The 59,269-nt window shown below is 48.1% G+C and overlaps 2 protein-coding genes and 2 long non-coding RNA genes across 5 annotated transcripts; all 4 read left to right on the top strand.

Annotated features, from left to right (window-relative positions):
- The first annotated feature begins 636 nt into the window (after positions 1-636).
- Positions 637-5,502, top strand: LOC120654227. Its single transcript, XR_005667030.1, has 3 exons — positions 637-766; positions 4,103-4,105; positions 5,448-5,502. It is a non-coding gene; the product is annotated as an uncharacterized LOC120654227 (long non-coding RNA).
- Positions 5,503-6,937: 1,435 nt separating this feature from the next.
- Positions 6,938-8,453, top strand: LOC120657003. Of its 2 annotated transcripts, XR_005668053.1 has the most exons (3): positions 6,938-7,691; positions 7,877-7,939; positions 8,021-8,453. It is a non-coding gene; the product is annotated as an uncharacterized LOC120657003 (long non-coding RNA). The 2 variants fall into 2 exon arrangements; XR_005668052.1 differs by having other exon boundaries at positions 6,938-7,939.
- Positions 8,454-34,064: 25,611 nt separating this feature from the next.
- LOC120657002 (galactan beta-1,4-galactosyltransferase GALS1-like) lies at positions 34,065-37,120 on the top strand. Its single transcript, XM_039935247.1, has 2 exons — positions 34,065-35,600; positions 36,447-37,120. Exons 1-2 carry the CDS (start codon positions 34,390-34,392, stop codon positions 36,790-36,792), a joined length of 1,557 nt encoding a protein of 518 aa, XP_039791181.1. The 5' UTR covers positions 34,065-34,389; the 3' UTR covers positions 36,793-37,120.
- A 6,663-nt stretch (positions 37,121-43,783) lies between these two features.
- LOC120657001 (protease Do-like 7) lies at positions 43,784-57,612 on the top strand. The gene is made up of 24 exons (XM_039935246.1): positions 43,784-44,266; positions 44,377-44,447; positions 44,551-44,685; positions 45,797-45,855; positions 46,306-46,342; positions 46,620-46,745; positions 47,580-47,669; positions 47,859-47,924; positions 48,095-48,151; positions 48,263-48,328; positions 50,660-50,767; positions 50,934-51,014; positions 51,671-51,720; positions 52,198-52,363; positions 52,484-52,984; positions 53,354-53,536; positions 53,632-53,734; positions 54,044-54,214; positions 54,294-54,373; positions 55,133-55,360; positions 55,672-55,887; positions 56,187-56,344; positions 56,865-56,976; positions 57,140-57,612. The coding sequence occupies exons 1-24, from the start codon at positions 44,029-44,031 to the stop codon at positions 57,314-57,316; spliced, it is 3,279 nt and encodes a 1,092-aa protein (XP_039791180.1). The 5' UTR covers positions 43,784-44,028; the 3' UTR covers positions 57,317-57,612.
- The last annotated feature ends 1,657 nt before the right edge of the window (positions 57,613-59,269 follow it).

Here is a 59,269-nt window from a genome sequence, read left to right as displayed (position 1 = left end):
GGCGGGCCATTGACTGTTGGGGTGTTTTTTCTATTTTTATATTTTTTAAAAACATTTTTTACAAAAATATATTTTTGGTTTCACAATTTACAGTTTTATACCCCTGCCGCCCCCTGCCGGGCGGTAGGGACCTATATGTAATTAAAATTTGAGTGATATCGCATGGAGGCCCCTACCGCCCGGTGGAAGGGCGGCAGACAGGCCGACCGCCCGGCAGAGGGGCGGCAGGCTCCCCACCAATATAAAAGCAGAGGTCCCCCACCTGCATTTTCAGCAAACAACATCCATAGAGGGGAAAAGGAGAGACGTGGGGTGAGGGAGCGAGTTGCAACAGCGAAGCCCTGCCGGATTTTGGATCCGAACCGCAGGTAACCAATATTTCTCAACTTTGTCATTCTAAATTTTTTGTATTTTTAATTCTATGATTAGTGTTTTTTTATAATTATAGCCGCTTAGGGTTCGGATTAGTGGTTATAATTGAAGTCGTACCATGGTTTTAGAAACTGGTTTAATTAAAATTAAGTCTTTGGATGGCCAGATATGTCGAGTAAGTTGGCGTTTCAAGTTCATTACGTTGATTTCTATAGAATTACTCATGTTTCTTATTGAGTAAATCTATCAGCATTGGAATGAAAAACAGTGCAGTTTAGATAAACCCATAGAGAGGAGTTTTGGTTCCATACGCAAATGGCTTCACGGGAAGTTGAATGTGAATCCAAAGACTCATTTGATTACGGTTCATACCGTGACTTCCTGGGAAACAAATGTAGGAATATAGGGTAGTAAAAACAAAAATTTTCTACCACATAAACTAGGATTACTGCAGTTATAGATCACGGGATTACCACTAGACGCGCGGTTGCCGAACTTCTGTAGCGCGTCGGTGTAGTGCAGATGGAAGCCGGCAGTGCAGTTGCGTGAACCACCTCACGAACGGCTCGTCCTTGTGCAGCAAGCGCAGCACCTCCACAAAGTCCACACGTACCGGAAGAAGCGTCGCGATCCGGACTGCTAGGTCCGCGAGGGCGACCTAGGGCTTGGCGCACAGGAGGAAGGGGATGGCACTGTAGAAGCGTGAAGCGTCCCCTCATAAGAGAAGACTTAAATGTGATACAAAGCACCAGTCCCAGGAAGCTGATGCCACATTTATTACATCAGATGGTTCAAAACCGTACAAACCTTGGAGGACACTCGATACAGATGATGATAATTATTAACCAAGCTACAACATAACACCAGACTGCAAACCACATAGGGTCTACTACGGGCTCAGAGTACTGCGACAGCGGAGGCATCTCAACGGGGCCGGTTCCACAAGCAAGGTTGGGTGTAGAACGATAACCCTACTCGGCGTCGTCTGGAACGAAGTCCGGGTCTTCTTCTGTAAAAAGTGAGAATGGGGTGAGTACGAACGTACTCAGCAAGTCCAACCACACCCACGGAGGGGTTACCACAGGATAATATGCATAGGTAAATCAAGGATAAGGTTACGGTTTAATTTGCAGAAAAACGACATTTTATGCAGGGGTTCATTTTACGGAAAAACCTTTTAGAAATCAGCTTTTGCAGTAACACAGAGTTCAGGTTTTAAAACTGCTACCGGACTCCCCGTCCGTCGTAGCACACCGCACAACTGCCGGAACCAATTCCAAAAAACAACTCACACCAGCCCATCCCAAAGAAACACTAGTTAAGTGACCACACCGTAACTCGCCCAATACCGTGGGCACGGACTATTCGAATAGGTTCTTAACTCTGCAGAGGTGTGCAACTTTACCCACAAGTAGGATACCACAACTCGAACACCGTCGTGTCGGTGTAGATCCCAACATAGCCATTACCCACCATAGCTAAGCCTGACTAGCCATCACGGGATGTACCAAGGGGTCATCGACCGTTCACTTAGGTATAACCGGGCATAAGTCACTCGGGGCTTATCCCTTTTCCTTAGCCACCCGTTGCTCTCAGCTCTCCTGATGGCTACCACACCAACTAGTGGGATTTATGCTACGCCGTTGCCCATTCAATGGTCGAGTGGTTTGCACGAAAGAGGAGTTAGGTGAGATGACACACCAACTCGGTCCTTAGACACGACAAGATGGATATCTCCCTTCATTGCCCTGCCACATTGGCACGAGCACACCAAATGGCAAATCCGTGGATATGCCACCCATCCCGTCTACACTTTCTTTACAAAAACACCACATTTATCCCATCCCACACGCACACATTTTCTTTATAAAACAAAACGTATTATGAGTAAAGTCCTAAGCATTCTAATATCGATTAACGTCCAAGCAAAATCGAACGTTAATCTAGGTGGTCAAGGAATGGTCATCACAAATCAAGGGGTGGCTATCCAACCGTGTTTTCATGCAAGCAAAACATATGCAATTTTATTAAAACATGCCATTTGGTTGTGTTCATAAAAACTAGGACAGAAACATGCATCAAAGGATGGTATTGAACTTGCCGTCTTCGTAGCCTTCGGGGAAGTCCTGTCCTTCGGGCTCGGGGTCGCGGAACTGGTCCTCGTTCTCCTGCTCACAGAACTGCTCGTTGACGGGCTCTCCTTCGTTCACTCCGCGGTCTACAGCACACACAACCAAGCGTCCAATCAAAACAAAGATTCTATCATTGAGCTCGAATCGGAAACACATAAAATATAGAGTACGAAGTATTATTTTCGGGTGGTTTCCTAATGGCATGGCCAAAACTTGGTCATGAGGGGCGTGGTAAAGTTTCGGGTTGAACAGAGGTTGTTTGCTACATGAAATGATAGGTTTTAGCAAAGGTTCGGGATCGGATAAAGGGTCAGGGGCCTAGTTGTAAATAATTTGAGAGAACTCGGGGCCTGATTACGATTTCTAAAAGTATTTGGGCCTAAAAGAAAAGTGCAGGGACCTAATTATTATTAGGTTTAAATAGTGGGGGATTTATTTGCAAAAATAGAAAACAGAAGGGCCCTTTTAGGAAAAAGCCCATAAGGAGTGGGGGTTCTTTATGGAATAAAGGGAAGGGGGAGGGCCTAATGGCAAAACTGCCATCTCCCTCCTCCCCCTCGCACTGGGAAACAGGGGAGGCGGGGGCTCGCCGGCGGCGGCCTTGGGCCGGTGGCTCAGGGCGCTAGGGCGGCCGGGATCGTGGGGAAAAGGGGCAGTGGGATGTGGGGGATTGATTCCCCCACTCACCTCGGCCCGGGGCGTAGCGAGGAGGCGGGGCGGCGCGGGCCGGCGGCGGCGGCGCTACTGGAGCGGGGCGGCGGCGCTAGCGCTGAGGAGGGGAGGCGGTGGCGGCCAGGGAGGCTTGAATGTGGAGTAGCGGCGCCGGTGGGGAGGCTTTTATAGCCGTGGAGAGGCGGTGGCGCGGTGGAGGTGGGTGGCCGGCTCAGCGAGGTCCGCGGGCGGCCATTAATGGCACCCCGGCCGTTGCTGGCGTCGCGGAGCGGGGCACGGGCGGCGAGGGCGGCCACTGGGGACGGGACGCGAGCGGCAGCGGCGAGCACAGGGCAGCGCTGTGCGGGGCAGCGGCGCGCAGCGCGCGGCGCGGCCAGGCGCGCACGTGGGCTCGGCGGAGCTCACGTCGCTGTGGCCTGACGCGTTCGCCCACAGCCCTGTGCTCCGTGCGCGCGTGCGCGCAAGCGGGGCGGGACGCAGCGGGGGTGGCGCAGGCGGCGAGGCGGTGGTGCGCGGGAGCGGGCAGGCTGGCAGCGGCGGGTGTCACGGCGGCGCTCCGGGCACGCGGTCCGCGTGCGCGGACTGGCTCGGCGGGGCGCGCGGCGTGTCGTGGCGCGGGCGGGGTGGCGCGCGAGCGGGCGGTCGTGTCGTGGCGGCGTCGCGGGCAGGGGTGGTGCGCGGGCTGGGAGCGCGCGCGGGCGTTCGGTGGCAGGCCGAGCGGGGCAGGGCGGTGCGGCGTGCGGGGCAGCGGCCAGGAGCGGGGGCGAGGCAGAGGAGGGAGAAAGGAAGGGGAAAAGAGAAAAGAAAAGAAGAAAAAGAGAAAAGAAAAGAAGAAAAAGAAAAAAGGGGGAAAAGAAATGGAAAAAAAAGAAAAGAAATAGGAAAAAGAAAATAGGAGAGAGAGGGAAAGGAGAAAGGAGGGAGAGGGGGTGGTGCGTGCCAGCGGCGACTGCGGCCGCGGTCGGCCACGCGGGGCGTGTGGCCGCGGGAGGTGGGGCACGCGGTCGGAGGGGAGAGAGGAAAAAGGAGGGGGGCGGGATTCGCGGCGTCCGGTCGCGACACATCGTGTCGGATAGAAAAAATGGATGGGACGCGAATTGAAACCGGGTGTCGGGTTGTTCAGGAGAATTTCTGGGACTTGGGTTCAGGGTTTAAGGGAAGTCGAGCTCAACGAAAAACAACTTAGCGCATGATTTATTTAGTGAATTTTCAGGATGTCACAAAGCGCTACTGTTCACGCGCAGTACTGTAGCAGGGTACTGTTTACGCGCGAGAAAAGTCTAGGGTTAGCCTTGGGTGCCCCTCTTCCCCTGGCTTTTATAGCCCCTGGGTGCTCCTTTAGGTGGGCTCCTCTTGGGCCCCACCTTAGGCGCCCCTTTTGGGTCTGAGAGGCCCATTAGTGCACCTAAGCCCAGTCTAATTTGAATCTCATCCTTATCAGGCTTCTTTTCTTTAAGTGTGTGACCCTATGGGCTCACATGCGAATAGACATGGCCTGAGTACTCTTACTCGGCCCAATAGTAGACAGCGGCCTCTAGCAAGACATGTAACTCCTATATGCACACAAAGATCATATCAGACGAGCTGTCACAATGTCATATACATGTTGTTCCTTTTGCCACATGATATTTGGTCTAACTCCAAGCCAACCGCTCTTTCTCGATCCTGTGATTCGGAATCCTTGGTTAACTCTTAACCCCAGCATGGCCATGCATTTCCTGATCCGAATCACTCGAGGGGCCCAGAGATATCTCTCTCTTGCAGAGAGGGGCAAATCCCATCTTGACCGACCATGTCTCACAGCATGCTTCTTGACAGACCCGAAAGCCACCTTTATAACTACCCAGTTACGGTGTAGCGTTTGATGGCTCCTAAGTAAGTCGGTTCACATCTTAAGTACATACAACGATCTCAGGTCTTAGGACACAACGTACATATTGTGTAATGAGAAGTCATCATCTCGTGTTGGGTCAGTTCAGTCTCATGTCTCACATGAGACCACATTATTAGTTTGACATCCCCATGTCCATGACTTGTGAAACGTAGTCAATCAACTAATACATGTGTCAGTCTAATATTCATATGTGTCATCACATGAACTCCGACTAGGAACATTTTAGAATATCCATACAAGTTAAGAGTTTCACAAATACTTCACATAAGCATTAATCAATACAAGTTGTCATCCTTGGATATTCAAGGAACACTTTATTAACCATGAATACAAGGAAATATGATTGCCTCTAGGGCATATTTCCAACAACAAATGAGGATTTCTGGGAGTTGACGCTTATAAGTAGTACGGAAGAATGAAAACATTACATGCACACCGCTCTTCAAAGAGGATGGCCTCTCGCAATGGTAATTTAGATTCACCAGAAGGTTGGTGATTTAGGTGACGGGTCAACACACAGAACATATGACTAGAATGAAGAGTTGGAAGAGGAAAAAAAAAGAAGGGAACGTACAAACTCCAGAACCGGAACCAGAACCACAAGATTTAGCAGATGAAGGCGAGCGGATACCTGGAATTGTGGAGGACATGGAGAAAGAAGACCAGGATGCACAAATAATGGAGCAATGTGGGGACTCATCGGACGATGAGGACGATGAGTGCTTCCCAGTGCTAGGTGAATGGCGTGAAGAGGGTTTTGGGAATCCAGTGGTACAAGATATTAGATGTCCGGAGTTTGAATACAGAGTGAATGAGGTCATACAAGGGGCAAAATATCGTACCATTGAAGATGTGAAGGATGCTGTGAAGGTCTGGGCTGTATCTCTGAGGAAGGAATTCAGAGTGTTGAAGTCTAGCAGCAAAGAATACGAGGTGAGGTGTGTAGATAGGGACTGTACATGGTGAGTGCATGCCTATAAGTGGAAGTTCAAAACACACTGAGAATGTTCAATTGATAAACCACATACTTGTAGATTGACAGGTGTTATGGGATATCACCGTAATATCACATCTACTTTCGTGGCCAAGAAGATGTATGGGGTGATTCTTGACAAAATGGATTATGAGTCTGCATTGATAATTTAGAATGACAAAGTTGAGAAATATTGGTTACCTGCGGTTCGGATCCAAAATCCGGCAGGGCTTCGCTGTTGCAACTCCCTCCCTCACCCCACGTCTCTTCTTTTTCCCTCTATGGATGTTGTTTGCTGCAAATGTAGGTGTAGGGAGGGGGGACCTCAGCTTTTATATTGGGGGAGCCTGCCGCCCCCCTGCCGGGCGGTCGGCCTGCCTGTCGCCCCTCCACCGGGCGGTAGGGGTCTCCATGCGATAGCACTCAAATTTTATTTACATATAGGTCCCTATCGCCCGGCAGGGGTATAAAACTGTAAATTGTGAAGCCAAAAATATATTTATGTAAAAAACATTTTAAAAAAATATAAAAATAAAAAAGGTGACCGTTGGGTTGTTTGAATGACAGAATGAGTGAGAAAGATGGGCCTTGATGGACTGCTGTCGAACGGGCTCAGAAAAGAGGCTTTGCTGCTAGCTAGAATTGTTTTGTTTTATTTCTTCCACCAATGAACTTTGGGTGTTTCTTGTTTGGAAAAAGTCCAAATTAGTACCCTGTGTTTTCACGGAAGTCCGCATAACCTCCTAAGAAATTGTTTAGTTTACTTTACTATAATGGTTTTTTAAACTGGTGCACTTAACACCTTTTGGCAGTAAACTAATTCGGTATTGGTGACGTGGAGGTGGTTTGCAAATAATCAAGCCACATAAGCTTGATGACGTGGCCAGAAATTTTCTAACGCACATAACCCCCTCCCCTGGCCCCACACAAGCTTCCCCTGTTTTGCGACTCCGCCTTGCCGAATCGTCCCCTTCTCCGTCGGCGGTGGATCAACCCAGCGAGGGTGGGGAGGGGCAGCGGTCCCTGCCGGCCTATTCGTGCTCACGGCCTCCCCTATGTCCGCTGCTCCCTGCCTATTCATCCCCTTCTCCGCCATGCGACGGTTCGACCTAGCGAGGGCGAGGAGAGTCAGCAGGCCGGCGGCGGGGATAAGGGTGTTCTCGCCAGAGCACTACACGATCTGCGACGGCGGCGGGATGCTGGCAGCGCACGCCACACACCTAGCAATCACTCCGCTCAACGTGCTCAAGGTCACGTGTTGTCGGCGACAGCGACCAAGGATGCCCGGCTGCGGACAGCGACGGTGAGATCTTTTCCTTCCATCCTTCACTGCTTTCTTTCTTCAGAGCTTCGAGTGGATGAGATCCTTGAGATACACTAGAGTTGTTCCAGGATGTGAGGTTGAAGTGTGTGGCGTGCAGTTGGTTCTGAGGTTGGAGACTGCAATGTTGTGGCTTTTGAAACCTTTTGTCTAATTGCCATGCTTCTCTGGTTTGAGATTTCTCTTTTAGATTCTTTTGAATTGGCTTCAAGGTTTGGTTATGTGAAGCTTTCCATGTTAGCTAGTATGATCTTCACCATGCTGAGATGACAGTAAGAGAAACAATCGACTTCTCTTCCAAGATGCTGGGAACCAATAATAAATTTGGTAAGACATACTCTTGCATATCAAGCATATAGTGAGCACATTTTGAACATCACTGGAATGTGCTGTAGCAGCACTACAGACACTGCAACTCAAGAAGGAAGTGCGTATAGAATGTTCGAGATATATCAATCTTTCCCTGTCAAAAATACTGACAGATTCCTGTTTGTTTGGAACAATAATTTTAGAGATGCTAGGAGAAGCAGTAAGAAGAAAAAAAGGTGTCATAAATAAAGTGGACCAATTCTAAGGTAGTTTCACATTGTACTATTTTGTTTCTGGTGAAACTGGATTATATTTTGTTTAGTTACTCAAACAACTGTTATCTGCAGGCTGCCACCTTTGGAGAAGAAAGAAACCTTACAACAAACTACATTATCAAGGTCTATTGGACTGAATGGATGATGGCATGATGCAAACCATCCAGGAAAGAGGCTGTCAGCTACTGGTACTTGTGAATCAGGATCAGAGCAAATGGGACAGTAACAAGAGCACTATATACTTCCATAGCAGTGCCTTTGGTCAAATCATAAGCTTGGCCTATAATAATGCTCTGTAATAGCAGCTTGATGTAATTGGCACTTGATGTACTTAAATCATATAGCAGAATGTTTTATCATGCTCTGTAATTGTCACTTGATGTACTGAAATCATATACCAGAATGTTTTTTCATGCTCTGTATTGGCACTTGATGTACTGAATGAGTGAAGTTATGGAATCAGAAAATGGAAATGCATTGCAACAACTATGTTTTTAATAAAAAAGTTCTTGTCTGACATTTAGATGGATAACTGAGGAACACAACTATGTATTGGCATATCTGACATTTAGATGAACATAACAAAACACCCATTTAGATGAAAGTCACAGTACTAAATGATTGAGCAAAAAAAAAGTTTAACATAACTAGAAGACCCCTGACACAGTGACATAACCAAGCTAATTGACATATCACTTTGTAGTTGAAGTTTTCTTCTTCCCTAGTCTTGCCTTAGCAGCAACCTGTGCCTTCATCTTCATTGGTGTTGAGGTTGTCTGGGATTGCACTTGAGATAATTCAGATGCCTGACTGCTACATTGGGTGCCTCCATTTCTTCTTGCCTTCTTAAGGGGCATGCTGCTCTCAAGTACCTACAGCCAACCAAAATAAGATGAGTGCACAATAAAAGCATACATGAATGGAACCATACTAATGAAATTACTTACCTCTTTGCCTTTCTCCATAATTTTTCTCTTTGCTTTTGATTTGGGGCAACATGTTCTAGAGTTGTGGCATGTTTTTTTACACTTACTGCATGTTATTACACTGCCCACCCTAGAGACTTTAGTTGCCTTCTTGGACTCACCAGGTTCCCTCCTCCTCTCCTCTCTTGGCCTCCAGGGCATCTTCACATATGCTGGAGGCTGAGGTTGCCTAGGGTCAGTTGGCCACTGGCCCATTCCTTGCATTGGCAGCATGCAATGATCATAGATCTTATTGTACTCCACTACTGAGTAACAATCAGCTATGTAGTCCTCTAGTTGCAGACTGCTCAAGTATATTGCAGTGACGGCATGATGGCAAGGAATGCCTGACAACTGCCAATACCTGCAAGAACAAGTCCTTGCGCCAATATCAATTGTGTACCTCCTGTTCTTGTCTTTGACCTCATATCCATCTTTCCCATTCCATATTGCAGTGCAGTACTGGGCAAGGTTAATATACATGTTCAATTTCTTCCTAATATTTGGACATATCCTTGAGTTCCATTTGGCTAACTTTGCTCTGTTTTGTTGTATCCTCACATAAACTTTGGTTCTGATCCCCTCTAGCATGGAAAGGATAGGATGGGCCCTGATATCAACTATCCAATTGTTGAAGCTTTCACACATGTTGTTGTCCACACTATCACAATTGGAGCCAATGTTGAACCATGCTCTGCTCCAAGGTTTGGGGTTTGTATTCATCATATCTTTAGCACCAGCAGCTGTTAATTGGGCCAACTTTGCCTTGCAATAGTTGAAAAATTGCAAATTAGAAGCTTTGGCACACATCCAAAATGACTTTTGGTAATCAGTCTTCCTGTATGTCTTCCTCCAATTTGCATAAATGTGCCTCGTGCACATCCTATGTTCACATTCTGGGAAGTATTCAACAACTGCATTGAGCAAATCCTTTTGTTGATCAGATATTATAACCCAGCCCTTGCCACCAATGGGGATGTTCAGATCCTTCTGTAGAAGACCAAGAGTCTTCAGTCTCCTTCTCCACCATTACCCAAGCTACTGGATATATCTGATTATTTGCATCCCTTCCAATAGCACATATGAGTTCACCATTGTAAGCTCCCTTGAAGAAACACCCATCCACTCCAATGACTTTTCTGCATCCAGCAATAAAATCTTTCTTGCAAGCATCAAAGCAAACATATATTCTCTGAAACACAGGGAAATCATAGTCAGGATCCAAGCACACTGCAACTGTGCTACCTGGGTTTGTCCTAAGTATCTCTGCTTGATATTGAAAGACCTTGGCATACTCTCCTTTGCATGACTCATATATTCTTCTCATGACAATTGACTTTGCTCTCTTAATCTTGGGCAAAGAAACTTCTGCACCCATCTCAAGCAACACAGTCTCCTTGATATTGAGAAGCCTCCATGATGGATTGGCCCTAATGATGTGCTCAAATCTGTCAGCTATCCTAGGTGCTGTCACCAATCTGTTGTCCCTTCTCTGTGGGCATTGGTGAACATCATTGAATGTCTTCACCTTGAAGTGCTTTTTGTCTTTGGAAGCAAAAATCATCCAGGGGCAGCCCTTCCATGAACATTTACATATGATCCTATCCTTCTCATCCTTTGGAAAATTGAGGTGTCGCCTAGTAGCTAAACCATACTTGATGAGAGCATCCTTGAACTGCACCCTCCTCAGAAACATGGATACGCCAGTGTAGGCGCATATCCCGTGTCGGATACGTATCCGATACGGATATGGCACGGATATGGCATGGATATGTATCCGTGGCGTGTCCGCGTATCCCAGATTAAATGGGCCGAAAACTAAGGAATGGATACGTATCCTTGCCATCGATACGGCCCGGCCCAAACTTCTTCATGGAGGTAGGGGAGGAACCGCGCGGCTCACCGGCGGAGGGGCACGGGCTCGTCGTGGAAGAGGGCAGGGGAGGGGCGCCGCGGCTCCTCGCTCACCCTGCGGCCATCTTCTCCTCCCGCTCGGGCACGTCGGCGGAGGGAGCCACCGGGAGGAAGACGGAGGAGGGCGCCCCCGCAGCCATGGCGGAGCTCGCCATCTTCCTCCGCACCTCCCTCCATCCCTGCTCACCGGCCGCGCGCGCTGCTCGGTCCACCCGTGCTGCGCTGGATGGTGCGCCATGGAGGGGAGCAGACGGAGCAGGGGCGATGCGCCGTGGAGAGGGGAGCGGATGGAGCAGCGACGCCCCCTTCTCCGGCAAGATTCGGCCGCGGGAAGGTCTCCTCCACCCTCCCCGGCGGCGGATCGGGGCCCAGCAACAACGGATCGGGTCCTGCCTAGAGTAGAGCGCGAAGGGGAGGAAGAGTTGCGGCAGTGGCGGTGGCGGCAGTGTCGCTAGGAGTTGGATTGTAGGATAAATAGAGCTTAGGGCAAGTGGTGGGCTAGCTGGGCCGTAAAACAGCAGGCCGACGGCCCATCTCTTCCTAATTGCTATTGCAAGATAATTTACTACTTTACAAACTTAATATGTGGCATTATTTATTTATTTAAAAAATAGTAAAACATATCCGCGTATCGGGTTTTTTTTAGAAAATTGCCGTATCCGCGTATCCGTATCCTTCCGATACCGATATGCGTATCCGTATCCGTGCTGCATAGGCACCCTCCCAGCAAATATCATACCAAGAGCAAAAGTGGGAGTTGCTGCTTCACTATCAAATCTTGGAAACCTGCCCTTCCTTCTAATTGCCTCACCCTCATCATCTTCTTCATAACTGTACTCATCACTTGAATATATCATGGGAGTTTCATCATCATTGTCATCCTGCAATGCATTTGCTTCAGCTGCAACCTCTTCCATCTCTTGCAGGAATTGTTTAGTGGCTGCAGGGTTAGACCTTTGATTTCTAGCATTTGTCCTGAACTCATCCACCTCTTCATCACCATATGAACTGTCACCATCCACATATTCTTCATCAGACTCTGTTTTAGCTTCCTCCTCATCAGGGTCAAATCCTTCTGAGCTATCCCCTTCAACATCTCCATTCCAGTCAGCATCACCATCAACACCACCTTGCCCATCTCCATCTCCAGCAGCATTCACCATTGGACTGCTCTTTGTAGGATAAGACCCATCTAGTTGTTCTTCGCCTTGCTCTGCACCTGCATCACTCTTGTGAATGTCCACATAAATTTCAGCAACACCATTACCTGTAATGCAATCAGACATGAACTGACATGTCTTATCATCATTTAGAGGCCTCAAACCACGATTTAGATCTTTTCCAGGAAACAGCCAGTGAAGTTGCACATCATCATCTTTGCCAAGTGTCACATGATCTGACAGAAATCCTCTAACTTCTGGCAAAGATATCTTATCTCTATCCAAGTGAGATAATCCAACAAATGTTTCACCTATATAGTTCACGTTGTAGCCATCGTAATCAAACCTTCCCCCAACATGAAATCTAATTGCCAATACATCTCCAGAATCCATTGCCCTGAAATGCAATAAATAACAAACCCATCTACAATTACACATACAGAAACCCTAGCCTTGTGAAGCAAAATTCAACCAAGGTGCTAGTCCTACAGGGAAGAGGTACGCACCTCAGTAAGTTCACCTGCTGCCGATAATCTCTGCTGTGCCGCGATCGCCGCCGATCACCACCTGGATCGATCCACCCTGGGGCAGAGTCCAGGATGAAGAGTTCTTGAGCAAAGCACAATGGGGAGGGACAACAGCATGGGCAGGGCAGGTAGCAGTAGGGGGTACGCACCTCAAGAGATTCGTCGCCGCCGATCACCTCCGCTGTGTCGTGATCGCCGCCGGAGTCGGCACCAGGATCGATCCGCAGCCAGGCGGAGTCGCGATGGCTTTACGTGAGGCAAAGGAGCGGTCACAGGCAGGGGAAATTAGGGGGGTTACGTGTGCTAGGAATTTTTGGCCACGTCATCTAGCTTATGTGGCTTAATTATTTGCAAAACCACCTCCACGTCACCAAAACCAGATTAGTTTAGTGCCAAAAGGTGTTAAGTGCACCGGTTTAGAAAACCATTGTAGTAAACTAAACTAAACAATTCTTTAGGGGGTTATCCGGACTTCCGCGAAAACACATTATAGTAATTTGGACTTTTTCCTTCTTGTTTTGTTCAAAGCTGTCAGCCTCCCCTAAAAAAATTAAAGCTGTCAGCCACCCTAGCTTTGCCTCATTGCAAACTGAAAACGCGTCATCTTCTTTCCTCGACGGTGGTTGAATGAGAATGCCAGTACAAACGATTAACCAACAAACTGCTAGCTACTCGATGCACCCTCCGGCTCATAATCATTATTGTTGTTTTCAAAACACCTTATTCAACGACTTCAAAGTAGTTTTGACTCATTTTTTCAATCTTACCTTTTGTCGGTTCCATTAAATAGTAGTAGGTGCTTTTTGATATCATAAATGCACACTTTCGAAAGAATAACCGTGGCTAAGAATAAGATGATCGTTAAATATATTTGGATGAGCAGTACTGGCAGTGGCACAAACTACTTCGGCTGTGTTTAGATACCTGGAAAAGGTGGGAGAAAAAGTCGCATCGGACACTGTAGCACACTGCAGCACTTTTCGTTTGTTTGTGGTAAATATTGTCCTACCATAACCTAACTAGACTCAAAAGATTCGTCTCGAAACATACATCAAAACTATGCAATTAATTTTTTTATTTACCTACATTTAATACTCCATACATGAATCATTTGATATATTTAATGTTTCGATGTGATTTTGATGTAATGTAAAGTTTGGATTTGGGGGGGGGGGTGTTTGGATCAAAACACACCCTTCCAATCTTACCTCCTGTGGGCTGTGGCCAACGGCAGTACTCCTACAATTCGTGACCTGATCCGCATCGTCCGGTGGTCCAGGCGTCCAGCCGCAGCCAGCCACACAAACTGCAAGAAAGAAACCCCAGCCAGCCCAATGAGAGTCGATGAGTATGGGTATGGCCGCGTTTGCGCTTTGCAGCACGCAAAACCAGGAAAATATGCGAAGCCAACAAGATGGGACTGGAACTCTGGAAGTGAAAAGGAGCCCGTTCCATGAACAGGTCAGAGGTGGCAGGCGCGCTCCGGGGCCCCGGGAAGGCGGAGGCCGCCGTCACGTGCCGCGAAATGCCATACTCATCGACTGCTGCCGGTAGCCGTTGGGCATGGCGGCTCTGGCTGGCGCTGGCCCCGCCGTGCACTAGCCGACTACTAGCCGTCAAGCCGTTAGCCGTGGCTGGCTGGCTGCAGATTCCACCTTCCTGGGCTCCTGGCTGCTGGCTCCCTGCCCCTGTGATTCACGTTCGCTCCCGCGTCCCGGCAGAGCCGTCGCGTCGCGTCGGGCCCGCAGCATAGCCCATGGTCCCTGGAGGCATTTGCGCCCCTGCAAGCAAGTTCCTGGTTCGCCCTGGCCTTGGGCGGAGGAGTGCGACGAACTCATGATCCGACGGCCCGTGTCGCGATCCATCCTCGGCGCGTCAAGGCTGGTTCCGCTTCCACTTCCACACGCGCGGCGCGGTTCCAGGTTGTCTCTCACTTGGTTGGTGAGGCATCCATCATTCTCAATTTCGCCCATGCTTCCTCCTTTGAAAGAGCATGCAACTCTCGTTTTTCCAATCTATTTGGAGGCATGTCGGTGCCAAGACCCGACGGTCTAGCACCAACTAGGGATGATGCTGCGTGTCCCTAGTCCCAGATAGTTGATGCAGGAGGCAACACAGTAACACACGGGTTTATTCTGGTTCCGGCCACGGAGTCATACGTCCAGCAAGGGGTGTGCGAGGGCACTGTACTGTCTTGCACCGAGGTGCCTATAGTAGGGGTACAAGCGAGGCGAGAGAGGGAGGAAAGCTCCCAGGTCTCTGCTAGGGGAAGAGTTGATTCAGGCAAATGCCAATATCGGGGCTCAAGGGCGTGTGTGCTCCGTGAGTTGTGCTGAGTGTAGTGTTCTGCCCAGATGGATCAAACATAGACCGTCTCCTCCTTTTATAGACACAAGGAGGGGCGGTGTACATGTACAGGAGGGGGGAGAAGTCGTCGTTCTTCCCCGAATCGAGGGTGCACAGTGGTCGACTACTGTATAAAGTACACTGCGAGTACTGGAGATCGTGGCAACGGGCGTGGCAGTTGTCCTGGGCATCGTCCTTGGCCTTGCGAAGATCGTGCCGGTGTCCTGGCAGCTCCAGCGGGTGGCGTGGTGGTTGCTGTAGAGGGTACCGTCCTCTGCGCTTGACGTGGCGGCGTCCCGAGGGTCCGGCAAGCGGAGGTCTTGATCTGGTCAAGGCTTGGGCCGCGCCCGAGGGTCATGCCCATGCCATTCGAGGGTTCTGCAGTGGAGTGAGCACAAGGGAAGTACGGGGAGTTGGCAGCACAGCGGCTAGAGCAGTGCTGAACACGTCTCGCACAGCGTCGCAAGTTCCCACAGTGGCGCCACATCGTCCGGAATGGCGTAGCAGTGACCGGAGTTGGCGGACGAGACTCCGGTCACAGTCACTGTGCGGAATGGCGGCCTGACGCCGTCTGACCCGAGCGCTGCGGAGGAGTGGTTGGCATTGAATGCCTCCGTACGGCGGGAGGGCGAACGGATGGTGGTTTGTCCTTTCTGTCGAGGGGTGGCCTCGAGCGAGGCGGAGTCGATCCGCTTGCTCGAGGGTAGGCCCTCTACTTCAAGCGAGGCGGAGTCGCGGGTTGTAATCAAAGGTCTCGGCGGGGAGCCCTCGAGCGAGGCGGAGATCGCCCCGCGGGTTCGAGGGGGGTGCGGATGGGCCGCACTGTGTACTTGGGCCGTGGATTGGGCTTCTTTGAGTCCTTTCATTTCCTTCGGATCGAAGGGAGGCTATAGGCCTTCATGGGCCCGATTGCCTAACACGTATTTGCGTTTTTAGGGCGATTTAGTCCCCTGGTTAGGGTGTCCCTATTCATGGTACCTGACAGTAGCCTCCGAGCCTTTGTAGGAATGAGCATCAGCCCTGCAGAGGCTTGACCCCTCGAGGGCGTGACTCGGGTGCTGACCGTGGAGATCTTGGCTTGCCCGGCGGGGGCGTGACGGTGCTCCGGAGAGTGTTGTTGGAGGAGTCTGGTCTGGGATCGGGGTTCGTTGTTGGAGAAGCAGTGAGGTGGCCACTCCGAGTTGTCTATGCAGATCAGTCGCCTCGAGCACCATGGCGTTGCCGCTGGGGATGTCACCGCCGTGCTGATGAGGGCGTTCGAGCTGGTCTGCGGCGGGTTTTGATTCCTTGAATGTGTGAAGTTTCCTCCGTGGGGGCGCGTCAGCGCACCCGCGGTAGTAGCCCCCGAGGCCTTGGATGAGTGCTTGCACTTGTCCAAGGGCTATAAATACCGCCCTGCATGGTTGACAGATTGGGGGGACTGCTCAGCTTCCTTTTCAGTCGGCATCGGCGTTCCTTTTAGCCGGCCTCAGCGTTTTTCATGCTGGTGCAGTGGCCCGTCATTCTCCTGATCAATCCGACATGCGCGTTGCGAGTGCGGGAGGTTCGCTAAACACGCGTGATTTGACAATCGACGGTAGCCGATTCAATCGAGGGCGCGGCTTGAGTCGTGGTGTGCAAGGAGCCCCCGAGCCCTGGCCTGTGTGAAGGCGTTCAGGGGACCCTCGACTTCCCATTACGACCCTCGTCGCCCTTCCGCAGGGAGGAGGGGTGAAGCGCGTCATGCTACCCATGCCCGGGCCGCGAGCTATGGCTACTTCAGTGAGCTGTTATCGGGTAGTTCAAGTGAACGTCCGTGCCCCATTCGGTATGGGTCGGCTTGTGGTCCGTGGACACATCACATAAAGCGCTCGCAAAGGTTTGCTAGGCGGGGCTCGGACCCGTTTGATAGGTTCCGAGAGCTCGGTTCTCTCCCTCGATGGAATCCCCCTGCTAGGCACCCTCGACTGGCCTTGAACACTGTGTAGGATGTCTCGAACTCCATGTTCGAGGGTAGTTTGTACGGCACATCTGTGTAGTCCCTGACTCAGGTGATCTGGGGCGCCTGTCGAACCCTCGCTGGGCTAAGCTTCGAACCCCTGATCAGTAAGGCCTCGAAATTGACTTCCTTCGACGGTAAGAAATCCCCGGAGGGAATATTCCGTAACAGGTTGCTTAGACGGCGCGGAGTCGGCGGGCGTGTGTGCGGGTCTCCTGCTAGTCGTGGGCGACATGGCCCTGTACGTGCGGGCTGTGCTGGTGCGCCTTTTCAGGCGGCTGCCTCGGGTAGACGAAGAGACGTGGGCGGCGGCTGGCGGATGGGATGGTGCTACAGTCCCGCCGCGCCTCGCCGGTTACTACGCCGTAATTACTGCCAGGTGCGCGCGTGGGGGGCCCTGCGGTCGTGGGCCCAGCTGTCAGTGACAGCAAAATCTACCGCATTCAATGCGGTGGATTCGGGCTGCAGCGGCGAATCCGCCCATCTTGATGGATAAAAGCTTGAAAGGAGGGAGCGTTTGGGGCTCACCTGGCCATCTTGCCTTTACCTCCCTTGCCTTCTCCGCCTCCCCTACATCCGGAGCCCAGAGCCGAGAGCGGGAGGAGGAAGAAGAAGAAGAGAACGAGAGCACACCTTAGCCATCGTCGAGCTTGCTTCCCCGTGTTCCCCGATGATTCGAAGCAATGTCGGGGGTCGATGAGCCGTTGCCGTCGGCGGTCTTGGAGCAGTTGGTCAACGACAGGCTCTTGCCATTGAACACCAACTTGGAGCGGCCAGTGTGGACCCCCCCCATTGCCGGAGTAGACCGAGCCGAATCCCCCCGACGACTACATCGTGAGCCTTGTGCGGCTCCACGAGAGGGGATTCGACGTCCCTGTCGGCAGATTTATGCAGGCGCTGTGCGACTACTACGGGGTGGAGCTGCACAATTTTGGCCCCAACTCCATCTCGCAAGCGGCGGTCTTCGTCGCCGTCTGTGAGGTGTATCTGGGGACTGAAGCACACTAGAATCTGTAGATCCACCTGTTCCGTGGCGAGCTCTTCATCGACAACGCGCGGGACCAGCCGAAGAGGTACGCTCGCACCGGCGGCCTCATGCTTCATGTGCGCGGGCAAAGGTCGAACCTATACATCCCCAGCAGGATGACCACCAACAACGCCGGGTGGACCCGGGGGTGGTTTTACCTGCGCAACTTCGGCAACCGGCTCCCGGCGTTCACCAAAAAGGTGCTCCGGGAGAGGCCGGAGAAGTGGAATTGGGGGGTGTCGCCCCCTACACATCAGGCTAGGCTCGAGGTCCTCACCAACGTGCTACAGCATTTGGCGAGGAAGGGGCTGATGGCGGCGGCCGTCATCGCGAACTTTCACCGGCAGAGGGTGACCCCTCTCATGGAGAGGAAGCTGTCGATCTTCGACCTTACCCTCGAGGCCCCGTACGAGGGCTTGAGGACATCAAACGTGCTGCTCCCCTACGACATTGCTGCCAGGAGGGCGAGGAATGCAGTTGCGGAGTTCCCCTCCGGCCCTAAGGATCTTTGGAAGATCAAGATGCGCCCCACGGAGGGGTATATTTCTGTGGTGAGTTTGGTTTTCGATTCATTGTCGATTTTGTGCAGTTTCTTCCCCGCTCCTTTCTCCTGACTTGGCCGTGTTTGCAGGGAGTGAGCCACAAGGGCTGTGTCTCAAAGCCCCCGATCCCGGAGGAACGCGAAGCCAACCGCCTGCGCGACGAGGCGGCGAAGAAGAGGAAGGAGGCGGCGATGGACGCTGCCACCAGGAAGAGGGAGATGAAGGAGAAGCACGAGAAGGAGTGCAAGATTGCAGAAGCGGAGGGTGCTCCGCGGCCCGCCACACCTGAGTCCATCGAGGAGGAGGACTCCTCGGACGTGGAGCTCCGTTTTTCGGATGACGACGAGGCGGCGACGGGCGCGGGTTCCCTGTCGGTCTATCGAGGGATTGGTGGCGAGGATATGACGGTGACACTGGGTGAGGTGAGGCTGACGCCAAGGTCACTGACGGAGGTGCCGCACCCCGTGAGCACAGAGCCGGGGTTGCCCACGCAGGCGGCGGGACGAGGGTCGCCCACGCCGGCAGCGGGCAGAAGATAGTCCACGCCCGTGATGGGGCAGAAGTCGCCCCCGCCGGCGACGGGTAGGAGGACACCCTCGTCCGCGGTGTCGACGGGCGGTGGAGGGTCCGCGGCGAGAGTAGAGATGCCCGCGCCGACGGCCTCGAGGCGACAGGCCGACCCGAGTGTGACGGCTCAGGTTTTTAAATAACCAATTTAGGGTAATTAGAACCAAATCATGCATCATTAAATAGGAAACCTTGAATATGCATGTGTATGCATGTGTGTTTATGTGTATATGAAATGTGCACATAAAATGACAGGTCAAATGAACCATAGAATTCGAGGTTTTAAACAATCTTTCAAATTTTAAACAAATATGCTTTGAAAATAATTTCTAAAATATAGCTCAAACGAATTTTTGTCCAAAACCAAAGTTGTAGGTTTTCAAAAGACGAACAACTTTCGTGTTCAAAGTTTTTCGAGTTATCACACAAAAATGGGAGAAAAATTTGAATTTCGAAGCATATAGTACCTTTTCAAATGTACTCAAGTTTCAAATTTTATTTTTTTCAAACGAAGCCTCAAATGAAAAAGTGACTAAAACGAAAGTTGTAGATCTCGAAATTTTGAGCAAGTTTGGTATTCAAAAGTTTTTCATTTGACCTTTGGAATAGGTAGAAAATTTGAGTTTACAAAATGAAATTTTGAACTTTGCTTTAATTACAAAGTTGCCATCAACTCCATCTCTCTCTTCTTCCTCTGTTTTCTCCCTCCCTCACGCCGTTCACCGTCGGTGCACCGGCGTCGGCCACCTGGCCGGCCACGCGCCGCGCCCCGGCCAACTCCGCTTTGCGCGCCCACAGTATAGCCCAAAAAACCGCTCGCCCTGGCACTTCCTTCACGCGACGCGTGTCCCCGACGCCAGGTGACGCGCCACACCGCCCGCGCCGTCGTCGACGGCCATCGCCTCGCCGTCGCTCTCCTTGGCCGCATATCCCTTCCCCAGGCAGCGCACCCGTGCCCAACTCGTCCTCCTCCTCATGCCCCACGATACACAAGGGGCCGCGACCCCCCTCTCTCTGCTTGCCCCGGAGCTCACCGTGAGCCATGGCCGCCGCCGCCCACGGCCACCACGGCGCCCCGCGCCACCACCCCCTCTTTCCCCAAACCAAGTACCCCAGCACAACCACCGTCTCCCAGTGACCCTCCCAAACCCGGCCGCCGCTCCCAATCGTCGCCGGCAAGCCGCCGCCGCGGCACAAAGCCCAGCCAGCCGCCCGCTCCACGTCGATCCCCCACCTCCGCCCTCTCCCCGACCAAGACAACCCGCCCACGGGCTCCCTCTCGCGCTGGTGAAGCTCCCCGGCCCGAGCTCGCCCCAAATCGGTCGCCGGAGCGCCGCCTCCGCCGCTCACCGTCGCCGCCGACTCGCCACCTCCGGCCGCCCCAGACGCCAATAGACCCACCAGCAGGTAGCACTCGCCGCCCCCTACCTCCTCCACACCTTCCTCTCCGGAAACCGGCCGGCCGCCGCCCTCTGTCGCCTCCTCTGTTCCTTGAACCGGCCAAGGGGCCTAAACATAATATTAGTTTTGTTTTTAAATTTTTGCAGTGAATTTGTAAAGTCAATAGAAATTCGTAGAAGAATCCTAAAATAGTAAATAAATACTTTTTGGAATCCTTATTAAAATCTCTACAATCTGGAACCATAATATGACATGTATTAGTTAGAAATTTTTGCTACAAAAATAGATTTATGTTTAATAGTGCATAAAAGACTAGTTGTTCTTACCTTTTTACTAACTGATGTTTGAAGCCAAGTCATGCTATGAAATTTTTATGGTAGAATATACATGTGATCTTAGTGTTACTATAAAAATTTAATGGTCATTTCTCATGCTTAGCTATAGTTTTATTGAAATCTTGTTTTGTACCTAGTTGAAATAGTTTTATTTCTTCAAGTTGTCTACTGTGTTTCATGAGTTGAAACTTTTACAGTACCTTTAATTTGGTTCCTAATTACTATGGAAAAAGTTTGAGAATCTTTAGTTGAGCCCAGCTTGCCCAAGTGATTTTTATTAAGGAGAATTGCATTAATTAGTGAAAAATAGGTTTTATGCATGGAAAAATAAGATATTTTTTTACTGTAGACCTTAATTGAATATCTGAGCATTCCTGCAAATGTTGAGCTTCTGAAACTTAATAGTTTACTCTATATAAATTTATCTTACACATGCTTTAGAAAGGAATCTTATTTCTCATGTCTGTTGTATAGCTCTTCTAGTTCTGAAAATTTTATAGCAAGCTCATCTTAAGGAATCCAATCTTTGGTTAAAATATCTTTACCAGCACTTACATTCCCTAGCCGGGAGAATTATTTTTGAGTAGAAATGCTTTTTCAGTTCTAATATAAAAGAAAAGTAACACACCCAGCTCTTTTATGAGTTAGTATAGATACAATTGCTACTCTATAAATGACTGCCCAGGAAATGTTAATTAAGAAGTATCATGTCCAAATTCACTTAGGTGGACTGCAACTTTATCGTGAAGGAAAACTAATAACACCTAAATCACTAAGCCACTCGGAACTTTGCTTTCATACGTATACATTGTTGCATTTCATTTAGGTACGATAGATGAACCACGTGAAGGATGTGATGTTGGAACCGAGCCAGAAGTCGGTGAATGGTGAACACGTCTAAAAGATGGACGGATGGATCCCGATGTGCATGACCGAAGGAAGATGCTCGCCGAGCACTTGTCCTCTAACTAACACTGACCTAGTGTTAATTCCAGGCAAGCCCCGGAGCATATCCTATCTATTTTTAAATTTATGCAACTTATTACTGTTTCTATCTACTTGCGCATTTAAGTTTACAGGAGTTGCTTGGAACCGTAGCTGCATGATCCTAGGTACCTATGCTTGAACACTAGTATGTGTAGTTCGCTAGTTGGCTAGGCTAATGGTTCGGTAGAAGTCGAGTGATTTCCTGTCACTCGCGAGAACTATAGGAGTTGAATGTCTACTACATACTGCAACTATAAGGCTCACGGGCGGGGTTGTGGTACTTGTGATACCCCGTCTGTTTAGTGAAAATAGATAAGGCCGCAGTGTGTGGTAGTGGTGGTTAAGCTTTTGAAAGTACTAACCACATGCCGAGAAATATGATAATCGGTAAGCTTAAGTACCTGATCGGCCCGGCGAGTGGACTTCTCCCTCACCTTCTTTGAACGTCGTTTCTCATGCGCGCACATGCGGGTGCAGAGTCGTCGTACTCTGTAGTCGAGGACGGTGACCCTGATCCACAACCCGGAAAGAAAGGGGAAAAGTCGCGTGGGCGAAGCGAGATGTCGATCCCCATGCGTGTGTGTTAGGTCTGCCTGGCCAGGTTAACAAATTCGATTCGAATCGTCCGCTTCTCACGGTTTGGGACTGCTTAACCCTTTTGCCACATAGAGTAAGAAGTGAAAGATGATGATGATGAATATGGTTGGCTGTATGATGAAAGATAATTGTTTCCACCATGTATGCTATTGGATAGATGCTCACATAGAATGGTTAATTGAACTAGAATTTGGAAGCTAAAACCTGAAATTAAGGATCTACTCTTTACTGTTTTTCGGCAAACAAACCCCTCAAGCCAAAAGCCTTGCATGTCTAGATAAAGGGCTAAATATACCCTTAGTCGGGTAAGCCTTACTGAGTATTAGTATACTCAGCCTTGCTTGTGGCTTTGTTTTTTAGGTGATACATTTGAGGATGGATGACGTCATGTACGGGCTTCATCATGACGTCTTGTTTCGTCGCTAGACTATCGTTCGTTTTCCGTCACTCTTGAGCTCTGTTGTCTTTTTATGAATTCAAACTTGGTTTGTAATAATAATTCAATTTCATACTCTATGCTGTAAAATTTGTGGAATGTTGCATTCTCTGGACTGCTTTGTCGATCATGTTCAAGTGGTTTAATCGGGATTTTACCCGACAACACTGCCGGCTTACTCCGTTTTAAGTGCGTGTTAACCCTAGTTACTGTTTCGGTAATAGTTAGCCCACTTAAGCCGGATTAATTTAGGCGGGGCTGCCACACCGAGGGGGGGCGCCCTCGGGCCAGTCATCGGGAGGCGTCAGTGTGCCGCGGGCTCGTAGGAGCAGCACGAGCAAACACAGCATGAGCGCCCGGTCAGAGTAAGTGTTTTCGTCTTTACCCTTTGTATTCATTTACTTGACCCTCCAATCCTGCTTATTTCGACGTTTCTTTCCCGATTGCTCGGCTGCAAGGGCGGTGCGAAGCATGCGCCTCACCTCGCACCGACCAAGGCCCTCAAGATCAGGGTGTTTGCTACACCGCACACGGCGCCGCAGTCCCTGCCCGGAGTGGACATAGAGGCGGAGGCCGAAAAGCTCCGCGAAGCGGTGGCTCGGGGGGACCCTGGAGTCCCAGCTGGCCCGAGCGCAGGAGAGCGGAGGCGACGCTAGCCGGAGAACGTGGTGCCGGTGGTGGAGCTGCCGGATAGCAGCGAGGGGTACGGCGATTCTAGGGACCTCGATCCCGCCGCGGCGACCAGCGCCGCCGCCCGGATTTCTGGGTTCATCTCGGCCTCCGAGGATGTCCTTTGCACGGAGATGTATGAGGAGCTCGGTGATGAGGACGACTGGGCGATCGTGCGATCCGAGGTCCCCTCGGAGTCTACCCACGCCGTGGGAGAAGAAGGTGGTGACTGGCAGACTTACGTCATCCCCTCGGAGTCTGCCGATGCCGAGCGGGAGGAGGGCGACGCTTGGCGCAACCACATGACCGTCGTGAGCCAAATCGAGGATGGCCTCTCCCGGGTCGTGGATCTCTTTTCGAAGGCGTACCACGACTCTTGCAATGTGAGTGTTTTGTTCGCCCATTTTCGATATTACGGGCATGTTTTTTTCTTATGTTTCTTCACGCGCCTCCCTATTTGTAGCAACTGTTGTCCATGTCGAGGGAGAAGAACGAGAGGCTGGCACGGCTGCACTCCAGGGTGCACTGGCTTGGCTCGCACAATGACACCCTAGCCGCGCGACAGGAGGAGGCCAACGCGCGAGCTGACCAGGTGACACCTCTGGAGGCGCGCATCCGCGAGCTGGAGCAGGAGCTGGCCCGAGCCACTGGTGAGCGCAACGCCCAGCGAGCCGCAGCTGACCAGAAGGCCCAGGAGGCCAAGGCACGTGAGGCCGAACTGCAGCAAGCCAGAGCGGCGCTCGAGCAGAAGGAGCAAGCCCTCGAAGCGAAGGAGGTCGAGCTCCAACGCAAGGAGACCGAGCTCCAACGTGAGAGGACGACTGTCGCCATGCTCACCGGGACTCTCGAGGAAAAGGGCAAAGCCCTCGAGGAAAAGGTCGTGGCCCTCCAGAACGCGGAGGCTACCCTCAAGGAGAAGGAGGACTCCTTGTCCATGCTCGAGGAAGTCACACGGGTCCAGCAGGAAGAGGCGCGAGGAGTTATCGCGGGTGAGTATCTGGGTTTCGTTGTTGTTCGATTCTATTTTGCCACAACTTATCTTGGTTCCCTTATTAAGAGCTGAAGAAGGCGGTGGCGGATGAGACCGCGGTGAAGGAAGCTGCCAACACCGCGTTCACGTCGGTGCACGACGAGTACGCCGAGCTGGAGCGGACCGTCGTGGCCGTGTGCCAGGAGCTCGAGGGGGCGGATGCTCAGTCGGTAGTTCGGTGGTCAACCGCCTGCGAGTGCTAGGCAGTCGGATCGCCGAGCACGCCAAGAGCACCTTCCGCCTCGGCGTCCAACGAGCCCTCACCGTGGCTTCGACACACTACGACATGGACCTCCGGTTGGTGTCATCGGGGTACGTCGTCCCGACCGGTGCCAGCGCGGATGCCGCATCGGCCATCATGAACGACGCCGATGCCGCCGTCGAGGAGTTCGCCACCGTCCTAGCTAGGAAGCTTGAGGCTGACGTCCCCCCCGATCGCCGAGTTCGACGCCGTTGAAGGTCCGCAGGGGGGAGATAACTTGTAGGAAATCTGGGCCTCGGAGCCCATGTAAATAAGTTAGTACTTGTCGTAGTTGTACTTCTGAATTAAGTAATTCGTCATCGTATATCGACGGTGTGGCCCATCGAGGCCTTGTGCGTTCGAGCCCTCATTTTTTCTACTTTATTTCTGTGTTCTCGTATATGTTTTAGATAGGTTTTGGCGAGGAAGTTTGCGTTCATGAACGACTTAGGCGTAGGGAGGTGAGTGGGGATGCTGTATCCCGGAGGCGTAGGCGGTCCCACGGCTCGGCCGATCCCGTTCCTTAGCCATTTATGCCTTGCGTCTACCTTTCTAAGTATATGAGAAACTTAGATACAGAAATTTTTTGAAAAAACGTTGGCAATTTTTGGGGACGTTTGGGGTTACCCCCGTAGTAGCCCCCGAGGGAGGCTTGGCTTTGCCGAGGGTAAAGCCGAGCGTACATCAGTGCTCGTGCGCATACGAGCCCCCAAGGGTCCGGAAAGTTCCCAAAGATAAATAAGTAAAGCATACTCTTTATCATTCCAGGAAAATTTCTAAGTACTACTACGAGCGATGTACAAGTAGCTTGGAATTCTAAGGGTAGAAGTGACGTAGCTGCTGGATGTTTCAAGCGTTGGTGACGACTTCGCCCTTTCCGTTAGCTAGCTTGTACGCGGGTGCAGCCCCCCGGGGGTGGCCTTCGAGGGTGTAGCCCCCGCGGGTGGCCCCCCGAGGGTACAAGCGATGGAGAGAAAGACCTGTAGAGAGTCGGTGGCTTGAGAGCCCATGTAGTCGGATTAGCAATTTACCCTAAACATATTTTTATGCGAGAAGACAGATTAATGTAAACCGGCAGTGTTGGCCGCTCGAGGCCTTGTGCATTCATGCGCACCGTTTTTGTTACTAAGTTTTCGTGTTCTCGTATGTGACTTAGATAAATTTCCGCGAGAAAATTTTGCATTCGTGAGCAACTTAGGTGTAGGGTGGTGAGTGGAGATGCCGTATCCCGGAGGCGTAGGCGGTCCCGCGGCTCGGCTGGCCCCGTACCGTAGTTGCTCACGCCTCGCATCTATTTTTCTAAGTATATGAGAATCTTAGATACGAAATTTTTTCGAAAAACGGTGGCATTTTTGGGAATGTTCGGGGGTTCCCCCCGTAGTAGCCCCCGAGGGAGGCTTGGCTTTGCCAAGGGTAGAGCCGAGCCTAGCTCAATGTTCGTGCGTGTCGGAGTCTCCGAGGGTTCAGATGATTCCCAAAAAAATAAATAAGTAAAGCATACTCCTTTATCATTCCAGAAAATATGAAAACAAGCACAAACTATGTACATAGAGCTTGGAATTTAAGGATAGAAGCAACATAGCTGCTGGATATTCCAAGCATTAGTTCTTGGCGTCGTTCGTCGAAGTAGCTGCTCTGGATGCAGCGGAGCTCGCCGGTGGCTTAGCTGGTCAGTTCGTCGGTGGGTCCGCCGTGTCATTTGCCGCGTCATTGCCCCGCTCCGCCAGCTCGACCATGGAGAACTTCCGGGTGAGATCGTAGTCCTCCTCGCTGGAGTCGTCGGAGCAGGCGAAATAGTAGTCCGCCGCAGCTTGAAATGTCAGAAATGCTTCGCGATCGCGAACTTCGGAGAAGTCCGGGGCGACGCGTTCGCGCACGAAGATGTACCCCTCATCCGCGGAGTCGGGGTATGAATTGTCAGGTGGCGGTGCGACGAGGTTGCGGATCGAGATCAGATGATGACCCGGCGAGTCCTCGTACACGCCTACGTCGGGGCTGACGGATGAAGCGTGGGTCGCAGCAGGGATGTGCGTCCCGGGAAGAAGGGGCTACGTTGTGGTCGCGCCCTCCTCGGGAGGCATCGTCACTGCAATCGGTGGCGGTGAGACGGTGACATCCTCCGCCACGGTGACGGGCTGCGACCCGCCAGCCTCGACCCATGTGGGGGAGGCAAGGCGAGCCATTCCCGCAGTCGATGATGGTGAGGTGACAACGTCCTTCGTCGCGGCGCCGGACTGCGACCCGCTTGCTTCAACCCGTGTGGGGGAGGCAAGGCGAGCCGCTCCGCGCCGCGCCATGCGCACTCGCCGCGCGTGTCGGCGAGGGCACCTCCCGCGCCGGAATGGTGGTGTCGGTGTGTCGGGGCTGGCTCCGTGCGGGAGGATGTCCGTGTCGTAGCCGTCGCCGGTCGCGACGAAGTCAAGACTCCCGAACCGGAGCGTCGTGCCCGCCGGAAATGGGCGCAACTCGTTCGCCATCCAGGAAAAAAGAGAGAACGAAGACAAGATGTCATGCAGCTGGCCCCCTACCTGGCACGCCAATTATCGGTGCCTAGACCCGACGGCCTAGCACCAACTAGTGATGATGCTGCGTGTCCCTAATCCCAGATGGTTGATGCAAGAGGCAACACAGTAACGCACGGGTTTATCCTGGTTCCGACCGCGGTGCTGTACGTCCAGCAAGGGTTTAGGGTCTTGTACCGAGGTGCCTGTAGTAGAGGGTACAAGGGAGGCGAGAGAGGGAGGGAAGCTCCCAGGTCTCTGCTAGAGGAGGGGTTGATTGAGGCAACTGCCAATATCGGGGCTCAAGAGCGTGTGTGCTCTGTGAGTTGTGCTGAGTGTAGTGTTCTGCCCAGATGGATCAAACAGAGACCGTCTCCTCCTTTTATAGACACAAGGAGGGGTAGTGTACATGTACGGGATAGGGGAGAAGTCGTCGTTCTTCCCCAAATCGGGGTTGCACAGTGGTCGACTACTGTATAAAGTACACTGCGAGTACTGGAGATCGTGGCATCGGGCGTGGCAGTTGTCCTGGGCATCGTCCTTGGCCTTGCGAAGATCGCGCCGGTGTTCTGGCAGCTCCAGCGGGCGGCGTGGTGGTTGCTGTGGAGGGTACCGTCCTCTGCGCTTGACGTGGCGGCGTCCCGAGGGTCCGGCAGGCGGAGGTCTTGATCTGGTCAAGGCTTGGTCCGCGCCCGAGGGTCGTGCCCATGCTATTCGAGAGTTCTACAGTAGAGTGAGCACAAGGGAAGTACGGGGAGTTGGCAACACAGCGGCTGGAGCAGCGCCGAACACGTCTCGCACAGCGTCGTAAGTTCCCACAGTGGCGCCACAGCGTCCGGAATGGCGGAGCAGTGACTGGAGTTGGCGAACGGGACTCCGGTCACAGTCACTGTGCGGAATGGCGGCCTGACGCCGTCTGACCCGAGCGCTGCGGAGGAGTGGTTGGCATTTAATGCCTCTGTACGACGGGAGGGCGAACGGATGGTGGTTTGTCCTTTCTGTCGAGGGGTGGCCTTGAGCGAGGCGGAGTCGCGGGGTGTAATCAAAGGTCTCGGCGGGGAGCTCTCGAGCGAGGTGGAGATCGCCCCGCGGGTTCGAGGGGGTGCGGATGGGCCACACTGTGTACTTGGGCCGTGGATTGGGCTTCTTTGAGATCTTTCCTTTCCTTCGGATCGGAGGGAGGCTGTAGGCCTTGGTGGACCCGATTGCCTAACACGTGTTTGCGTTTTTAGGGCAATTTAGTCTCCTGGTTAAGGTGCCCCTATTCATGGTACCCGACAAGGCACAAATATTAATAATTTCTTATAAAAATGGATTACTAAATTTATTTGATTTCTCGAAAACGAGCGTTGTATTTCTTTACCAATATGTTATTTTCCAGGTTGTCTCTCTTGGTTAGTGAGGCATCGAACATTCTCAATTTCGCCATTCAACTATCATTTTCCTAAGAAGTTAAATAATTTTAAATTTAATCAAATTTATATATAATAATTTTAATATTTATATTGCAAAATTAGTAATATTAGATTATTCATGTGATATATTTCTATATTAGATTCAGATTTATTTGGAGATACAAATATTAGTAATTTTTTACATAAATTAGATCACATTAAAATTATTTGATTTCTCGGAAAACGAGAGTTGTATTTGCGGATCTGTTGCTTTTCCATTCTCCCTGGAGGTAGCAGACTGCAGACCACTAGCAGCGCGTTGGTGGCCCTGTCATTTTTCTCTTTTCCTCCTCTCTTTAATTTTCCACCTCAAACGGAAATAGCTGGCTTCAACTCAAGGACAGCAACCATCAAACTAAACACTTGTAGAAACCGCCGCGACAAATCAAACGGGAATGATCTTCATCCATGCAAGAACTTCAGTTTAGAACAGTCAGACGATATGGTAGTACTCTTCCTGCTTAACAAGGAGCATGTAAGCATGTTGAATGATCAAGTTCTTTTTGTTCCGAATCCATGGAGCCGTGCATTTGTTGTATGGACACTCTACTAGTATATTACTGATGCTAATTAAGGATAATAAAGGGGAAACTGACAAGCCGAGCCATGGCCATCCCATGCTGGCGTGCTGCGTGCACGGGCCGGGATCACAGGCTGCTAATGGACAAATGGACAACGCAGCTCATGCAACCCCAAACGATCGAGCAAATTAAACCATGCATGTTACCACGAATCTAGCTAAAGGAGAGGCGACCTCGCTCTCCGGCCCTCTCGCCGGCTTTCCTTGACCAACAACGGAACGTGACATCGCAGTTGCAAAGCTAGATTCCTCGAATGGTTTTCTCCCTTTAGGAACTGGACCCATACGTCCATGTCGACATGGACGTCGAAACCACCGTATCGCCTGATAGATCTACGCCGGAGCCCAGAACTCATTGCGGGATTGTTTGGCACGGCTTCACCTAAAACAGCTTTGGGACGCATAGCTTCACTTATTAACAACTTCACTAGTGAAGACAAAACCGGTGAAGCTAAAATACTGATTTCGTCTGGCTTCTGGTTCATTCTAGTATAGGCTAAAATAACTTTAAATACAACATCTCGATTTGCATGAAATAGATAAAGCTGAAGCCAAAATAAGACATGAGAAAGAGAATCCTCATAGATTTCTAGCACAGACGACCGGAGTTAAGAAAAAGGAAAAGCACGTGTCCTTGCGAGTCAAATCGACTAGGATTAGTACCAGTGCGGCTACAAAATAGAAATTAATCGTGCGTGCAACAACTACTAGCCAGTAGCAATACAGAACAATATGTTTGCTGAATGTTAGCTTTAAAATCTTTACAAAAGTAGCTACAAACAGAATCACCACAGTTACACAAAAGGTTATCAGTCCTACACAAACAGCTTTTCTACCTGGTAGAAACATCATGGAAGGTGTCGTGATTTTGCATGAAACCATCCACGAGTTGCACAAGACAAAACAGAATGGAGTCATATTTAAAATTGACTTCGAAAAGGCATATGACAAAGTAAAATGGTCTTTTGTTAAACAAACTCTTGAAATGAAAGGCTTTTCTCATAAGTGGTGCCAATGGGTGGATTCATTCATGAGAGGAGGACACGTGGGCATTAAAATAAATGATCAAGTAGGACAAGATTTTCAAACAAAGAAATGATTGAGACAGGGCGATCCGTTGTCTCCTATCCTTTTTAACATAGTGGCAGACATGTTGGCCATCCTAATAAACAGAGCTAAGGTGCAAGGACAAATAAAAGATGTCATCCCACATCTGATCGACGATGGTTTGTCGATACTCCAATATGCAGATGACACTATACTCTTTATGGACCATGATCTAGAGAAAGCAATCAATCTAAAGCTACTCCTGTGTGCTTTCGAACAATTGTCTGGACTCAAGATAAATTTTCATAGAGTGAAATCTTCTGCTTTGGAGAGGCACAACAATGTGAAGCTCAATACTCACAGTTGTTTGGTTGCCAAATAGGGAATTATCCTTTAAAATACCTGAGTATCCCAATGCACCACAGAAAGTTAAGCAATGGGGATTGGAACATTATTGAAAAAGGTTTGAGAAGAAATTAAGTAGTTGGAAAGGGAAACACCTATCTGTGGGGGGTAGATTGGTGTTGATTAACTCAGTTTTAACGAGCCTAGCGATGTTTATGCTTTCTTTCTTTGAGGTCCCAAGGGGAGTCCTAGAGAAATTAGAGTATTACAGATCCCGTTTCTTTTGGCAAAGTGATAACCACAAAAAGAAGTACAGACTAGCTAAATGGAGCATTCTGTGTCAACCAAAAGATCAAGGTGGTTTGGGCACAAAATAACTTAGACATTCAAAACCAGTGTTTACTAAGCAAGTGGTTGTTTAAACTGATCAATGAGGATGGCCTTTGGCAAAATCTACTAAAGAGAAAATACATAAAGGATAAACCAATTGCGCAGATCCAAAAAAGACCAGGTGACTCACAGTTTTGGTCGGGCTTAATGAAGGTTAAAGACAAGTTCCTGAACTAAGGTAGTTTCCAACTAAACAATGGTGAGAACATCAGGTTTTGGGAGGATAAATGGCCGGGCAATTTCACTCTTAGTCATCAGTATCCTTCCCTGTATAACATTGCAAGAAAGAAGCATATTTCCATTGCAACGGTTTTCAATTCCATTCCTTTAAATATCTCTTTCCGACATGGTTTGGTAGGGAATAATTTGGTATTATGGTATAACCTAGTTGCAAGGATAGCTCAGGTGAGATTGAATGATAGGGAAGATGTCTTTAAATGGGGTTTACACCAAAGTGGAATTTTCTCTGTCCATTCAATGTATAGTGCTTTAATTTGCAATGGCCTTGTACGGCAGAATAGGACCTTGTGGAAGACAAGAATTCCCCTTAAGATTAAGATTTTCATGTGGTACTTGCATAGAGATGTGCTAACTGAAGACAATCTAGTTAAGCGTAATTGGCATGGTAGCAAAAAAAGTGTGTTTTGTTCACATGATGAAACTATCCAACACCTTTTCTTTGATTGTCATTTTGCAAAATTCATTTGGAGAGTGGTACAGTACACTTTTGGTTTGGTACCACCAACGAGTGTTGCTCAACTCTATAATGATTGGCTATTGCGCTTTGACTGTAAATCTAAAACGCAATTAGTATGTGGAGTTTCTGCGCTTTGCTGGGCTCTATGGTTGAGCATAAATGATATTGTTTTTGACGATTCTCCTATAAAAATTTATATGCAGGTATTGTTCAGGGCCACACATTGGCTTCGGATGTGGTCGTTACTTCAAAAGTGTGATGATGACACCAACTTGTTGAAGGATGCATGCCGATCACTGGAGACAACGGCTATGCAAATTTTCGCCAACCATGGATGGAGATTTAACAATAGGATTGCTGCTTAATAAATTCTCATAAGATCTTTGTTGGTGTCTCCTATTTACTTTTGTAAATTTTATGAGTGTGTTTGCAGACGGAGGAACTGCAGTTTGATGTAATAAGCGGGTCATAGGCTGTAGCCTCTATGAGGTCAAGGACGGGATATTTTTCCCATCATCTAAAAAAAGCAATATATTTATATATACTCATAGAATCGAACGGACAGAGCACTGTTTTTAATTTGTTTGCCATGTGCCAACAAAGCAAGGTGATGCTGCAGTTCGAATGAACTTTGAACACGAAAGCAGCATGTATCATTAAAAAAAAGAACACACGAAAGTAGCAAAGCGATGCCATCATCTCATCTGGAGCGAACTCTGCCGGGACGGGTGGTTTCTGACGCGGTGGCGGCAGGTAGACCCTCCAGATGCAGCCTGCGTGACGCACGCAGGTTGCCGAGGTTAGATCGAATGAATCGAATCATTAGGATCCACATGTACACCCACAGGCCGGTTACATGCACAGATGATAACCCCCCGCCAGTTGCCAGGATCTGGCCTCCCCTGAACACGAGCTGCCGGCTCGTTTTTGTTAAGGCACCGGTCGTGCTGCGACTGGGGCTCTCCTCGCCCAACCGCCCGGCTGGCCGGCCGGCGCGTAGAGGTTGCAGCCGCAGACCCGCAGTAAAGGTTAGGTAGGAAAAGGAGAGATGATGATGATACTGCGCGTGTCCTGGTCTCCTGGAAAGGAAGAAAGGCGAGAGCAATGGCATCCGTTAGGGGGGGCCCTCGAGTGTAAAGCAAAGGCGCGGCCTTGGTGGGACGACGACGACGACCTGTGCCCGTGCACGGTACAGGTGGAGGCGCGGCCGCGCTCCGGGGCAGCCCGCGAGGACGACCCGACGGGTAGCCGTGACGACGGCGGGTGGCTCGTCTTCTAGGCGCGGAAGGAGATGGCGTACGTGTAACCCCGCCCCGCGGCCGCCTGACACGTCGACGGACCTCGGCTCGAAAGGTGCCGGCGAGTTTTGTATGTATAGATGATGCGGCCGCGGCGTCGTTTACACATGTGCCGCCGAAGCGAAGCATCTGCCTGCGCGGTTGCCGATTGGTGACACGTCGGTGCGACGCGGCCGGGTCGTGACGCCGTTACACGAAGCGGAAGCCACCGCCACCCACGATCTCCAGTCCTCCATCCTCGGACCGTGCTGGTGGGGTGGTTACTCCCTTTCAGTTTCAAAAACTACCGAGCACTGAGCCACCGGCTTCTAGTACTACTAGGCTTCCAGGCTTGGGCGGACCGAGTCGCTAGAAGGTCGGTGCCTACATAGCCAGACGTGTGAAAGCTTCGTTTTCACCGATCGAGCCGGAGCTGGCATCCATTTCCAACCGATCTCCTCCTCTTCTTCTTCAGATTTTCGCCGGGCACCGCCAGTCTGCTGGCTGCCACAGCGGCTTACCTTGCCAGCAACGCGGTGGTGGGGACGCGTCGCATCACAGGCGGCACGAAGCGGCGCGGCGGTAATCGGCCGCCCACCAGCCGCCATTTACGGCTGCCTGGCCCGGGTGGAGCAGGTGGCTGCGTGCTGCCGGTTAAAAAAACCGGCCGGAATCGGTCCGGTTACCGCGGGCATTCATTTAGTATACTTTGTGGGCATTTGAATTTAAACTAAAAAAGAAAAAAAATTAAATTTGGTCAGTTACCGTTCAAACCGACCGGTTACCACTCAAACCGGACCGGTAAACCGATCTAACCGATCGGTTAGCCGTTCGAAACCGGTATAACTGCGGGTTTTGAATTCAAATTTGAGTTTAACCGGTTTTTACCAGTAACCGGTTAAACCGGACCGTTTAGCCGAAACCGGGCGCCGGCGGTTCGAACGAAAGGGTCGGTAAAAAAAATCCCTGGCCATAGCTCGGAAGCCAACCGGCCCCTGGCTGTTGCTTCGCGGCGCGGCCCCCATCCGGCCATCCGCATCCACACCACCGCTCGGAGCGCGTCCAGAAGCATCCCTCCCTGTCCCGGGCTCCCGGCAGGCGGCATCACACGCCGACCCGACCCGACCCGATTCCCCCGCACCACCACCACCGGCTGGCCTCATCAGTCATCACCTTCTCCTTCTCCACCGTCACCTACCCACATTCTTCTCGTCGTCCCATACTTTCTCGCCTTTTATCGCCGTCGGTCCGGGCGCCGGTCCCCAAGAACGATTGGGCGACTGAGTGAGGAGAGCAGGGGAGGAAAGAGAGCGAGGGTGCGACGCCGAGGGGAGCTCCGGCCGTGCCTGGCAGCGCATCCCGCCGGCGCATTCTTCGGGCCACGAGAGGAGAGGAGCTGCGGCAGAGAGTGAAAGGCCGAGGTTAACCATGAAGTACAACGCGAGGAAAGACGCGGGCGGCGGCGGCGTCGGCGCGCCGTTCGCCATCCCGTGCGTCGACGTCAAGTCGTTCGTGGCCTCGCTCGCCTTCCTCACGCTGTTCGTCGCGTTCTGGCAGCTCCAGCCCTACGGCTCATTGCTCACCGCGGCTCGCTCCTCCGCCTCGCCCCCCTGCGCCCTCCTCGCCACAACCGCCGCCACCGGCTTCACCTCTCCTAACGCCACGGCCGGCGCAGCCGCAGACACGAAACAACCGCCGGCGGATTCAGGTACCACCACAGCCGCCGCTGCGGCTACTAGTTCCGCCCCCGTGCGTCCGGCGCGGCCGGAGGATCCGATCAAGCGGGTGCTCCGGCCGTACGGCAGCGCGGCGGCGCTGTTCGTGCAGATGGGCGCGTACCGGGGCGGGCCGCGGACGTTCGCCGTCGTGGGGCTAGCGTCCAAGCCCACCCACGTGTTCAGCACCCCCTACTTCAAGTGCGAGTGGCTGCCCAACCCCACCGCCGGCGACCCCTCGCCGCGCCCCGTCCGGACCAAGGCGTACAAGATCCTCCCGGACTGGGGCTACGGCCGCGTCTACACCGTCGTCGTCGTCAACTGCACGTTCCCGTCCAACCCCAACGCCGGGAACGCCGGCGGCAAGCTGCTCGTCCACGCCTACTACTCCACCGCCTCCCGCCGGTACGAGCGCTTCGTCGCGCTCGAGGAGGCGCCGGGCTCCTACGACGAGTCCCGCTTCAGCCCGCCGTTCCAGTACGACTACCTCTACTGCGGCTCGTCGCTGTACGGCAACCTCAGCGCCAGCCGGATGCGCGAGTGGGTGGCATACCACGCTCACTTCTTCGGGCCCAGGTCGCACTTCGTGCTCCACGACGCCGGCGGCGTCAGCCCGGAGGTGAAGGCGGTGCTGGATCCGTGGGTCAGGGCCGGCCGGGTTACCGTGCAGGACATCCGGGCGCAGGCCGAGTACGACGGGTACTACTACAACCAGTTCCTGGTGGTGAACGATTGCCTGCACCGCTACCGGCACGCCGCCAATTGGACCTTCTTCTTCGACGTCGATGAGTACCTGTACCTGCCCAACGGGCAGAAGCTCGACGAGGTGCTCGGCAAGCTCTCGGGGTACTCTCAGTTCACCATCGAGCAGAATCCAATGTCCAGCAAGCTCTGCGTGGAGGATCCAAGCAGCGATTACTCGAGGTTTGTCTTACTGTTTCCTCGTACCACATGCTTTAAATTGGTTTGATTCATACAGATGCAATTTCGTTTTGTATTGAAAACTGCCCCGGTTGCTTCAATCATCCTGAATTCACGCTTGTTGTTGGCATCATGTTAGGGCCAAAAGGAAACAATGGTTTCCTATTTGAGCAATCAAACAGACATTCTCAGATTGGTTAAGAAAACTAGTCGGTGGCTATTTGTTTATGCAATTTGCTGACCAAGTTGGTAATGTGTTGTTGTTTGTGACCTTGCAACCTCACATGATTCCCATGTCAAACTGTATCCTCTAAAGTCAGGTGCAAATGTTCACCACTGAACCAAAAACTCTAGTGCAAATGTTGACGGTTGAATCAGATATTGTAGTAAGGCATTTGTTAGGTTAATACTCCTATGTTTCATAGTATTGTGTGATAATATGCTTATGCATAGCAAGTTGGATATAAAAAGGGGCATCTTTTAGTTTTACAAGCTGAAAATGCTGTACAAATGAAATGTACTTTATCACTGGCTACAAAAATTGACAACAATCTCAATTGAAAAAATATGAAAAATGAAAAAGCTCTGCTTAGGCAGTTAGGCTTAGGCGCCTTCTATACCACTTCCACTAAAAATGAACTACCAGGGTACATTTCAGAACACCTGCTGATAAGTTTCTTAGCAGGTAATTCTTCCAAAAAGAAAAAAGCATTATTTTGCTGAATATTATTCTGCTATCTCTGCATGAGAAAAATTTATTGATTCCTTTGTTCCCTAATTGATTATCTAGTTGGTATATCTTACTGTTCCATGGTAAAGCATCTTATATGTGTGCCTATTGATGTGCAGAGAATGGGGATTTGAGAAGCTCGTCTTCCGCAACTCCATCACCAAAGTTCGTCGCGATCGCAAGTACGCCATCCAAGCTCGGAACGCGTACTCAGCCGGGGTGCACATGTCGCAGAACGTCCGCGGGAGGACAACCCACAAGACGGAGAGCCTGATCAGATACTACCACTACCACAACTCCATCAACGCCATGGGAGAGCCCTGCCGTGAGTTCGTCCCAGTGCCGGTGAACGGCAGCACGATCATGTTCGAGAAGACCCCCTTCGTGTACGACGATAACATGAAGCGAGTGGCGGGCGAGATCAAGCGGTTCGAGAAGGAGACCATCGGATCGGTTCAGACATAGCAGCAGATCGGAAACCTAAGGTTGGCGGTACATATACATTTGACATTCTTTGGATGGTTGGTTCAAGCGTAGCCTCGCTCTGGTGCCGCTATTGTGGGGCGGCGCCACTGCATCAGGCTGGGCCTGCTAGTGCTAGGCCTAGGGGGTGGTCCAAATGGTGTAAAGTTTTGATCTTTATCGGCGTGAGCTCTCTACTAGTACAAAGTCACTGCTTTTGCTGCATTTTTTTCTCTATATCTTTTTCTCCTGTAACTCGCCGCATCTGTTTATAGTTCCCTGCAGACTGATGAAGCTGGCTTCTAGTCTTTTACTAGATTCATTCATTCCATATTCAGGAAGCAGAGGTGATTCTGATTCCTTCTCGTCTGTAGCTTTGGAAGCGCAGGAAACTTGAGCCTTTTTTCCAAGCCTGACGACGAGAGATGATGGCCTGAAACATAACGGCACTGCACGAGCTTTTGCTGCCTGTGGGACATTGGGGGCTGGCGGTGCCTCTGGCGCAGGGGCGGGGCCAGCGCCGTGCTTGCAAATCATTATCGGGTCGTGCATGCCGGGATGGGCTAGGCACCCAACTGATTGCGCGTGATGGGAGGATGTCGTGAAACGGGAAGAGTTGGGTTGGGCGAGGCCGCGAGGGGGGAAGCTGGAAGACGATACAAAATGAAAATGATCACTTGTGATGCCGGCCGGGCGGCTCCATGTGCTCGCACGTTGGATTTGCCTCGCGCGGCGGGCATGTCGGCGGTCGCGCTGCTCGAACACTGGATCAACCCCAGTCTCGAGGAATCGGCTTCCGGCTCGCAGCATGTGTCTGTACTGAAGACGCGGACGGGGTATTCTTTCTTTCCCGGAACACGGCTAATTGTGACCCAACCGCTAAATTAAAATTCTAATTAAACGTAATGGCCGTCATTTGAACACATCAGGCGTATTAGTTTAACGGCTTAATTTGATGATCCTTTCTCAACTCACGTCCCGATCGAAACAACACCGATAGTCCCACGTGAAGATGGGCACAGATGGTACAAACACGACATACATTTGAAAATACAACAATATATATAAGACCCAACCGCAAGTTTTACAATCAATTTAAAACATACATAATTTACACACTTTGTGTTACTGAAACTAAGGTTCTAACAGAGGTAAGAGTCTACGACTACCACACTTATACGCCGAGGCGACCCCTAACTAAGTGTCTGGCTCCACAACCTCCCATCCCTCTGCGTCCCGACGGATGAACTTGACGCAGCAGTGACAGAAGTCTACGTCTGAGTGCCCTAAAATAATATTTCAACAAAAGCCCTGAGCAACTAATACTCAGCAAGACTTACCCAACCAGTGGGTATAACCTAGCCCACATATCTAGACATGCAGGACCTTTGGCAAGTGAGTTGTTTTGCAAAAAAACATCTATAGTTGGATCCTTACTTTCAATGTTTTAGCCACATGTTCTATATAGAAAGACTCATCTAATGTTGGCCTATCTACAACAATCATGTTGGAGCATTACAATAATGATTCAAAATAGTTCCATCATTTATCACTATCATTTCTAATTCATTTCTACGAGGCGACAAAGAAATCAAGGCCCTCATAACCGCGAGACACGGCGAATCGATCCGATTAAACCTTGCAAGGTGGACCTAACCAACACGGCACGCAAAAGTCCCGTCGGACCCCACGCACCGACCTTTCCCATCCCTGCCTCGAACTACAGGACCGCTCCACCATCATATGGTCAGCCGAGCTCAACGTGAGACCACCAAAAATAAACATATGCATCCCCATTTCTCCGCGACTACTCGACTACCCCAGGAGGTGAGATGAAGTCCTGTACTTTCGAGGTGAGACAGTACTCGGCTTACCGGTTTCGACTACCTCCTACTTCCGGCATGCGGCTAGTACAATTCAATCCCCGATCAGCACTGCCGACAACGATCGGTCCTTAATCGACACAGACGGGGCTCCGATACCCAGGAATCCTGTCCTGCTGCCATACCTATACCTTGTCATCATTTCCCCGTCCGGTCTCACATTATCCATTTATCTCAAATCATACTCAATATACATGTACTAAAATGGCCATAGATCATATATCTCGCGAGTAGCCGGAAATTACTCGACTTCTAATCATCTTATATCTCGCGAGTGGCAGTAGAGCACTCGTCTTCTACCGGAACCCATTAAGCATAGCGCCTCTATCGTCCTATACATATTTAGTATAACTCAAGGAGACCTATGGATCATGCAACTAGGGTTCCAAACAATTCCTAAATCTAATGCACAAATAATAGAGACATATAAAGGTGTCATAATTTGAAATAATCGGATGTGCACCGGGGCTTGCCTACGGGCTGCTGCTCAGAGCTAGAGTCAGACGGGCCTTGGGCCGGGTACTTACGCCTCTTCCCCTGGGCTTGCTCCGGCTGTTCCTGTGGCGCCGCAATCACTTCGAACACGACGTCCTCAACAGGAGATGCTACACGAATGCATATGAAATAATTGAGTGCAGCTCAAGGATGCAACTATTATACTTCAACTGGAATGCCCTGCGGACTGTCCGTGCCCAAGTGGCGGACCGTCCGCAGTACAACTCTGCCGACCCACCAGAATCAACTACCTCTGTGGACAAATTTCAATCTATACGGCGGACCGTCCGCTCCAACATAGCGGACTGTCCGCAGTTTAACTTTGCAATACCACCAGAGGCAACGACGCCTTTGGACGAAATTTTAATCTCTACTGCGGACCGTCCGGCCCTCCTTGGCGGACCGTCCGCAGTTCACTCTGCCAATTCCACCAGAGACGGTAACATCTCTGGACAAAATTCTAGACGATACGGCGGACAAAATTCTCCAATAGCGGACCGTCTGCAGTTCAACCCTGCGAACCCCACCAGAGACAACATCGTCTCTGGACAAATTTTGATCTCTACGACGGACTGTCCGCTCTCCAATAGCGGACCGTCCGCAGTTCAATCCTACGAAAACACCAGAGACAACATCCTCTCTAGACAAACTCTATCCTAACTTGCGGACTGTCCGCCCCGCTTGAGCGGACCGTCTGCGGTTCGTCTTTTTAACATCGTCCGACAGGCGGCAGCAAGCGTGGCGGCGGCGGCGGTGGCCGTTCACCGGCGCCGGCGGCGCACAACGGAAGGGGAAAAAGGCTGGGGAGCACAAGAAACTCACCACGAATCCATTCCCGCGGTCGGTTCGGGCGGAGGATGACCGGAGAAGCGGATCGATGGTAAAGCAAAGCTTCAAGCGCCTCCAATGGTGACCGGCGGTGGTTGGGCGATTCCGGCCGAGGAGAAGCCGGGCTGGGGGTTGGGGAAGGTGGAGGAGGTGCCGGGGAAGGTTCTCACGCGAGGAATCGAAGTATGGTGGCCGGAGGAGGGAGATCGACGGAAGGGGGCGACGGCGGCGCGAGCGCTCTGGCGGAGCTCGTCACTGGTCGAAGAATGAAGAAGAGGAAAAAGGATATGACAGGCGGGTCCCACAACCAGGATAAATATCTAGGCGTTACTTTGGCGGACCGTCCACCGATCCGTAGCGGACGGTCCGCAGTTTTCCTGGGGGTTACACTAATGCACAGGGCCCACGCCGATACGCCTGGTACCTTACGATTGCTCACGTAACTGTCATACAGTAGAAAAAATGATCCTGTTCAAAGTTTGGAGAGCCCAATCACTCCGGAGTTGCACATGAACCTGGATTATGTGGGAATCACTGGGGGTTGGTTACAGTTATACAGTAGACCTGACGTGTACTGAAACCTCTTGTGGTCGATGGAGTAGACAGGGTGGAAGTCGCTGGACCGGAGAAGAAGGCAAGGTGAAGAAAAAAAAAGAGCACCCCGGCCCAAGGTCTTGTCCGTCAAATTTTTCATGTGGCATCAGACTGGACGAATTTTCATATCGGCTAGACTGGAAATTTGGGAAGGAGAAAGCCATGTCCTCACCTTTTCCTCCTATTAAAAAAACAAGGCTGTATAAGTCCAGTACAATACGCCAGGGCTGGAATTTGTGGTTTCCAAACAAGCCCACGGCCTACTTAATTGGATCATTAAGTAAGACAGCAGCTGCCTGGTACCGCTCTCTGAAGTAGCTTGTACATCCGTACATGATGAACTCAATTATACCAACAAGAGGAAATCCACGAACATGACACATTACTATATTGTAACACTCTGCGTGGTTGGTTATCTCGATCCCATATCGACGACCACCAATATTGTATAGAATTGACCACTTCTCCTTAGGTGCATCCTTAATCCACTGTGTGAAAGGTCCGCCGCCGGAACGTCTCCGACTGGAGGTTGAGGCCTGTTCCTTTAGCAGCTAGGCGCACATGTTATCTAGCACCTGCCACAATGCATCAAACTTCCGCTGCAGATTCTGAGTGCACAACATCTTGAAAAAATTCATAAGTTACTTATTCTTGAAGCGCTCATAAAAGTTTGCACCCATATGCCTTATGCACCACCTACTCACAACATCTGGCCATAGAGGAGATTGTCTTCGACTTCCTTCATGTAGTTGCCTTATTGCTTCTAGAAGACCTGCATGTCTGTCACTGATGAGGCAAACATCAGGCTTTTTTCAGCAACAACGTGAATCTTCACACGTTCAAGAAATCAGTCTCTGTGTTCTCATTCTCAACAAAAGCAAAGGCGATGGCAACCACCTGCTTGTTGCAATCAATTCCAATCGCTGTCAGTATTGTCCCCTTATATCTTCCTGTCAAGAATGTGCCGTCAATACATAAAACAGGAAGACAATACATAAATGTCCTCACACATGCACCAAAGCAGAAGAAAGCATGAAGCAGAAACCCAGATCCCCCATCTAAACTCGGTACAATGTAGGTATCAGTCACGCTTCCAGCATTTCTCTGCACAATTACTGACATCATGTGAGGTAGGTTATCATATGATGCCTCATATGTGCCGAATCTCATCTCAAATACCTTTTGTTTTGCCCGCTAAGCCTTTGCATAGCTGATTTTGTATTGAAAACGGTCGTCGATGTCCCTGATTATCAATTTGGGCTCATAATCAATTTTGTACACAATCACCCCATACATTTTCTTGGCTATGAAAGTGGATGTGATGTTACGGTGAGTTTGCGCAACAGCAGTTAATCACATGTATGTGGTGTAATAATTGAACACTCACAGTGTGTCTTGTACTTGCCCTTGTAGGCATATACTCGCCATGCACAATCGCCATTGACACACTTCACCTCATATTCTTTGCTGCTAGACTTCACAACTCTGAATTCCTTACTCAACGATATAGCCCAAAACTTCACAGCATCTTTCACAGCTTCAATGCTAGAATACTTTGCCCCTACACAACCTCATTCTCTCTGTATTCGTACTCATTACTCATAATATCTTGTATCACTGGATTTCCAAAACCCTAGTCTCGCCATTCACCTAGCAACGGGTAGTTCTCATCGTTTGATGAGTCTCCACATTCTTCCATCATTCGAGCCTCCTGGTCTTCATTCTGTACAGTTTCCACTATTTCAGGTATCCGCTCCCCCTCATCAGCTAAATCTTGCGGCTCAGGTTGAATGACATGCACGTTCTGATATTCTTTTTATCCTACCTGATCAGCTATACCTTGCGGCTCAGGTTCTGTGACATGCATGTTCTGATCTTCATTTTCTTGTTCCACTGCTTGGTTCATATGAGATGATGTACTTGTTGACCCTTCACCGAAATGGGCTGCCTTCTGGTGAATCTGAATTAGCATTGCAAGAGGCCACCCGCGGTAAATAGATGGTTGCATGTAAGTCCGCCATTCTTCGGTGTTTGCTATAAGCATCAACTCCCAGACACCCCTTTCAGTTCCACAATTCGTCACAGTCTGAACGGTTAGTAAATAAGTCTTTGGATTCACATTGAATATCTTATGAAGCCATTTGCGTATGGAACCAAAACTCCTCTCTAAGGGTTTATCTATTCCGCACTCTCTTCGTTCAAAAGCTGATATATCTACTCCATACGCATCATGAGAAATATAGTAGTCACCAAAATGAACTTGAAAACGAAGCTTGCTCGATATATCTGGACACACAATCATGATATTAAATTGATTGCTAATCTACTGTTTCAATAAAAAATAATTACAACACAATCTATTTGTAAAGCGTAGAAGAATTTTGGTTACCTGCAATCGCCGGCTCGAAAATCCGACAGGGCTTCACCTCTCTCCCTCCCTCTCTCTTTTTTCTTGTTTTCTGGAATTTTAGTGATGCAAATGAGGGGTGGGGGGACCAGCCAACCCTTATATAGGGGTGGGGGACCAGCCAACCCTTATATAAGGGTGGGAGAGCCGGCCGCCCCGCTGCCGGGCGACCGGCCCCCAGGGATCTAAACGTAATTTTCTCTGCGAATTTTTTTTCAGAATGCCCCTGCCGCCCCGCTGCCGGGTATATTTCTGTAAATTTCCAAATCGAAAATATATTTTTATAAAAAACGAAAATTAAAAATATAAAAATTAAAAACCCGCCCATGCGCACCATCAGGGGGGGTCTTCCCCTTCCGAAATCTCAGACTGTCTCCAATGGTACCCTCTAAAATCCACCCCCTAAAAGGAATATTCTTCTCCCTCTAAACAGATTCCGCACTCCATATCAAAATCCTCTCCAACAATACACTCCATACCACACCCCCTATACCCCACCATCCAATATTATATTTATTTTTTCCTCAACATTATCCAACGTACATTCATCCATACCCCTCTCTCTCTCAACGGTTGGTTGGGCGAATCTCATCAGGCCCACGAGCACAGGGTGGAGGGCAGCCGTACACCTCCAGATTTAGCGATTCTCTCTCCTCCCCCTAAGTTTGCCGGCTCCTTTCCAGTTCACCGCTGGAGCGGGTGGCGGTCCACGGTGCCCTCTAAAAGCAGGTACGGACCGTTTCCAGACCACCGCTGGAGACAGTCTCATGCGCCAGCCGGTACTTTCGGCTATCGGCACGCCAGCCGCAGCCCGCAGCGCATTCTCCACCAGCTCCACTCCCAACTTCCGCTGATCTCACGCTCACCGCGGCCCGCGTCCCCATCCGGCCACCCCAGATTCACGTCCCCCGCGTGATGATAAAAATCCTCCTCTGAATCGGACTCTAAGCCCCTACCCCAAAACCCTAGCGCCGGCCGGAGAGCCCGCCCGAGCCGAGCCCGCCGGACCGGAGCCCCAGATCGCGGCCGGCGATGGAGAGCCCCGCCAAGGAGGACGCCGGCGGGGAGCTCGCGATGGAGATCGAGTCGTCGGTCACGGCGGAGGACTGGCGCCGCGCGCTCTCCCGCGTCGTGCCCGCCGTCGTCGTCCTCCGCACCACCGCGCCGCGCGCCTTCGACACCGAGGTGGCGGGCGCCAGCTACGCCACGGGGTTCGTCGTCGACAAGTCCCGCGGCATCATCCTCACCAACCGCCACGTCGTCAAGCCAGGTAGGAGCGGCTACCTCCAGCGCCCATTCTCACGTACCCTCGTTGTGTGCTCGTGCGACCTGCGGATGATTTGTTTGCTGTTGTTTTTGGTGCGATGCTCGCGGTGACAGGGCCTGTGGTCGCGGAGGCCATGTTCGTGAACAGGGAAGAGATCCCCGTGTACCCCGTGTACAGAGATCCTGTGAGTATACTCTGCTCGATTCCGTTCTGTTATGTTTTATTTTGCTCTCCCAATGCTAATGCCATATGTTAATCCAAAATTTTCCCCTCTTCTCTCAAAACAGGTACATGATTTTGGTTTTTTTCGCTATGATCCAGGTGCCATTAAGTTTCTTAAGTATGATGAGATTCTGCTGGCACCTGAAGCAGCATCAGTTGGGCTAGAAATCAGGGTTGTTGGAAATGACAGCGGCGAAAAGGTTCCCTGAATTTTATCTTAATCTCTGACTGTTATGTACCACCATGTACAGTATAGTGCATGAATGTCCTTGTTTGCCACGACAGCCCATAGCTGGTCCATGTCTTTTGAATTGCTCTCGATCAAGCCTTCCCACATTCTGTGAAACAAATCTTTTGTGCTTGCAATATTTAGGGAAATAATACCTTATGGAGCTAAGGTCCCATCCATTGTATACTCCATGAAAGCCTATTTAGTTAAACCTTGATTGCGACAAGTTGACATTTAATGAAAGAATTACGGACATTGTTTATGCACTTAAATTTCTCTTGCTAATGCTTTGCAAACAATGATGTGGTAGATCATAATCAAATCCCATTTTCTCTTAACTTAGCCTGTGGTTGGGACTTGGGAGTTTGTGTGAATTGGTTTTGTGGCAAAAGTTTTATTGCGTGTAACACCTCAAAGAATTATTGGTAAAGCAAAATGTTTGGTTAGCTGTAAGCATGCATTTGTACTTATCAGGAAAAAAAGATGTGGAGTGACCCACCCCATCTTTTTCATGCTTGTTTTAGTCATCTTATTTTGCATTGTGACTATGATGACATAGTTCTGAGAGCTTAGTATGCAAGCAAAAAGGACAATGCATGCAATGACCCGCTCATCCTTTGATGCCTGCACACTTGATAGTTTATACCTGCCCACTTGCCCAGACTGACATGTGAATGTGTAGAAATCGGTTAGATGAATGAAATTCTGATACAAAGTTGCCTTCCATCTTTCTTTTAATGCTAAGACAAGGCCTTTCCACCATGAAGTAGTTTTAACTGTTTAGCCAGAAGACGCTTATTTGACAAGTTGGCATGCAAATGTAATATCAGCTTCTGCCAAAAAACCATGGGAACAAAATATTTGGCATGTCAAACTTAGGATAAATTGTTTAAAATTGGAACTCTGGCATGTTTCTAATGTAATGTGATGATTGGATGGAGGTAAACCTCCTAGTAGCACTAGAAAGTTTTTCACTGATGCACGTTTTCAGGCCTAGACATGGTTCACTCTTTACAAGGATTTGGATGGACATCTTACTGCCAAATTTTGTCTGGTTCACTTTTTATGTTTAATGGATGCAGGTTTCAATTTTGGCCGGAACACTTGCTCGACTTGATAGAGAAGCGCCTTACTACAAGAAGTACGCTTTTTTATCTCTACATGACTATCTCCTTTTCATAACTATTTATTTTATCATGGCATCCCTTTGCACACAGTACAATAATACATAGAAAAAGGAGACAACATAAACAAAAGTTAACACTCCCATTTTTTGGTTACTATATTTTGGTGGCAACAAAGGAAATAGGGAATAGTAATGCTAGTTTACCTCTGCTTTTGTTACACCTCTTTTTGCTCTCTGAGGTGAAGAGATGTGGGTAGAAAGAAATTGTACCAATAATCTTATTCCTGAAGTCCTTTATTTTACCATTATTTTTTGAAATGTGAAACTGGATGTTGTAGATTCCTTGATTTCTGATCTCTCCATCCAATTGGAGCTGCTGGCTATTCGGAGCTTGTAAATGATATGTAGGACAATTATAATATCTCTCGCTGCTGATATTCTATCTTTGTTTTAATTTCTTGTCAGGGATGGATACAACGATTTCAATACATTCTATATGCAGGTAACTTTCTTTGGCTACTTGATGTTCCATGCATCGTAAGATAGTTCGTATTGACCTGCTGATAATGATTTTGATCTTCTATTGACTTAATAGAATAGTCTGTTGATTTTATTTTCATGTTGCTAGTTGATGTTGCAAATGTTGCATGCATCTTTAGATAGTTTGTATTGACCTGTTGATAATGATTTTGATCTTCTATTGACTTAATAGAATAGTCTGTTGATTTTCTTTTCATGTTGCTAGTGCTTGTAAATTAATGGATCATTTGTTTCATCAGGCCGCATCTGGTACTAAAGGTGGCTCTAGTGGCTCCCCTGTTGTTGATTGCCAAGGAAGGGCTGTTGCCCTGAATGCTGGAAGCAAATCTTCTAGTGCTTCTGCCTTCTTCCTTCCATTAGAACGTGTAAGTTGTTTATAATGTACAATATCATGTCATGCTATATTAGACGTTCAAAAATTGTTGAGTTTAGTAGAATTTGCATGGAAATTGGAAAGCTTGCAGTAAGTAATATTTGAGTCTTACCTTTAAGTGAGATGACACGGCACAGACTTGATTAGTGATGTGAGGCTCTACAGAAGCAGCCATATGTTATCAGACTAATGACAAACTGGATTAGTTGGCTAACTGGAAATTTTCTTCCAGTCTTTCAAGCAATAGCAAATGTGAAGCATTTTCTTTAGTAATATATTTTAATTATAATGCATCGCTACCTTTTAGTAATGCATTTTTACTATGCAATGGGTTTCCTTCGAAAAAAACTAGGTAGCATAGAGGTGGAAAGAGCGTATGGAAGTTAGAAATTACTAAAATATACAATCATGAAGACAAAGACATCAGCCAACGGGTGCCTAGCCAGATTGGTTAGGTGGCCTCAGTAGACTCCTCAGGTTCTGGGTTCGACTCCCGATGGGAGCGAATTTCAAGCTGAGGTTAAAAAAATCCCCACGCCTGCCTACACGCCAAAGCACATGGAAATAGGTCCCGGCTCACCCTAGCCTGCTCTCACATGGGTTACGGTATGGCCGTATGGGTTACGACGCCCCTGTGTAAAGGTGGGGCAGGGGTTCGGGGGTTTTCTCGGCCTGTGTGAAAGGTCTTCTTCTTACATTAATGCTCGGGGGGCGGCTTGCCCCTCGCAGGTTGAGTTTTTCATGAAGACAGGGCATCATTACTATGTAAGATATTTTCTTTGTGGTGGCATTATTTGTTGTAAATTATGCTCTAAACTACTTCCAGGTTGTTAGAGCACTGAATTTGATACGTGATAGTTGGGATGGATTTGGTACCAAGCCAGAATCTGTTTATATTCCACGCGGTACACTCCAGGTGTGTATGCTGATCCCACTATCATATGATGTGTTCAGTTTCTCTCAAATATTCATGCATTCAACGTTGCAGCACTTCATATATTTTTGACATGTTCGATTTCTCTTCACTGTTGTTACTGTTTTCTTTTATTGCGATTCTTGGGCATCATAGTATTCCTGTTCTCTTTCTTTTCTGTTGCTTTAAAAGGCGACCTTTCAACACAAAGGATTTGAAGAAACCCGGCGTCTTGGCCTCCGAAATGAAACAGAGCAGGTATATTCTTGCTTCATCTGTTGCTCACTAATTGATTTGGTGATTTGTAATTGCTGTTTTCAGTTGTCCAACAACTTTCTAAGATTGTTAATCCCTGGTATGATGAGAATATATTCAAATTTCAACATCCATGTTCCATGCTTAAGAACTGCAACCTGCTTTCTCTACAGATGGTGCGTGTAGTTTCTCCAGCAGGCGAGACTGGAATGCTAGTTGTTGATTCAGTGGTAATTTCTGGTTCTAAGCATGTTTTTATCATGCCACTTATTGTGCTACATACTGTATTATGCCACTCTATACCTTGCGACTTCTGAAACTGGAAGGCTGTGTCCATGCAGGTGCCTGAAGGCCCTGCTCATAAACATTTGGAACCTGGTGATGTTCTAATTCGCATCAATGAGGAGGTGAGTACTGCTTTTAATTGTTAGATATATGTGATAGTCCACCATATTTGTCCGTCAAGTACTGAAGAGTGAAGACATTAATAAAGTAGCATACAATTTTTATGCCCAGTTTTCTGTGTTGGAATATAAGTGAACTGCCACCTTTCCCCATCAGCTTAAGCTTTTGGGTTGAACTGGTCGGTGCATGCAACTCAATATGGTATCAGAGTCAGAGGTCTCGACTTCGAATCCTGGTTAGCGCAATTAAATAAAATAATTGCTGCTCGCTCCTATTCCACGTCTGAGGCCTAAGGGAGTCTCCATGTAAGGGGGAGTGTTGGAATATAAGTGAATTGTCCACCTTTCCCCATGAGTTTAAGCTTTTGGGTTGAACTGTTCGGTGCATGCAACTCGATATTCTGAATACCTTGTTCAAGCAGTTGAAGTTAGTATAGCAGGCTATGTTCAGAGTAAATTTATGCTATGGACCATCAGTTTAGAAGAAAATTGTCCATGTTTAAATGTCTAAAAATTGCCAATTTTATGGTACAACTATCCTTGCGATGTCATTGCACGGGTAATCTTATATGACGAAAGGTTAAATTTTTTTAAGTAAAGAAAAGATAGGCTTTCACCCATTGTATGACTGACTGTTTATTTACTTTTGAATAAATCATGGTCCACGGTGGAAGATTTTGTCCGTGTGAATGTGTAATATTCCAAAGAATCAAAGATGTTTGTTAGGGCCAATCAGATTCTACTAAATTGAATTTTTAAAGTGCCAACACATCGCTATTCTAAACAATTTGTGATATCATCATTACCAATGTCAACCATACCATTTCCTGATATCCCGTGACTTAATTGATTTTATATATGCAACTAATTACTGCTACTGTTACTGTTAACTACTCCTTCCTTTCTTTTTTGTTTGTCATTTTAGACTTGTGCTTGGGTCTTAAGAAATGCACAAATCTCAGTTCTTTAAGTTAGTTTGTCTCCTTAAGTACCCATGTTGGCCATAACGAAGGAGCTAAGTCTTGGAAAATGTAGCAAACAATAAATGAGCTAGGGGCATATAGCTATGTCTCCTTAGAATCCTATGATGATAAACACAAAAGAACACTTTGTTGCACAAGCTAAAATGGAAACAAGAATATGTTTTGATGCTGATTTCATTTGCTATAACAACAACAACAACATAGCCTTTTTTCCCAAGCAAGTTGGGGTAGGCTAGAGATGAAACCCGAAAGAAATAAGTTCAAGGTTCAGGCACATTGATAGCTAGTCTCCAAGCGCTCCTATCCAAAGCTATCTCTTTAGAGATATTCCAATCCTTAAGGTCTCTCTTAACCGACTCATCCCACGTCAGTTTAGGTCTACCTCTACCCCTCTTTACATTATCGACCCGCTCAAGAACCCCATTACGCACCGGCGCCTCAGGAGGCCTTCGTTGGACATGTCCAAACCATCTCAGCCGATGCTGGGTAAGTTTCTCCTCAATTGGTGCCACCCCGACCCTATCCCGAATAACTTCGTTCCGGACTCTATCCCTCCTTGTGTGCCCGCAAAACCACTGCAACACCCGCATCTCTGCTACACTCAGTTGCTGGACATGTCGTCTTTTTGTAGGCCAACATTCAGCACCGTATAACATCGCCGGACGAATTGCTGTCCTATAGAATTTGCCTTTTAGCTTTTGTGGCACTCTTGTCACAAAGGATGCCAGAAGCTTGCCGCCATTTCAACCAGCCAGCTGAAATTCTATGCCTAACATCTTCAACAATGTCGCCATCCTTTTGTAGCACCGATCCTAAATACCGAAAAGTATCCTTTTGGACTACCACTTGCCCATCTAGACTAACGTCTCCCCCCTCATGCCTAGTCGCACTGAAATCGCACATCATGTACTCGGTTTTGGTCCTACTAAGTCTGAACCCTTTCGACTCTAATGTGCATCTCCACAGCTCTAACTTCCTATTAACCCCTGCCCTACTCTCGTTAACTAGCACCACATCATCAGCAAAGAGCATACACCAAGGGATCTCACCTTGTATATCCCTTGTGTCCAAATCCATCACTAAAGCAAATAAATAAGGGCTCAATGCTGACCCCTGGTGTAGGCCTATGTTAATAGGAAAGTCAGTGGTGTTGCCATCACATGTCCGGACAAACGTCGTCGCATCCTTGTACATATCCTTAATGAGGGTAATGTATTTAGTTGGGACTTTGTGCTTCTCCAAGGCCCACCACATGACATTTCTTGGTACTTTGTCATATGCCTTTGCTATAGCACATATATTTTAGTTTAGGCTCTAGGGTGCTGTTTAACCATTTTTTAACTAATTGCAGGTTGTAACACAGTTTCTTAGACTGGAGACTTTACTTGATGATAGTGTTGGCAGGGAGATTGATTTAGAGATAGAAAGAGGCGGAGTTCCTTTAACAGTAAAGTTGCAGGTATTTGGCAATTTTGACGCATCGTATCTAAACTTCCATAGTAATATCTATATTATGCCTATTGGACAATACGTTGTCTTCTTATTGCTACCTATACCTTTCATATATTTTAGTCAGCATCCCATGTTTTTGGAACCCTTTAAGCTTTACCACCTGAGCTCTGCAGGTTAAGGATTTGCACTCAATAACTCCAAATCATTTCTTGGAAGTTAGTGGTGCTGTCATCCATCCACTTTCATATCAGCAGGTAAAGTATGATTAAACCTTCATATCCTACCCTTATTAAAGAACCTGAAAAATGGCCAAGGACAACTGTTCCACTTGTTTTGAAATAGCATATTTTTTGGTATAATATGAAATCACCATTATATAAGTTAACTCAAACAGTTGGGGAAATGTTTATTGCTTTAGATGCTTTGAGTATCTGCCAAAGGAAAATTACTATTTCTTGCCATGTTGGATGCTAATGTTTTAGTTGTATAGTATCACTACTTGATGAGGCATCAATTCTACACTTGTACTTATGCATGCAACTACCTCTAAGCTAGTAGGTAATGCAATGATTTTAAGCATCTACAGGAGGTACTAGCGTTATATGATGGAGGGATCTTATGTGGTTCCTTGAGTACTCTGCGAATAGGGCACCTTGCTTTGGAAATCATGAGCTCTTCCTACCATTAGATCTGCAAATTCTGTGACTTGCTAAAGTTGAATAATTCTTGTAGAACTTGTTAGAAATGGTGCTTCACAACTGTATTCATGCTACATAATTGAATAAATCAGTTGATGCTTACATGGTTACATCGCTTCCTCATGTTTGAACTTTGTTAACATCAGTGTCTACACCTATAGTATTTGTTGAACTTTCAAAACGTTGCTAATCATGCTTCCATCTTGTTTCAGGCTAGAAACTTCCGATTCAAATGTGGTCTTGTATATGTTGCGGAAGCAGGGTAAGAAATCCAACTGTAACATACCTGTCATGTTCCATTCCCTGAAAGAATGACTACTTATTTGCTTTAATTGCAGCCTTTCATTTATAGTATAGTAGTGTAACAACTAACAAATCCTTTGGAATTAGGCTGTTTGAACTGCCTTGTAGTTAAAAATGGACTGCGAGGAATATCGTGGCAATTGCCAAATAGCCTTTTCAGCCTGGATCTTTGAAGATGTTCATATAGTTTGTCAAATGTTGATCTTCTATCCTTGTATAAGTTTTATTTGAACCCCTACCGGTTCCCAACCAGCAACTGATCATAATCTTTTGAGGTTTAAACAGCAATATAAATGCTGTATTGTTCTTTGGTCTTCATTATTTACCCTGACAGTTTCACCTTCAGTCTGCTAACTGTTATCTTTTTCTAATTTATATGATTTATACCAAAGCAAACTGGCCATTTCTTCAACCTATCTAACACATTGCAATGCAGGTACATGCTCTCTCGAGCGTCTGTTCCACGCCATGCAATTATCAAAAAACTTGCAGGAGAGGATATTGCAAATTTAGATGACCTTATTGCAGTTCTTTCAAAATTGGCTAGGGGATCACGAGTGCCTCTAGAATATGTAAGATACACTGACCGTCACCGGAACAAGGTAAGATTCTTGAATAGCAGGTTTATCACAATAAAAAAAATTCCTTATCACCTGCACGTCCTGGTATAAATTTGAGTATGTCTTTCTTAGTAAACTAATCATTTTTATTTGTGTGAACAGTCTGTACTGGTGACAATTGATCAGCATGAATGGTACGCGCCACCTCAGTTATATACTCGAAATGATGCAACTGGCTTGTGGACTGCAAAACCAGCTATACCACCAGAATCTCCATTTTTAGCTTCAGCTCACCAAGCTAATCATGTGGACACAAACTCGAACTCTGTTCCGTCTTTATCAGAATCAAGTCCTATGGATCTCAAGTGCCAGTATGATTCTGAGAATTTGGCAGATGGATGCATCAAGATGCAAACTGATGATGAGATTGTTGTAGATGGATCTCACTCTAGCGAAGATTCTCTTGTTGAGAAGAAAAGGCGACGTGTGGATGAGGAGATTGCTACTGAGGGAACTTTACCATCTTATGGAGACCTAGAGGATGTAAAAGGTGGTGTTTTGAGGCATTCTTCCAATGGAGAAGGCTCTGACCTTGCTCGAACAATATCAAGTAATGCGTCATTGGCAGAACAAGTAATCGAACCAGCCCTTGTAATGTTTGAGGTGAGCAATGCATACATTTTAATGGAACATGCACATTACAGCCATGAACGTTTCAACAATGGAGTGTGCTTGTTTTGGCTAAATTGACAAAATTGGAGCCAAAATAAGAGCTTCCCTGTTGTTTTTCCTCAGTGAACTACCAGTAAAAAACCTGTTGCTTTTCCTCACTGCTGACTGTTGGACTATTTTCTATATGATCTCTATTTCCTGTGCCTAATTATTTTCCAGTGCTTTGGGAGCATTAAATTTTATACTCCTGCTAATTATTGACCCTCCTTGCAATTAAGCAGCCTTTATTGCTTGGTTTTGACTTGACTAGTGGCTTTTGTGCCTGTTGCTCAAAACCTTCTGTCTTATCTATCTTTTCAGGTACATGTGCCGCCAGTTTGCATGCTTGATGGAGTGCACTCTCAACATTTCTTTGGAACTGGGGTTGTAATACATCATTCTGACTGTCTCGGTCTGGTTGCTGTTGATAGGAATACAGTTGCTGTATCTATCTCAGATATAATGCTTTCATTTGCTGCATATCCCATTGAAATACCAGGGGAGGTATTAGTTTGTTGTGTTCTTAATTATAATTAAAAAAGCTAAGGCATACAAAATTTCAATTAAATGTTCTTTTATGTATATATGCTGTTTGTCAGGTTGTTTTCCTGCATCCTGTTCACAACTTTGCACTGGTGGCTTATGATCCTTCTGCACTAGGAGCTGGAGCATCTGTTGTCCGGGCTGCTAAGCTTCTACCAGGTTTGTTTCTTTTAGAGTGTATCCATGTTTTTCCGATACTATCTGAAAAAAACTGGATTGTGCTTCATTTCACTTTATTGAATTAATGCTGAGCTTAATAATGTCATACCCTTACATAGAGAGTAGATAGTCACAGAACATTTTGCTTTCCAGTCAGCTTGATTTTATTTATCAGTGTCAAGCTTAATTATGTTATACCATTAAAAAAGAGTACATTAGTCACTGAACTTCTCATTTTCCAGTTAGCATGCCTTTTCCACAAAATGGTCCGTTTTCATTTGTTTAAGACCCCTTCTGTTTTCTGTGTAGAACCTGCTTTGCGACGAGGAGATTCTGTTTATCTAGTTGGGCTAAGTAGAAGTTTACAGGCCACATCAAGGAAATCAATCATAACTAATCCTTGCACAGCTGTTAATATTGGGTCAGCTGATTGCCCACGATACCGTGCAATAAATATGGAGGTCATTGAACTCGATACTGGTACTTTCTATAGAACTTTCACGGCGTTGGATCATGTTTAAATTTTCCAGGTTGACTATATTGCAAATTTTTTGTTTAGATTTTGGTAGCTCATTTTCGGGCATCTTGACTGATGAGCAAGGAAGAGTTCAAGCATTATGGGCAAGCTTTTCTACCCAGGTTGGTTTGCTCATGTTCGTCACTTTGCCTGTTTCTTGAGGAATGGTGCTGGCGTGCTCCCAGGAACATATTATACTCAAAAGAATAAAGAAAAGAACAAAACGGCGGCTTACATGCATGGTTAGCCGCGTGATATCAATAACATCAAGTAAATGGGCAGTAACTGTAACCTTATATGGACTACTCCCTCCAGGCCGTTTTTTAGGCGCCAGTAATCAAAGTACAGGAACCAAGACGAGTGGTTGGGAGTCTGCGCGAGTTTAATTCTAGCACTGGGTGCTGTGCCTGTGTTTTCAGGATTGGCTGAGTGCCTGCGATTTGCATGCATGCATGCGTGATTCACCCATTGATCATCATCCAGCCATGCAAAATGCTTCGTTTTTACCTAGCCACACTTAATGACCTGCCTCGTGTGCCGGTCAGTGCCCAACATTGCGGCCAAATTGCAAAACGCGCTGGCGCCTAAGAAAACGGCCCGGAGGGAGTACTTGTAAAATGTTTTTAAACAAAACCAGATTGACTTTGTTAAAGTACCAGCCACTTCTACTCAGTCTTACTATTTGGACTTTATTAGTAATTAACAGCCATTACAAGTCTTACCTAATGATACATCAAATAAATGCAATATTCATTTACTAATTGTTCTATAAACTTAGTAATTAACACCTAGTGAACGCTTAAAACTGGTTGTTTACTCATTGTTCTATATGCTTAGAACTAATACTACTAACAGGTGTATGACTGACTCGTTTTCTCCAGCTGAAATATGGTGGCAGCAGTTCAGAGGACCATCAGTTTGTTAGAGGTATACCAATATATGCAATAAGTCAAGTACTTGAGAAGATTATCTCGGGTACTCAAGGACCTTTTCGACTTATCAATGGAATGAAGAGGCCAATGCCATTTGTCAGACTCTTGGAGGTAGAACTTTATCCAACTTTGCTGTCCAAGGCGAGAAGTTATGGATTGAGTGATAACTGGGTGCAGGTATTCTGATCTGTCTTTCTTTTAAAGTTTTAATATTCTGTATTCTTATTGATCTGCAAATATGGTTATGTTTTTTACCTAATATCTTCTGAGTCTCATTGCCCAATACAACCACACATGCTTCTACCAGATAATTTTTTGATTATTGATCTACTCTTTATTACTAGTTCGGCTGCATCTATCCGTTAGTGAGGAACTCAAGTAATTGTCAAATTTGGTGTATGGTCCCTTTTTCTTTCCCATGTTACTGCAAATAGAGAAGTTTTTGCTCACGTCAAACTTTTAATATTCCATTGCGATTTTTCTTTCAGGCCCTTGCGAAGAAGGATCCTGTACGTAGACAAGTCCTGCGGGTGAAAGGTTGTTTGGCTGGATCGAAAGCTGAAAATCTTCTAGAGCAGGGAGATATGATTCTTGCTATCAACAAGGAGCCAATTACATGCTTCCTTGACATTGAGAAGGCTTGCCAAGAGTTAGACCAATCCATTGGGTCAGATGGAGTGCTGAACATGACAATATTCCGTCAGGTTAGGATGACGCAACCACTGTTCGCCTAAACGGTCGTTTAGCCCGTTTACACACCGTTTAAACGCTAAACAGTGGCACACCGTTTTCGTTTAATCCGTTATTTTGACCGTTTAAACAGCCGTTTTGCCCGTTTAAACACCCGTCTTGTCTGAATAATGGGCTAAACGGAAGGTGACCGACTGTTTACCGTTTAACGTTTAGGATAACACTGGGCGCAACATAAATGAACATTTTTTACAATAAACGAATGCAAACCAAATCAGCAGTATAGATTGTAACTCTATCAACATTTTTGCAGGGAAAAGAAATTGACCTAATTGTTGGAACTGATGTAAGAAATGGCAATGGTACAACCCGAATGGTTAATTGGTGCGGATGCATTATCCAGGATCCTCATTCAGCAGTGCGTGCACTTGGCTTTTTGCCAGAAGAAGGTCATGGAGTTTATGTTGCGAGGTGAGGTTTCCTTACGAACTTGTATATGCAATATTAGAAGCATCTCTAATCTATAAGCTTCTCTTTGACTTAATATTTGAATCTGAGATAATTTAGCTACTGAAGTTTTGGATTAGCCATCATTCTGTTCACAAGTATGAAGTATCTAACATTAGAATCTGTTAAAACTTTGGTGCTGAGTACTCATCAAGTTCAGCATGTAAGGGGGCTACAGTTCTGTTATGTGAGCCTGAAGAAAAGAGAGGAGCTTAGAAGAGTTGTGAGTGGATGCCATGTGGTATTGTGGGTAGTGTGCTAAACATTATTTGGATAAAAATAAAGTGATGGCATCTAACTTCTGCTATAGGGTGGAAGCTGCTGAAAACTAACCAGCATGCTTCATATTGCACGTTTCTCCATGATTAATGTGAACTGGGTGGATGGAATCTATTGTTCACATAATTGCTTAGATGTTAGACTCAGCAATAGCACATTTAGATATGACTGGGAATGAACAGTGAGCGCCAATGATTTTATGCAGATGGTGTCACGGAAGTCCGGTACATAGATATGGTCTCTATGCTCTCCAGTGGATCATTGAAATTAATGGGCAGCCAACTCCAGATCTGGAAACCTTTATACAGGTGGTGAAGGTACGTGTAATACATCAAGTGGCAAATAGCATCCTTTGTGATTTTCCTGTCTTGTCTTGTTTGGTTATCACTATATTGCAGCATATTAATGTTTAGATATGGCTTTGCTTTGTTCCTTCATCATCCATTTGAATTAATATGGCTGAGTCATTCTTTTCATCAGGGCCTGGAAGATGGTGAATTTGTTAGGGTAAGGACCGTCCATTTGAATGGAAAGCCTCGTGTACTTACTCTGAAACAGGACCTTCACTACTGGCCTACCTGGGAGCTTAGCTTTGAGCCAGAAACTGCCACATGGCGAAGGAGAACAATAAAAGCGTTGCAATCAACTACGGCCTGATCAAGTCCATTTTGTCGTGAGTAACATGGAGATGAGGAAATTGGAGATCTTTTGTTTGGCAAGCTGAAATCCTGCCATATGCAGGATTAAGCTACCCTGCACTTTGGAGGATTAGTGGTGGACATTAGCATAGGGGGTGTTTGAAGGATATATATATAGTTTTGATAAAAGAAACATATGGATTCATGGTTGTGAACAACTGGACCGCGGGATTTACCTTTGTACATCATCTATTCCTATATTTGGGTAGAAAAAAATAATAAATCGTTAGCTTTCTAGCGGCCATTTCACTTTCACATTAAATGTTCTTCTTAGTTATTAAGTTACCAAGTCACAGATTTCTGTGTACCACATTAAGGCCCCGTTCGGTTGCTCAGGAACGGTTCTTGAGCCTGAACCGTTCCAGGCCTGGATCCAGTGAAACCAGGTGGTGCACTCATTCTTGTTTCGTGATCATTCCTGGACAGGATCCATTCCAGGCAGTAAAAAAAAATATTCGGCTGATTATGGACAGGATCAATTCCAAGCAGCTCATTCCTGCCAATGATCTGTCGTTCAGCAGGAACATGTTTCTATCCATTGTGCCAAACAAAGCTAATAAGCATTAATAGCTGAAGATTTTGACTAGTTTGCCAAGCATCATGACAATCAAAAACTTTGAACATTACAATTACAATGGTTTGCCAAGCAAAACTCTCTAAACCCTCAAACAGGTTTTTCATCATCTAGCCTGCCAGAGTTTTCTTCCATCCACGCTCCATTGTGGTCATACCATTTTATTAAAGTCACTTGTTTTATAGCCATATTAAATATTGTTTAGCATCTAAAACTACATTCACTGTGTTCGCTTGGCTGTGGCTGGTAGGTGATGCTGATTTATTGTAAGAGAAAAGTACTGGCTGATATTGATTTGATGTGAGAGAAAATATTGTTGGCTGGCTAGCTGATAAGTCAGCTGAACAGAGAGATTGTGGTCAGACTACTCATTCTCTCAGCAGGTAACAGTGTCTCAAGCTCTTCTCTCCGTTTTTCCAGCTCTTGCATTCAATGAGAAAATGATCAACAGATATGTCATCAATAGCAAGAAACAGGGATATCCAATCAAATAGAGATAAACGAACCTCATACAGTTACACCTCCACAAGTAGCAAGGAAAGATATTTGTTAAGCAAAAAAGGTGTTGGAACGGCACACATGTTAAAAACTGTTATGTATCTCCAATTGTCTATGTTAACATGACTGTCACTCTCTGCATCAATTCATTAGATGGGCGGCAGTGGGGGAGCATGTTGTAGCCTGTAATGGTCGGCGGCGGCGAATGGGATTGTGCAGATAAAATAGACAAAGGAGAACCGGCAGCAATATGTGGCGGAGTGCAGTATAAAATACATAGAATGGAGAGGCTAAGATAGTACAGGAGCATGGCGGCGGCGGAAATAGAGACGAGAGAGAGAGAGAGAGAGAGATGGAGGACGGAGAGCCTTGTATATATACGGTACAAGCCCACCCCACAGAGAAACACACCTATTAAATAATACTTTATTGGCAGGCACGCTGGATTCAGGCAAGGCTCAATGAACGGTTGAGATAGTGGCCCCTGAGAACATGCATTCGGGGGGCGAAGGACGTCGTGATGAACTTGCTTGGGATGGAAGGGGAGAACAACGACGGCACCACCAATGCCGGCAAGGGCACCAGTACCTACAAGCCTGGCACTGGCAGGGACTAGTCAAGGATGGAGATGCGAAGTTTGCTGCTTGTGGTAGCAACCGTGCTAGTGCTGGACTGTATACTGTTTAGGTTCAAAGTTTCACTTCGCTTTGATTTCAACCTGTGTTTGCCTCCCTGGTTTTGTGGAGGTTTGTGAGGTGATGTAGGGGACATTGTCTAAACCAGACACCTCTTGTGTTTTCGTTTCAGGATCTAATGAAGTTGCAAAGCTGGTGTTTTGTT

Source organism: Panicum virgatum, chromosome 1N (genome assembly GCF_016808335.1).
Source record: "Panicum virgatum strain AP13 chromosome 1N, P.virgatum_v5, whole genome shotgun sequence".
In the NCBI taxonomy this organism is placed as follows: Eukaryota; Viridiplantae; Streptophyta; class Magnoliopsida; order Poales; family Poaceae; genus Panicum; species Panicum virgatum.
Note: the sequence above shows the minus strand (reverse complement) of the source record. Positions and strands in the feature narration are given on the sequence as shown.

Coding starts and splice junctions, on each gene's coding strand:
- LOC120657002 (XM_039935247.1), top strand. CDS start 34,390: ATGAAGTACAACGCGAGGAAAGACGCGGGCGGCGGCGGCGTCGGCGCG. Junction 35,601..36,446: donor CCAAGCAGCGATTACTCGAG/GTTTGTCTTACT, acceptor ATTGATGTGCAG/AGAATGGGGATTTGAGAAGC.
- LOC120657001 (XM_039935246.1), top strand. CDS start 44,029: ATGGAGAGCCCCGCCAAGGAGGACGCCGGCGGGGAGCTCGCGATGGAG. Junction 44,267..44,376: donor CCGCCACGTCGTCAAGCCAG/GTAGGAGCGGCT, acceptor TCGCGGTGACAG/GGCCTGTGGTCGCGGAGGCC. Junction 46,746..47,579: donor TCTTCCTTCCATTAGAACGT/GTAAGTTGTTTA, acceptor AACTACTTCCAG/GTTGTTAGAGCACTGAATTT.